This window comes from Prunus persica, chromosome G1, assembly GCF_000346465.2.
Source record: "Prunus persica cultivar Lovell chromosome G1, Prunus_persica_NCBIv2, whole genome shotgun sequence".
Lineage (NCBI taxonomy): Eukaryota > Viridiplantae > Streptophyta > Magnoliopsida > Rosales > Rosaceae > Prunus > Prunus persica.
In genome coordinates, this window is record NC_034009.1 from 41,910,214 (window position 1) to 41,972,369 (window position 62,156).

Below are 62,156 nucleotides of genomic sequence, written 5' to 3' on the forward strand. Positions count from 1 at the left end.
GCTTTTCTGGCCAGGCTCCTTTGGCTTTGTCCAGCTGCCGTTTCAGTAGTTTCTTGATGATTTTGTTTATTGCTTCCACCTGACCGTTTGACTGGGGATGGGCTGGTGATGTGAAAAATAAGTTGATTTTCAGGCGGGTGCAAAATTGCCTGAAGAGTTCCGAATAGAACTGCCTGCCGTTGTCGGTAATGATTGCATACGGGATACCGAACCTGCAACAAATGTGAGTCCAGACGAAGTCTTCCACTCTTGCTGCCGTTATGGTTGCCAGAGGTTCGGCTTCTACCCACTTGGTGAAATAGTCGACGGCAACCACTGCATATTTCACCTGGCCTTTGCCCTGCGGCATCGGACCGATCAGGTCCAGTCCCCATTGTGCGAAAGTCCAAGGACTCACGATCGGTGTCAGAGGTTCGACAGGGATGTGCGGTATGCTACCGAAACGCTAGCATTTATCACACTTTTTCACTAGCGAATTAGCGTCCTGGTGCATGGTCGGCCAAAAGTATCCCTGCCGAAAGGCTTTGTGGGCGAGTGACCGGGACCCGGAATGATCGCCGCACACACCGTTATGGATCTCCCGAAGGACGTAGTCCCCCTGTTCTACCGTAAGGCATTTGAGATATGGAGTTGTGTAGCCACGTTTGTACAGGACGTCGTTGATGACGGTGTACCTTGCTGATCGGTACCTAAGCTTTCGGGCCTGGGCCTTATCTTCTGGGAGGGTGCCGTTGGTCAGGTACGAGTAGATAGGAGACATCCATGTATCTTCGTATCGGACGGTACATGTTTCGGCGGCTACCGTGCTTGGTTGGGTAAGAATCTCCACTGGCACCTTTCTTCCGATTTTGTCGTTGATTGACGAAGCCAGACATGCCAATGCATCGGCATGGCTATTTTCGCTCCTGGGGATCTGCTTGATCTCGTAAGCTCGGAAGCTTTGGAGCAGCTGATGGGTAGACGAAAGGTAGGCGTGCATGGAGGCGTCTCTGGCCGCGAAGTCTGCCGTTACCTGGTTCACAATGAGCTGGGAGTCGCTGTGAATTCTGATTTGTTTGGCATTCATGCTCTTGGCTAACCGAAGGCCGGCCAAGAGAGCCTCATATTCCGCTTCATTGTTGGAGGTTCAGAAGTCGAATCTGAGGGCGTACTCGATCTTGAGTCCGTCCGGTGTTGTCAGTACCAAGCCTGCTCCACACCCTTGTTGGTTTGCCGAGCCGTCGACGTGCAGACTCCATACGGGAGTTGAGGCGTCAAAGCGTTCGGTGTCAAGTTCCTCCGGCAACCCAGTCTCGGGTATCTCCTGTGCTGTTGATGGGGTGAGCTCGGAGATGAAGTCGGCAATGGCTTGACCCTTTTCGGCGGGCCTTGGCATGAATTGTATATCGAACTCTCCGAGTTCGATCGCCCACTTGATCAATCGGCCAGAAGTCTCTAATTTTTGGAGCAGCTGCCGGAGCGGTTGGTTAGTCAGAACTTTGATCCCGTGTGCTTGGAAGTATGGCCAAAGTCTTCGTGCCGATACCACCAGGGCTAGTGCAAGCTGCTCTAATGGGGGATACCAAAGTTCAGCACTCTGGAGTGCCTTACTGACATAGAAAATCGGTAGCTCTGCTTTTTCTGGTTTTCGAATCAACACCGAACTGACGGCAGTGCTAGATACCGAAAGGTATAGGGAGAGAATCTCCCCAGGTAGTGGTTTTGATAAAAGGGGTGCTTTGCCCATGTAGTCCTTTAAGTCTTGAAACGCTTTATCACATTCGGCAGTCCATATGATATTCCGTTTGCCCCCTTTCAAGGCTTTAAAGAATGGTACACATTTGTCGGTGGCCTTGGATATGAAGCGAGTCAAGGCCGCCACGCGTCCGGTAAGGCTTTGAATGTCCTTCGTCGTCTTCGGCCTCTGCATGTCGATGATTGCCTTTATTTTTTCGGGATTCGCTTCGATACCCCGTGACTAATCATGAATCCGAGGAATTTCCCGGAAGATACACCGAAGGCGCATTTCATCAGGTTCAGCCTCATCCGGTAGTCTTTCAGTATGCCGAACATGATTGATAAATTGTGCAGATGTTTTTCGGCAGTTCTGCTCTTGACCAACATGTCATCGACGTAAACCTCCATGATGCTGCCGATGTATTTGGCGAAAATTCTGTTGACAAGCCTTTGATATGTTGCCCCTGCGTTCTTCAGGCCGAACGACATGACATTGTAACAGTACAACCCTCTGTCTGTTATGAAGGCGGTGTGTTCGCTGTCGAAAGGGTGCATGAATATCTGATTGTATCCCGAATAGGCGTCCATGAAGCTGAGCAGTTCGTGTCCGGCGGTGGCGTCCACGAGCTGGTCTATCCGTGGCAACGGAAAGCTGTCCTTTGGGCAGGCCTTGTTCAGATCGGTATAGTCTTGGCACATTCGCCACCCGCCTGTAGACTTCTGGACCATCACCGAATTTGCCAGCCATACCGGATACGTAGCCTCCCTGATGAAGCCGATGGTTTGAAGTTTGTCAACCTCCTTACGCATGGCTTCGTATCGCTCGGTATCGTACGAACGGCGCTTTTGTCTTACAGGCTTATAACCGGGAGAGATGCTGAGTTTATGGCTGATGATCTCTGGGGCGATGCCTGACATGTGTTCGTAGGACCATGCGAATACTTCCGAATGGTTCCGCAAGAAATTTATGAATTGCGTTCGGAGGGCAGGAGCGAGTCTGGTGCCGATTCTCACCTGACGATCAGGCTGCTCCTCGCTCAAGGTTATCGTCTCCAGTTCTTCGGCGGGTTGTGTGTGAGGAATCGGGGACTCATCTCTTGGGTCGTCAACCGGTCCTGTACCGTTCGTTACTCCTTGGACAGACATGGTCACGTCGGGGAGTTTGAAAGAGGTTGACTTCAGGGCCATGGGGGTCGGGAACTTCATCAATAGCATGTGGGGGGAAAGATGTGTCTTGATCCTGGTGAGTGCCGTTCGTCCAACTATAACGTTGTACGCTGTCGGGCAATCAACGATCAGAAACTGATCGTATACCGTCGTTTTTCTTGGCGCGGTGCCGAAGGTAATTGGTAGTTTTACACTACCGACCGGTTGGACCAGGTCCCAAGAGAAACTTAACAGAGGGGTCAATTGCCGATTGACTTGACTGTCGTTTATTCCCATTTCTCGGAAAGCTTCAGCAAATATCACGCTCACGGAGCTTCCGGTATCGATCAGTACCCGTCCTACATCGTAGTCGGCAATTTCTGCTCGAATGATCATCGGGTCGTCGTGGGGATAGATGATGCCCTCTTCCTCCTCTTCGCAAAATGTGATTGGTTCCCAATGAACTTTCGGCGTTTCATGATGCCGATTCACCTCTATGCCGAAAACCTGAGGAAATTGTGCGGCACACACGTATTGTTTCATTGAACGGTTGCTCATTCCTGTGATGGTGGGGCCACCGCTGATAGTGCTTATCATGTTTATCTGCCGAATTGGATTCGGTACCGGTGCCGATGGCTGCCGGGCGATGTACTGATCTAGCTTCCCCTCTTTGATCAACCGTTCGACAATCTTTCTTAGGCTTATATAGTCTTCCGTATTATGGCTGTTGTGCTGATGGTATCGGCAGAATTTACCGGTATCCCGATTGTCTTGCCGATTGGGTCTTCGCAGATTGGGCTTTGGTATTATCTCTTGTTCGTTCATCAGAACGGCCTCGTAGGTAGTGTTTAATAGGGTAAAGACTTCGTTGCCGTGGTCACGATTTGGCAGGGGCGCCCAGTTGTCGTTGCGTCCATATCTCCCCTTTCCCTTCTTCGGGTGTTCTCTTCGATCGGCACGGTCGTCTTTCCTCTTATGACCTGCCAAATATGGGTCGACTCTCTCGTATGGTGGCGCCTTTGCCGGATATGCACTTGGTTCGGCATCCCCTTGCCGTGCCGAAACCCCGGGTTTCGAGTTGAAGTATTCGTCTTTGGTGTGGATTACTGCCTGCTTCATCAGTTCGTCGTACGTGCGCCAGTTGCTACTGTGTACTAGGTATCGGAAATGCGAGGACCGAAGGCCACTCTTGAAGGCGTCGTAGGCTGCCCTATCGTCAGTTTCCGGACACCTTGAGTATTCGTGACTGAAGCGTGCCGCGTATTCTCTCAAAGGTTCGTCCTCCCTTTGCCGAATCGTGTACAGATCATCGGCAGAGTAAAGACGGTCCGTTTGGATCATGAAGTGATTGAGGAAAATCTGCTTCAGTTCGTCGAAAGAATCTACTGTCTCCGGCTCCAAACGGTAGAACCAGTTCAGGGCTGCTCCGGTAAGGGAAGACGGGAATAGCAGGCACTGCCCTTCATCGCTCAGGCCCTTGCATCCAATGGCGGACTGAAATGAGTGTAGGTGTGTTAAGGGGTCTTCCGTTCCCGTATAGAACGGTATACGCAGTTGCTGCCCTTCCCGATCCTGCCAAGAGTCCCGGATGCGCCTGGTGAATGGTCCGGGCCGAAGCTTTCCCCATTCCGGTTCTTGGGAGCGAGCTTTGTCGTTTTCCATTTTCTGGACTTTCTGAAAAAGGAGTCGGACAACAGGGTCTCGGCTAGGGATTTCCTCGGAACCATAATCTTCCGGTCGTCTTTCTAGACTTAATGAATTAACCCCCGAGTACCGTGAAGGCGTTGCAGAACGGTAGGTGGACGTTTGCGTCCTGGAAGGGATATATTCGGATTCTGACTCCTCTGCGGTGTCCAGCCCTCTGACCTTCCGAATAGGCGACTTGTCACCTAGGATTTTCATCCGTGAGTCCCTTTGTCGAGCGCTAATCCTAATCGGGGACCTCCGTCTCTCTGCCTTCCGATTGTTAATCCGATGTCGACAATCAGAATATACTTTCTTTGGGACGTGTGGCTGATCCCTGGGTGCCTGGACCACCAACTGTTTGGAAGGTGCGGGCGTCGCCTTCGGTACCTTTTCGTGTCTTTTCTTCCTATGAGGGGTCTGCAAGCTCTCGGAAGAATGAGTTGTCTGGATGTTCTGCGTGTGCTACTGGTGGAGCAGCTGCTGGGTTTCGTCCACTTTGGAGGAAAGAAGGTTGTTGTGTTCCTGAAGCCTTGCCATGTCCTTCCGTAGGGACGCGATTTGGGCTACCAGCTCGGCTTCGGCGGTTGTTTGGGTTGCGGGGGCGTTCCCGAAGGGAGTGCATGGGGGTAGCGCTGGGCTAGCTCCGCTCTGCCTTCCGAACGGTACCCCTTGTTCTGATAAGAATGTGGGTACTGAAGTGGTCCCCATGTGTTTTGGAGATAGTGGGTCGATGATTTTTCTGGATTCCCACAGACGGCGCCAAACTGTTGATGCGAAAAAGTGGTTCGGCACGTATTTCGTCAACTTAGTGATGTTATGCCTTCGGTAGGTCACTGTCTTCGGAAGAGGTTCTGCTTCGGAAGGGTAAGTACCTGCAAAAGGACACGTTCGGTAAGTTCTTGGGGTACCGGTGTGGTACCGGCCGAAGGCTCTCCGATGCTTTAGTAAGTACGGTTTTAGTAATGTTAACTGACAGATCAATCGGTAGCGTACCGTTAGTTCTGATCCCTTCCTTTTGGGGATAAGGGTCTCCTTATATAGGCCTTGGGAGGTGTGCACTGTGCTCATATTTCCGATGTGGGACTGTGGACATGGATCGCGAGCATGACACGTGTCCGATGGTAAAAAGGGCCAAGAGAGACGGCTTCGGTAGGAAGCATGCCGAAGGAGTTTCTGCAGCCAGAAGCAATCCTGTCCACGTGTTCGGTTGTCATAGGCCGTTTATCTCCGGTATAAACAAATTGATCATAAATTAAGTGCTAATTGAGATGGGCCTCTCTTTTGTCAAATTGCTAATTATGTTGATTAGAAGTTTATAATCAAATTGATAATTATGAATTACTATTCTTTTACTTTATGAAATTGATGAAATGAATCGTATCAAAAGTTATTGATTATATTCCACGTGAGCTTATCTGATAAGAGAATATTTCCCGATTTGATTAAGTTGTGTTAATAAACACGACAGAGGGGTGGGGGGGTTGGGTTGGTGGGGAAAAGCAGAACATCTTTACATATTTTGTACTTTAAAACCAGGAACATAATTCTGCTATTGATCAAATGTGCAAATCATCAGGCAAACAGGAATATGAATTCCAAATAATATATAACTTCAGGGAGATGACAAGAAGAAGAAGAAGAATTTGCACATTTCACTCCCTCACCAAACCTTAATAAAATAGTAACTGCTGGCATGCATTTGGCAATAATTGTCTCGAGCAAATTTACACATCAAGTAACAGCTAATTCATCTTGCATTTCAAATCAATCTACCCAACAAACTAGCTAATATGCTACAGGCATTGGAGACATATGACTTGAAAACCTATATGTTTTGAATTGGTACACTCAGGCAGCCACTAAGCTGAACATATTTACAACCTCTGAAACAAGGCAAGTTGATTGGAAAAGAATATATATTTAAGCAGATGAGGCTTGCAGCTGACTATGTCGGTTCACGAGGATGGGCAGTCCAAAGAGAACTGAGGGCACGCAGCCGGTGAAAGTATTCCCCGAGCGCAAGCAAGCCTCGAGCTGCCTGGTGAGTCGTTAGGATTCGAGACATTTGCTGCAGAGTTTGCTGCCGGAGGTGATCCGCCTGTCTTGGACAAGAGCAACATATGCAGTTCAGCATATTTACATGCAGAGTCGTATGTGTACATGTGTTTATGACTTTAAATTCATGAAATATTATAAAGCAGATTTACAGTTAAATCTTGATGGTGCATTATTTAAACCCTTTTGACAACAAAGATCCAAAATCTCTCAATGTGATCATTTCATCATGAAGAAAGCCAATGAGTGTTGGATTTATGCAATTTGTTTTCAATCCTAATTGATACATCACCTGGCCCACAAAGGTCTCCAGTGCTTCCAACTTCTCCAATGCAGTAGCCATCTGAGATCCATAAATTTCTCCACTGATTTGATCACCTGCTATGGTCAACGCCAAATTCTGCTGAAGCTTCTCCATTCCCTGCGTGAGAGCATCTTCCGCTTGCTGAGACGATTGCCTCAAGTTATAGAAATCCACAAGTTGTGGTTCATCCAATGGCTGAAGCTGTGGCAACACAATCTGAATGAAGGAAACAATGCAGTATGTTACACATTGGATGAACTAAATTGCACTATAGCCTATCAGAAATAATGACCAAAAAAATAAAGTCCCTGCAGTCCTCAAATGCTGAGTTGAACTAAATTACGCCTTACATTTAGAAGCTCTGATGGGCGAAATCCTCCAATCCAGTGAAAATGGCGTTCTACTGATGTTCTCCATATGCCAGACAGTAAGTAAAAGGCATCAGCCCTTGCAGCATCTGCCTTCATCCGGAAAAGATTAGCGTAGTGGCTCAAGCCACTTTCTACAAGTATTCGAAGAAGTTCTATATCGGTTCCATGATCTTGCAATGCATTTCTGAGTTCAACATTCTGTCTGTGTTGTTCTTCAACCCAATGTCCATATTCCATCTCAAATGTAGTGATCCCTGCAAGATTCACAGCTGAATTAACATAATGCAATAGAAGGTACGACTTAAATTACTGAAAACTAATTGGTAGTTAGGTCATTCAGGGAAATATTTTCCATAGCTGGAACTGTTCAAAACAATTTAAAACAGTTCAGAATCACAAACCTGAATTCAAAGCTCCATTGTATCCCATATGACTTGTACCTAATGAACTGGCTACATAGGCACCCTGCAAATCAGGCAGCCGCCGGTTTATCTGATAGAATTATATTTCAATGCTGACTAATGGTAACATGAACAAAGACAAATAAGGGTAATTTTCCCTCACCTGTTTTCTAGCTCTTTCAAGTTCCTGCTCCAGTTGTGCCAGTTTTAAGCGGCTTGTTTCTAGTTGTTGAACATAAGCCTATGGTAGAACAAGATGAGATTGTTCAAATAACATCACAAGTTCTAGGAATGAAAAAACCTCGGTGAAAGACTTGTAGGTGATTAATAATCATATTCACCTTTTTCCGCATACGACTTTTGCGAGCAGCTTCACGATTTTGTTCTAAGCGCCTCTGTACCTGTACATAGATATTTACACTTCAAAGTCCGTTTACAGGAAAAAGAAAAAAGAAAGAAAGAAAACAGCTTGATCAAATCACATATTTAATTTTCCGCCTGACCATGCTGTATGAAGGTGCCCTTATGTGCAGTCAAAGGAAGTACCATATGAATACAAGTCAATCCGAAGATATATAACTCTAAAGAGCTGAAATATACGATAAAGGTAGCAAATGAACAGGTAAATTAGCTGGTAAATAATTTTTCTTCCTGTGTCATCAGTTCAACCAAACAAATTCTTTTTTGTTCATCTTGCAAAGACATGGTCAGCAGTACAAGAAAGTAAGAAGAGGTGGGGTGGGAAGCAAAACCATCACCTTATCAGAAGATCTGTTTGGTTCTTGATCATTTCCGGATGGTGCCAAGGATTCATGAGAAACATATCCAATCTGGAGGAGAAGAATCAGAGAATCAATTTAAGTTCATGAAGTAAAAGGATAGTGAATCTAACATTGAAGAAAAAGGGACCAAGCTTCATTTAACTTCACCTTGGTTTCTATCCCAGCATCCACTTCTAGAATTGAAGAAGCACCTGTGTTTGAGCTATGATCACCCCTGAATGTTTCTTTCCACACACCAACCTGTCGAAACGGCTCGTATATCCCCATTTGTCTTGAGGTGGCAAATTGAGTTGATGGATAGCTCATTCTCTATCAACAAATTGAACAAACAAACAAACAAGTAAAGAAACAGCACTCATAATCACTCTGTTGCAAAAACACAACTGCATATTTTGCTCCAAGATTAAGACCTATGAACATGACAGCACAGCAAGAAACAGAAAACATAAAGTTAACAAGTGGGATTGGAACAAATCGCGCAGCATCAGAAAGTTGGAACCTCAAAAAAAGAAAAGAATTTGCATGGTGAAATAGTTGTTCAGATGTCCTAATGCTGAGTCTAAGCAAATCCAGCCTTGTGCCCAAACCAGAAGAAACAATAAAAGCACAGAAGAGAAGAAGCATATTTATTCATTCATTAAAGGCTTGCCTAAACAACACTAACAACTTTCACTTTAAATAAACCAGATGAATCTTGACAAAAAAAAAACCAGATGAAGTGGATAAAGATCAGGAAAAAGTTGTGGGGGGGGAGGGAAGTGATAATCTGCAGCTATATATTATATACTATCTAAAGTACTTGCATAAACACATGTACTGCATATAGAGAACGAGAAAGAAAAAGCTGACATTATTACCTCTTGTAACATGCCTAATTGAGCTCTCAGTGAAGCCTATAATTCCAACAAAAAATGAATATCTTTCTCACCAAAGCTCTGAGTCATTCAAACCCAACAAAGCAACAAGCAAAGATTCTTGGGTTTTCCAGGTTTTGCTGAAAAGACTCAAACTTTGAGTCTTTAAAGCATGAAGGTTTTTATTTTTGTTTTTATTTTTATTTTTTCAGTTGTGGGAGTGGGAACTTAATTGGGTTTTCTGGGTAGAGATTTGAGGACCCAAAGAATTCAACATTCTCATGATCATTTGGTGTGACCCAATTTTTGTTGGGAATCATTGTCAGCCAATTCCTCAGAGCATTTTTAAGCAAACTTTGCAAGAACCATAAGCTCTCTGTCCACCTTATAATATTCATTCTTTTCTCAAAGCGCCACAGTAAACCGTTAACGTCGCAACGTCCCCACTAACGTCTTTTTCAAAACTTTTTTTCTTTACTTTTGCAACAAAAGGAAAAACCAAAAACAAAAGAAAGAAATAATTGTGTGTATTTTACATATCATGGAGCATACGGATACAGTGTATCGAATTTATTCAAATTATAATCCATGTATTATTATCAATTGATTTTTTTTTATATTATACATTTATCAATTAATCTTAAAAATTGTAGTCTACTAAGATTTTATTATTATTTATCAAATGGCAAATTTTCAAAAATACAGTCAAAGCATCAAGTCCGAAAATACAACAAAATCAACGAGCTCAAATAGGAAAAACTAAATCGAACAAAATACGCATAAAGATGATCTCTAATCGAATCCACTTTACTAAAATCAAACACTATCTCAAGCCGAATCCACAAAATTCAAAATAATTGAAACTCTAAAACAACTCACAAATCTAAATGAGCACTATAATCACAACTGCCGCTGATAAACTTACCGCATCTGGCTTCGAAGAAAATTTTGAGCATAAAGTCGAAAATTCAACAATTTCTTCAAATGCGAGGTAGCACTAGATTAAAAGAAAATGAGAAATTTTAATAGAATTACACATACTAATAATTTGAGTGAAGATTCGTGAAAAAGGCCAAATGACGTTTGGCATGAATGACATCATTTACATTTGAAACGCCAGGTGGAGAGTACTGGAAGGTCGGTGACAAAGCGTGGGCGGTGAGGATAGAGAATGTAGGTCCGTTTCGAAGGAATAAGGTTAGTTTAGTAATTTCAAGAATAATAAGTTAAAATGGGACACAAGTTAAACACAGGTCCAACATGCTTGTGAACTGTCTGACCGTCCCCAGTGTCTACTAACATAAAGAAATTGGAGATATTTAGTTATATACATATTCTTAGCATAGTGATATAGATAAATTTATAGGTTTTTCGGGAGTTTGATTATATACTTGTAAATGTTTTTAAAATTAGGTATGAACTTGAAAATAACCCTATAATTTATGGGGTTTTATGTAGTTTATACTTGAAAGAAAAATAAGGGATTTTTTTTTTTTTTTGGTCGACATAGGACTTAATCAATTCTTCATTACCTCTATTGATCTCCATCAACAAGGATAGTCGAAAACTAGTACATGAATAGGACTGTTCATGATCCATGAAAAAGTAGATAAAATGGAAGAAAATTGGTACTTTCCCATCAAGTAGGAAGCTATTATTAAAAGCCTCCACAATGGATGTAAAACCTTTTGCCAAATGGAATGTACATATGGCTACCACATCCAAAATAGCAATTGCATTTGATCACATACAATTTAACAATTGTGAGAATTCAAAGTGAATATCATCCAACATGTTAGAAATGCTATTATATTAGACTATTTTATGGGGGTAAAGATTTCAAATCTACATAACTTATCGTATTAAATTTTATATAAATATGAAGTTTAGACTTTATAAAAAAAATTATAACATAACGATCACGCCGTTACATGATATTACTAATTCACATATTAAACTTTAAGTAAATGGCAAAATTTAATAACATCATGTGACCACGTGATTATCATACTTAAAAATTACTCTAAATTCACGGTGAAAAGATAAATCGTACCAGATAGCATTACTAATGTGTTGCAATATTGGCTGTCATATTCTATTTTCTTTCGGTTCTGGTAGAGCATAATGGTGCACTGCCACTGTGGATACCATGTAAGACAAAGAAATGCTGCGTCAACCAAGCACACACACAGTGCAAGAAAAAGCAAGAAAAAAAACAAACAAAGCCTAGAAAAAACGACAAAAATATAAAACATATGGCCAAGTGGCCTTCTAAATTACATATAATAGATTATGCTTCATGTTTGGCCATGATCGCCACCAGGGAGATCACCAATTATTGAGGTATGATAGTTACTTACCACAACTAATCAAGTAATTAACATTGAAAAAAGTAATCACTTAATTAGGTTGCTTTACACCAAATAGAATTTTATTATTATTTATACTACTTTAAGGTTTAAGGTTCGTAAAGTTGTAAGGTTTTAAATTCGAGATTTCGTTTAATATTAGAAAGAGAAATACCGTTAGACTAAGGGACAGATAACAACATAGATACTTTAAACAAAATAATATAAATAGCTTATAAGAAATTGTAATTCAGTAATTAAGAATATTTATCTATACAATGTAGATTCTATATTTGATTTCGTTTTCCTCTAATATTGTTTATATTAAAAAAATAAAAAATAAAAATATATATATATATATATCATGTATTTGATTCCATAAAGAGATTTTTTCTCTTTTCTAATCTAATCAGAATCTAATATCTACTAAAACGATATCAGCTGTTGCCATCACATATGATAAACAAATGAATTAAGTAACTAAAGAAATAAAAAAAAATTGGTCAGTTTTGTGCTAGCACGCATGTGCTTTGGGGTATATAAATTCATTTCAAAAACGAAAGACAGTCATGCATCATCCATAAGGGTAAGATTAATCTGAATAAAATTAGGGCTCCCTCACTTTTGCTTTATTTATAATGCTTAGGGATGATGGGACCTTGATTTCTTTTCAAGCTTTTTTTTATCTTTTCTTTCTATTTATAAATAATTTGTTTTCATGAGCTAATGGCATCTGCTTCCCAACTCCCATCACTAATGAAAATCTAAAGTGATTTTTCTAGTGCTTATACCGAACGCATCTCCAGCATGAGATAACTTTAAGAAAAATCATTTACTAAAAGGCATTTTTTTTTGGACTTTCGTCTCTCCCCCCGCCCACGCCTTCCCTCTTTTTTTTACCCCCCTTTTAACTTTATGTTTTCTTCTCTTCCTTACAACTCTTCTTCTCAAATTCTAATCACCAAATGATATGATGTGGTATGTGACTTGTCAATATCTTACTTGCTAAGACTAAATAAGATTTAAAGTGAATTTAAATATAAACAAATTTCAAATGTGTGAGTTACGTTGGTTGGCCAGGATAGTGTGCATGTCTTCCTTTCACTTGATTTCGAATTCCCGTTTCTATAAATTAGAGTAAAGTATAAAGTTTTGAAATAAATCGTAATACATGTAATTGTATAGGATGATTAGACTCAAGATCTTATATGGTGCAATACTATACATTCAACAAATCACTCCAAATAGGGGAAGAGAATCGTGTAATTGATGGTGCTTAAGCAATGTAACCTATGCAATTCATTACGCATTTGTTGAGGTCAAAGCAATAGGAATTTGAAGCTTCCATAAAAAAAACAAGTTTCTTTGTTCACATTCCTTTTTATAATAATGTATGTATTTGCAAAAGATGGCACAAAAGTACACGCCAAGTGCAGCCGAATATGGCCTAACTATCAAAGTGGGTTAGTCCTCAGATGAGATTCTAGTGACCAAGCTAGTCCCATGTTATGTGAACTGATCCTCCACACGAAGGGATCATTGAAAAATAGTCAAAAAAGAAAAGCATTTCGAAAACACCAACCATTTATCTTACCACCATTATACGGCTTCAAATATTCTCCATTAGCATGGTGATTGTCAAATACTCAAATTCTATTCGTTTATGGGAAATCATAGGAAATAATTGATGTATGTGATTGCAACTTTCCCACTTTTAAAAAAAAAAAAAAGCTTCTTTTTTGCTGTCACGAACTCACGCTTACACCAAACAGGTCGATATTTTCTCAAAACTTAACTATCCGGTTTATTAAACGGATATAAAATTTTATCATACGGCATCGACGTTAGTGTGTATGATGTAATTCTTTATATACCAATTGATGACTCCTTACAAAATTGACACGAGATCCCAATGTTGCTTTAAACCAAGCCGCCTTTTTTATCAACATTTCTTTCTCTTTTTCTTGTCATGGCATACTTGAACACGCGGACGTCATTCACTTAATCGATAAGTAGGGTTCACAATGCTGCAATAATTTTAGCACTTGCCACTTTGATCCCCTCCCACTCATTCTTTTTTTTTTCTCTGCTTTTTCTGCAGAGATCTTTGTTATATTCAAACCCCAAAAATGATTCACACCAAAGGTTTTTTTTTTTTGGGTTCAAGTACTATGCGTGATCTAATTGTTGATACTTGGTGCAACTATTTAAGAATATAGAAGGCATATGGGTAAACAAAGAAGGTGTTCCAACAACAACCACCATACATGTTTGTTCTTCTGTCCAATATTATGCTTGTTTTGGTGGTGCAAGAGGAAGTCCTTTTTGAGCCAAGCATGAGAAAGTAGATTCTGTTTTTCTTTTTTCTTGTTTGGGTTGAATGTATAAGCTTTCATGGGTTTGAGGATAATCTATTTTTTTCTTTCTTGGAGCAATCCTGGGCTCAAAAGGACAAGCCAAGGTAAAAACAAATCAAGTAAAGTGTTCTCTTATAAAGTTATGGACAACCACCACTCATGGAAAATTATCACACTCAGAATACTATTGTATTTATTTAATTTATTTCCCATAGCTGAGGAGGACCCTTTCTTTATATCCCTTGTTGGTTTTAGCTTTTATTGTGATTTTGTATTTTTATGTCCTTAAAAAAGTTTTTAGTAAGATAAAAAGAAAATGAAGAAAAGAAAATTTTGAGTGGTGAAATTGTCAATACCATGTTGGCAAAAGGAAAAGACATACATTCTTGACTGATGGGATAACTTGATTTACTTTTCCTTCTTTTTTTTTTTTTTTTTTTTTGGTTTCTTGTTTTTGTTTTGTGGGTATAAAATAAATGCACGTAATGGAACTTTAGTCATTGTCTCTTGCTTTTCAATTTTTAACGGTTATCAACTTATCGAATATCGCTAAAGGAGTCTAATGTAGTGGAAAATGGCGTTAAGTGGTAGACTTGGTTCAAACTCTCATAACACCTTGATAATGTGTGATAAACATCCCTCCGTCTCTTATAGTTTAGACTATCAACTGTACTAACAAAATTTAATAACAACATGAATTAACTACTTTGGGCTAAACCAATTGACGTAAATCTGAAAACCCAATTCATTGGTGGTGGATTTAAAAATCTCAACAAGAAACTCAAAGAAAGCCCATCTTTTCACCTTGGGGCCTTGTATATGGTGTGGCTGAGTCCAATAACTGTCAAGGTCTTCTAGAAGAACTAACTGTCATAACGGTCATGTACCAACTGGCCGCACTAAAATTCTCACTGAACAAAGAGAAAATCCAGTAGAAATCAAGAAAGAGAGAGAGAGAGAGAGAGAGAGAGAGAGAGAGAGAGAGAGAGAGAGAAGAGTGGAATGGTTGGGTGTCTCTATCCCAAAAATGTAGCATGAAAATCTGGTTTGGCTGTTGAGATGAGCAACTCTGTTACAATCTCTTCTCACTGAAAATAGGATCCTCTACAACAAATCAGCTTCAGCCAGATCATTTCTGGCGGCTCACATTTCGCTCCTCAAAATCTTGTTTATGGACTCTCTCACTACTTCCTCACTCTCCAGTCTTCACCAACCTTTCCATTCTCCACATTGCACAACGTGATGATGGCTTTTCTTCTATATAAAATTTTACTGTCCTTTTCAAAATTTTGATTTACATAAGTTTTTATATAATTTTCTCTACTGAGTTTAGTGAGTGACAATCTATTGACTTAAAATCTGATCATGCTGCTTCTTGGTTTTGCTTGCACTTCTGATAGCTTTCTTCATTGTGAACAAATTGTTGGGAACTTTTCTTTTTAGAAGCTTTCCGATAATTTCGATAAATTTAGTGTAAGGGGTTATGGAGGACAGGACTTTGGAGTCTGGAAATGGAGGTGAGAGGCCACAGTTTCCTCCTTTGGCTAGGCAGGAGTCTTACAATCTCTCTAATTTGGATGAGGCCCAGAGCCACCTGGGAAATATTAACAGCAAGAATGGCATGCATTTTGATGAGTTGCTTAAAAATGTGATATCAGTTGAAGAGGGCCAGCAGCTACAAAACCCTTCCTCCTCCTCATTGCCGGCTTCATTTTTTCTTGGGAATTTCAACTTGAATGGAGCATTGAGTAGGAAGACTGCGGATGAGGTGTGGAAGGAAATAGCTCATCATGAACATGTTAACACCGTGGTGGCCAACGAATCATTGCAGCAACGGTTGAGTACTATCGGGGAGACTCCAGCTACTCCCGAACATTTTTTAGTTCGTGCCGGTGTCATTAACATAGGGAACCAACCTAGTCTCATGAATGCTGCTCAGCCAATCATGGGAATTGATCCAACAGTTGTATCACAGCAGACAGATTGGCTTCAATTTCAAATGGCTGCTGTTCAGCAGCAGATGACAATGCTGGATTCAAATTTGAAGGTTCGTGAGTCAGTATATGAGAACTCAGCTGTGAATTTTGATTACTCAGAGAACCAAGTTGGCATGTCAATGCCAATGCCAGCAATTTCAGCTTCCTCTTGCGAGTCTCGGGCAACCGCTGTGAGGAAGCGCCATTTTTCGGATGAAATGAAGGAGAGAACTATAGAGAGGAGACAGAAGAGGATGATCAAGAACCGCGAATCAGCTGCCAGGTCAAGGGCAAGGAAGCAGGTCATAAAAAATTGAAGTTCAAATACAATTCTTGGATCTTAAGCAAGATTTCTATTTAATATAAACTTGCAACTTATGAGACTTCTTTGTTTCGTGTTTTAGGCTTATACCAATGAGTTGGAGCATGAAGTATTCCAGTTGGGAAAAGTGAATAGCTGGCTCAAAAAGCAAAAGGTACCAAATTCTTCTCAGCATTCATTTGAATCATGCATTTAGAATTATCAGAGCCACCAGCTAACTATTTACTTGCAATGTGACATATTAAGAGAAGTATTGTAAGTTTGGTCATTATCATCATGTGAAGAAAGCAAGAAAGATTGGATGGAAAATGATTGTTTCTTGGTGTTTTTTCTTTTTTGTTGTTGCAGGAGGTGGAGATGATCTTAGCTTCAAACCCTACTTCCATGCCTAAATACCAACTCCGGCGCACGAGTTCAGCTCCCTACTAGCATGCATCTGTTTGTTTATACATGTTCTTCTTCCTCCATTATGATTGAGCTTCATCTGGTCTGCTGTTTATGATTCAGAAATTTTTTTCGTTTTGCAATTTTGAGAAATTGGTATTTTCCATAAGAAGGAACTTTCTTTTCTTTTCTTTCTGTCAAGAGTACAAGAAATAAAAAAAATAGAATACATGAATTGTCAGAAGTGGGATTTGAACCCACGCCCTCGTTAGAGGACCAGAACTTGAGTCTGGCGCCTTAGACCACTCGGCCATCCTGACCACGCTGTGCTTGTGATTCCTTTCTGATTTTTAATCTTAAAACTAAATATAAATTACGTAATCTTGTTTAGCCAACCATTAAAAAAAGCTGTGCAGCAACAATATTGTTAATTTTGATCAATTTTGATCTCTTAGATAACAGGAGTCCAAAATATTGTGATCACCCATCGTTGAATATTAATCCAATGGTTCAAAAAAGTTTCTTTAAAGGAGTGCAAGAGTGAGTAAACCGTTGAATTTACATCCAACGGTATCTTTTGGACCCCTGTAGTTCAAGAGATCGAGACTGTAATTATTATATTGCAAAGTACATAAACAAAAGATAATAAATTAATTAATTCAGCATTCAAGCTTTGATATATAATTTTCTAGTATGGTCTTTGGTTTCCACTTGGGCTTTGCTTAGCCCAATTACTTATTCGGGCTTGTACTAAGAATGTCCATCTGCATAATTCTAGGTAATTCCCTCTTTATTTTTCCCCCATATACATTCATAAAATATCTAAATAAAAGATAATTTATCTTGTTTCAAATGATCATTTGTTCTAGTACAAGCCGTCTCCATTTTTTTTATTTAGAAAGTCACCGATTCAAGTTTCATAAACGAAAATTGTTGAATAATTAAAAAAAAAAGTATTTATTTTGTTAAATTTTAGGTGCCATTCTCACATTTCCCTCTTTGCAATGTTATGTGAGAGGAAAGCACAAAACCTAGTCATGGGATATAATGCAATATAACTCGTAACATACGCTTCTTTTTAATCAACGAAGGCGGGGAATTCGAACTTCAGAAGAATTTTGTTGGTAAAATTGGGGCAACTGAACTGATACAAATCAAACCCAAGCTAGAGGTTGATTGGTTCATATATTATTATGTACTTCGAGGCTTTTTTTTTTTTTTTGGGTAGATGCAGGAGGAAGGGACATATGCCTTAAGGTGGTGCGAAGATTGAAGATAGAATGAATAAAAGGGTCAAAGTCTTCGGGAAAAAATATCAATGGAATTTGATCACTTTTCAAGTGCCTGTTCACATAAAGATAAAGCATTGCTGTCTCTGAAACTGTAAAAAAATTAGTGCGGACAAATGCTGAGATTATGATATTCTCTCTTTCATTGATACGCCGAGATTATGATATTCTTCTTTTCTGCTTTTTCTGGTGCTCCAACAAAGTTGTTTGAGATTTGAGATTTGAGTGTAGAAGAAGCCAGCAATTCTTAAGCGGAAAAATAAAAAACAAATTAAAATGACAATAATAAATAAAGTTGTGAACAAAATCACAGGTATTATGCTGCAGCATCACTTAAAGTGAAATGAGCTGATTGGGCCCTCCAACTAATTAAGATCATGACAGGCATATCATATATTAGGTGTCGTAAATATTTGTCACCATTTTGGTATGGACGGGACCACTGTGAAAAATAACTACGAGAAATGTTAATTCGTACTCTTAAATTGTTATTATGCACTCCGTAAAAGAGTATTAAAATAATAAATATTAATTTAGAATAGAAATTGTGAAAAATCACTATTTCACATCATCATACCGACGTATTACTTATAAGAAGTAATTTGTATATATTGTATAACAAAAGATATATTACGTGTCTATCTCTTTCGTTCGTCACGTGTAATAAGAAAAGAAAGAGTTATTTTCTTTTCCACAGGACTGGTTGGTAATTTAGTTTTGAATCACTGCCCATGCTTCCCTATTGGCCCTACTACATTGATTTCCAACTTTACGGCCAGTCTCTCCCTCTCTCTCCTCTCTCTCTCTCTCTCTCGCTCTCTCTCACGCACACAGACACAGAAGGAAAGGTTCTTTCTGTGCAGGATCACAATCCAACGGCTGAAAACGAAAGTCATTCCAACGCAAAGCTCACTGACGCTTTAGAGCACAAACACAGAAACACACTCTCACCACACTAAACCACCAGACGAAGAAGCTTCACAAATTCTCAGATCTCTCTCTCTGCTTTGTTTCAAGCTCATCTCTTTCAGGTCCTCGCTCTCTTCCTCTACCTAATTTTCTTCTTCCTTCACTTAGCCCATTTTCTCACACTGCTTCGTTTCAACGGTTTTCAATTTTCTCTTCGACGTCGTCGTTTTCGCTCTCCTTCATAGTTTTCTCGGAAAAAAAACTCCGACGACCGGTTTTAGTTACAGTTTATTTTATTTAAAATATTTTGTCTAGTGCTTAATTAATTTAGTTGCCAGATCTAACGGTGGGGCCAAGTAGGGGAACAGATCTGACGGTCCATCTGAATTGTTGTCGACTTGACAGGGCTTTGCGCACGTCGTCGAGTCCGTACAAATGGAGACGAAAAGGAGTGGTGGTGGTGGCGAGGTTACGGTTGGCCAGGTCTCGTTGCTATCGTGCGCCTGGGAGGCTCTTGCTACTCTGCTTACGTCAGCCTTGCTTTCTTTGGCCGCTCAAGTGAGTTCATTTTCTTTCTTTTTTTTCTTTAATTTTTTACGAATAATTTAATTATTAATGTTCTTAAAATATCTTCTTGTTTTTTGCTGTGCTCAGCTGATCCTTGAAAATATCTATTTACATGCTTTTTGGTTTTTCTTGGAGAATATTTTTAATCGGTTCCGGGGATTTTTATTTATTGTTTATTATATGCGAGGAAGGTATATGATGATAGGATATTCTGTGTCGTTTTTGTTTGTTATGGAAGTCAACGGTCTTCGTACAAGTTAAACTAAAATAAAGAAAAATATAATTTCTTGTAATTAATTAAGATATTTTCTTAGTACCTGTCGTGTCAGTTTTCATTTAGAATTTTATGAAAATCTTGTCACACATCATTCATGGTTTCTGGATATATTTTTGGACTTACATTATGGTCCAATTTATAAGCTACACCCCCATGGTAGCCTGGTGGTGGTGTGTACCTACGCACCCTGTGACAGATGATGGCATTTGACATTCTAGTATAAAAGGCTCTTCCAAAAAGTGGAGACGATAATTTACTTCCCCATTTGGGATAAGTTTCCTCAAAAGGGAAAAAAAACAAGTAGGAAAGACTTGGAGATTCACCTTCAGATTTATGGAAACCTTTTTTGGTTTTACTTCTTTTAAAATTTACATGCAGTAAGGTGTATGTTTCATGTGTTTGTCTCTCTTTATTATAGACCTACAAAATTTACCTGTGACAGTTTATACCCCATATGTCTCTTTTCTTACTTGATGACTCGTGAGCGAGACACGTACATAGGAATGTAGACCCCGTTACATGTTTGGGTGAGCTCCGATTCGGTCTGGTTCACACCTCAAACCGAAACAAAAAATTACACACCATTTGAGCCACTCAGCAGTCAACATCCATTGCATTCAAGGTCATACATTTTTAAATGTTGTCATTTCTGTTACAAATTGATTAGACTTGGCGAAGTTTAATCACATTAATTTAAGAATTCCTTTGGTCCGTTCATTATTGGATGTCTGACCTTAAACCTTCTTGTTTTGCATATTTCTTTGTTAAATTTATTTGACTTCCACTTTTGAGTTGCGTTTATCCCGTGGTTTCAGGATCCTTCTGCGCCCTCAACAGCTTCTGGACCAAAAAGTGAAGGAGACAATGAGAGTGAACATTCCAACTACAAAGCAGTGGATGCTGACGAAGATGGAGATGAAGAGAAGAATAATGATGGTGGATTAGGAGAGACCGAAGAGGAGCTATCGTCTGATGACGGGGGAGGCAGTGGGAACAACCCTAATGGCAAAAGCAACAACTCCAAAGCCGAGTCTGGAGGAGATGCCGCTGGAGTAGGCGAAGATGGTGAAGAGGAAGAAGAAGAAGAAGGCAACAACCGTGACGACGACGACGATGGCGATGATGATGGAGATCAAGACAATGAAGATGATGAGGACGAGGAGGAGAATGATGATGATGAAGGTGAAGACAAGGAGGAGGAAGAAATTGTGGAAGAGGATGAACCAGAGGATGAAGAAGAGGATGAGGAAGAGGCCCTTCAGCCCCCAAAGAAGAGGAAAAAGTGAAAGAAGCTGCTTCGCATTGTGCCAACCATGAAAAGTGCTGTTTAACTTCGTACTCTCTTTATAGGAGGAAGTTTCTGTGCCAGAACTGTTTAGGCTAATTTTCTTGTATTTCGTACACAATTTATGGTCCAATAATATTTAGAAAAGACAAAAATATAACCCAACACTCTCATCATATCTCATACTAATGCAGTTTTTTGAAAAAAAACAAAACAAAAAAAAAAAAAAAAAGGAAAGAAAAGGAAAAAAACATTTATTTTTGAAGATCATTCTTTGATGTGTAATTTCATAGCCGTAAACGAACCCTAAACGATACCCTATATTATACATTCCCTAATCCAATGGACGGCAAAGCTGGCAATAGAAGTGTCTTGATTAAATTCAAGGATCTAGCATAACGAATCTTACGGATAAAGGTAACTAGAGTTATGATTATACCAGAAAAATCCCTCAGTTCTATTTTATTTACATGTATAGACAGAACCATTAGAGCATTTCTATTTACAAGCTAACAAAGTCAATTCCAAACACTTGAAGAATATGTTACAGAGCCCTCCATGGTCAATGCGGTCTTACGTTTTGTTTGAACTTTCGTGTCTACTTTGACTTACCTGTCCAGCAAAAAACGGAGAAAACAGAAAAAGTTCAAGAAAGCTCTAGTTGGTAGCCACAAGAGCAAACAAAGGTGCAAGAATACTCAAAAAGGTATCTATAACGACGATAGACAAATTACTGAGACTATTCAGAGTTGCAAGCTTGAATTGTGAAGAGAAAACTATTCAAATGGTGACTTACAAATAAGCAGAAAGACGGTTGTAGCGCCAAATCATTTTCTTTTAGCATCGATGAACATGGCTCGAGTCCAATGCTCAATATCCTCAGATTGTGATGGTGGAGGAGGAAAAGTTGGATGTTCTACAAGATCCCATCCTTCTACAAGGGATTCATTCTTCCCAGAATCAGACAACTCAGTGGAACAAAGAGAGCTGGTGGCATAAGTAGGTAGGTTATATTCATACAAATTTTTCTGCAAGGCAAAAGAAAACGTATGACAATTAAGTAAAGTCTTCATGCATGCAAAGAACAGTGGCATACCAATTTAACAGTTACCGAATTATTTCTTATTCCTATGTATGTGAAAAGATGTAAACAATAATATCAACCAGCTCCTAACTCAAAAAGGCAGAAGTACACAAAACTGCGCTATGAGATAGGACCACTCCTACAAAAGCAATTATAGGCCAATGAAGGGCAAAACCAATAACATTGTTGATTGAGGCACAAAAGTAGACTAGCTAAAAACCCAAATGTCCTAACAAAACAGAATTAAAGCCCAAACATTTACCGTCATTGTCATGGCATGTGCGCTATCCAGTAGAGTGGTTGACGATATGGCAGAATTCACATTCCAAACAGATTTGTTCAATTGTTGAACTTGCTTACATGACCTGAAAGTTAAAAGGGAAATTCCAATGAATGTTTATCTACCATCCATAGCATGCCACTAAAGTAGAGTTCTTTAACAAGCAACCGAGTATTAAGAAGACCATTTCCAGTCCAGGTAAAAAGATGCAAAGATTTCAATATCTATAGTATACAGGCAAACGAGGTTATTACAGTTCAGATTTCAAGCATAAACACCCATAAGCCCAAAAATAATTCTTGCAAAACCCAGCACACACAACTTTATATCCATTTTCTGTTCTCAACATTAAAAAAAAAAGACAAATATAGAGATTAAAACAATACAATTGAGTAACCTTTGCTAGAGAAGTCTAAGAAAATACCAAACTTTATGCTACATTCACTAACCCTACATGGCATCAGCACACTGTCCCATAAGTCCATCTCAAAATTCTACAATGATCATATTTTGTTCGTGATCCAGGCTAAAGGAATTGAACCTTCCAACTACAGAAGAAATTCCTCAAGAATGATCATGCAAATAAATGAAAGGCTTAAAAGTGTATTACCAACAAATTATAAAGGTGTGTTCTGTTTGACAAGAGAGAGCTTTGGAAATTTAGTAGATATCTTAATTTTGTACTCCCTCTAATTGTACGAAAGTTATTAGAGAAGTTAGGATCCTTTATGACCATAGAAGGGGGCGTGAAGGTGACATGAGATTAAAAACCAATGACATAGATAATTCTTGTAATTCCATGAAATAATGCATTTTCAATTTTAAGGTTTGTAATCGCCTTCCAATTGTGATGCCAACGCCTTGGGACAGTAAAAACATCCCACGCAGCACCAGCTTCATTATCTAATTAAGGGTGTCCCATACAACCTATGCATAGCCTCTAAGTAGTTCAAGCTTTGTTACAGCAGATGAAGCATTGACCCAGTCAACAACCCAAACATGGAGCACTTAACATTCTAATTCAGATGTTACAAAAGTCACAATGATCTACTTTGCAAGAAGATACTCTCTCAGAAGTTCAGGACTTAATGTTTGTCCAAACATTGTTAAAACCCGATAACAGTTATTATTTTATTATTTCTGTTTATGCACAATAGAACAAAAATGAAAGCACACAGAACATAATTGACAAAGAAAGGGGATGCAGGACAATGTACCTTGAACAAGCCATTTTCAAAGAGAAAACAGAATGAACTTCCTTGGACGAAGATAATGTAGCCAACAATTTTGCAAATGCTTCAAAGGTAGATGCCTCAGAAGGGACATCTAAACAAAGTGAGTTATAACAGTATGCTGTAATGCATGCCACACTTTTCTTGAGGAGTGAAATCCCTCTCTGCAAATCTTTGTGTGTTTCGACAGAGTGTTGAGAAGCAGAAGTATAATTAAAGCTACTACTTCCAGAAGAATCCAGATGGGGTTTCCTCTCGGAATCTATTGAAGCAACACCAAAATTACTTGAGCTTCTATCAGACCACGAATTTTCACCACTAGTGGAGCAATAATTTTGCCGTGGTATAAAGAGAGGATATTCATTGCTGCAATAAAATAAATTATCTCAGTCACCAGGAGGAGAAATCCTCTCCCATGTCCAAAAATTATCTCCAGCCAACGTACCTCCTAGAAGAAGGGCGCGCATCCCAATAAGAATCTCTTTGCCATATCCGAGAGCAGGAACCCTGAAGTAAGGCATCCCAATTTAAGACGAAATATAGCTAAAAATAATCCAAAATACAACATCAAAAGCCTCATATGAAGCTTCAAATGTCTCTCTAGAAGAAAAGCACAACTTCAAAATAAAAATAGAATGCTTTCACAGAAAGAGGTTTCAAATGAAGGTATACTTTTCTTCCGAACCAAATGTCTTCCCAAAATAAATAAAAATAAAAACACGTCATAAGCTAACAATACGAGCAATTTTATTTGACAAATCAAAATAAGAATAATTTCCATTATATATATTAAAGCATTGGGAAACTTTCAGAGACCGTAAACATCTATTTTCACTAATACTTCCAGAACATTTTAATATAATCATCATTAGTACTTTCAAACCCCTAAAGAGTTTGCAAATAGTAAATCTTAATGGTGAGGAAAGACCATTGTTTTCAAGGGAATCTTTAAGCCATCACATAGAGGGTGAACAGTGCTTACTGCGAAACCTGAGTTATGAAGTGCTGGAGCAGCTAAGTTCTGAACGACAAGATTCAGGAGTTGAACCATGTATCTGTTCTCCAATAATAGGGATCAGTTATCAGTGAAAGTGCAAATCACCATTGCTAAACATGATTCAACTGCACCGGATTTAACTGAAAAAACATAATCTCAAGAGGAAAAAGCAATAATTCTCAGCAAGTTCATGGTGAATCAGTAAGATAACATAATTCAGTACCAAATAGCTTCCTGCTTACAAGAATATTAGTTTTTTACAACTTTGAAGAGAGATTACCCCAAAGAAGCAGCAAGCTCTTCTGATGGAACTGAGTGTGGATCCAGCCCTCTTGGCAAGCATGCATTGCAAATTTGATCATATTGACCACCAGATGCATCTTTCCTCTTTGCATCAACAGTCACCTAAAAGAAAGAATGAACATAAAAAAGCTTGGATTTAAGCTCCTCAAACCCCAATAATTATATAGAGGAATATCAAATGCTACGAATTATTAACAACCCAGAGCAAAACCACAGTGATGCTGTTTCTTTTGGAAAACAAAATGGGTATAGCTTTCATTCTACTTATATAAGTCAGTCAATAGCTTCATGTAACATAGTCATCAAGGATTATCAATCAAATATAATCAAACCATTGAGTTCATCTATACTATTATCTAAGAGAATTCTCTTTGTCAACCAAAGGGGATAAAATATCATTTTTTCATAATTAAATTTAAAGCTAAGGGTCTTACCATAACTATCATTTATCCCACTTTTAACCCACCCAGCTTCTTCTCCCTCCTACCCTTTTAACTTCCTATAACTTCTCATCACACATGCAGAGCATGTGTAGGATGTTTCTATTAATACTCAACTCAACTTATAAGCCATATTTCATGCACATAAATCAACATACATCTACTTTTGAAGAGCTTACCCGACGTTGGGGAAACAATTTGCATATTTGTTTTATAACCACTGACTGTTTATGAAGGCGTTCAGAGGTAATTGCCATCTGCAATTCAGAGAACGAATCAAGCATCAAACCTTTTGTTCAAATAAGAAAAATGTCTAGAAGAGAAGGATAAGAAGAATGCATGGTAAAGTAAAAACATAACTACCGTCACATCTTCGGAGACAATAAAGCTACACTAACTTCCTTTACTTAATAATGCACGAAAGAAGTATCTAAATTAAAGGAGTGTATAAATATGCCTTACATGCCCTAAGTTCTGAGTGCATATAAAGTTGGGATAGAACTTCTCCAGTTGTTCTGCACGATTTTTTTCCAACTGCAAATAGGAAAATTTAGAAGTCCATGATATCTTAAAGATTTCTATAGAATCAAATATAAAGATATTTCTAAAAATTGTCGTACCACAGCAAGGGCTGATTCAAGTACCCCAGATTTTACTTTTAGGTCATAGGACGTCTTCTCAATCTTAGCCTTGCCTGAAAACATCTCAATCAGTATTACAGGAACAACATCAATGAATTTCAACCTAAATTCTATTTGGCAATAGAAAACCAACCTTGCACAAGCTGTTCTTTATTACAGCGGAGCTTTTCCCTTAACCTCACAAGCTTTTCATTTTGAAGCACTCTCCAATTTAGTTGATCATCGGCCTTACCCTGACGAATGTATAAAACATCAGTATAAATAAAGTAGCAGGATTCTTTAGAGTCCATTACCCATCTTTGCATCCTCAGTATATTTTCTTTTAAGTAATACTCCGCTTGGAACAAAATGGACACCTTAATGGAACACTTTAAATTTCAATCATGTCAATTTCCGTAGGCATTCACAAACTTTAACCAGGTAAATAATATTTTTTAATGAGAACCGAGTGAAAAATATCATCAATACAATACATAATATGTTGTAAGAAAACATGGTTTTATTCTAATTAACTTACAGGATTGTACCTGAAAACTCTATTTGTACTTGGCAGAAATAGGCCATTGGAATGCAAGGACAAGAGTATAAAGTAATAGAAAAAAGAAAAGGCTACCTAAGTCAATCCAAGGCAGAAACAAACCTTTGCCACAAGCGCCTCAGTCAATCTTGAATACAAGGAATCACGACGACTCTTCAGTGCCTTTAAAGAACTGTTATACTCAGTTAATCTGAAAACAAGTATACCCATATATAAGATTAAGGACATGTAAACATGCAATTATTCTATAACAGTTAGAATAACTCATATTATCAACGATTCAAATAAGTTCATAATATCAACAATAAATTTGAAGGACTATTAAGTTCAGATGTCACACCTGTAATTGACACAGATAGCACAGACAGAAGCGAGATTTGAACTCTCACAAATAGCACAATTACTTGATTTTCTGTTCATCATCTGGCTTTTCTCAAGACAAAAAAAAACATCTAAAAAGTCAGTGCTTACGAAATAGCAAATTCTTTGCTGAGAAAATATAACAATCCGAATTAGTTCAGTATCAACTCAATTTAATTCAGTCATATTCTGATCATCATGGACAGAATTGAGGCAGAAGTCGACGCAAACAGAACCAAAAGACAAAAAGACATAAATCAGAACCCAATTGAAATTTCCGACTCAAAATTGTTGCACAACGTAGAACTTTTGTTTTTTTATTTATTTATAATCAATTTCAACTTTTCTCAGCAAACAAACAAACAAATCCATGAAAAATCAGAGGGACTGAGAATAAGAAGATAATTTACCTGAGGCAGAGTCGTCGACGTGCAATCTACACAACGAGGGTTTTAAATTTGCGCGCAAAACTCTGTAATTTGAAGTGGACTCGGAATTTTTGGGATTTTTTTCATTCTCGTAATAATTTCGTTATGAGAGGGGGAGGGAGAGGGCGAGGGCGACACCTCGGCTGGGCGTTTGGCAAATGAAAAAGCAGAAAAACGAAAATAATAATATTTTCATTGGTTTATTGGGCCTGTAATGGGCCGGGTTTCTACGGTTTTACTAAGGCCCGTATTTATACATAATAAACGAGCCCAAACCAGAATGAGCTCTTAGTACAAATCCGTACGTACGTTACGCCAGTTGATCTACTGAACATGTTGGGAGCTGAATGAGCTATAGGGCTATGGCCACCACCAATCCTCGAACACGTCTCAAGGCTTGGTTCGATGAAAGCTAGAACGCGAGGTATGTTATTCAGACTGTGAATATGAATCATTGATTAAGTTAATTCTTCCCGAATTAGTTCAGATTTATAGTCTTGCAACATGAGACGACAAGAGAACGCTAACATACGCTTGCGTAGGTGCATATAATCCATATTTTGTGATTTATGTGACACTCATCTAATAGCAAGATTGCGCATTCAATTATGAGAAAATATAGCTTCTTCATGTAAACACACTGTTCACTGAAAATTGGTGCAGAGGATGAGATTGATTTTATTTTCAAGCTTAGAGCCAGTAATTTTACAAAGCTGTAGTTTATAATGACCACGGGGCTCGGTGTACATCAGACTACAAAAACCCAACAAACTACAGCATTTTAACCTATAAGGCTGACAAGTCATTTTGATGTTTGAAGCTTCAAGCTTCAGAGTGCATGCCACTAGGAACTTCAGAAAATCCGGAGTCATGGCTAGGGTTCTCTTGTATTTCCAAAGTTTAGCTGAGATAAATAGACGGTCCTGGAGATGAATTCCAGTGATCTTTGACATGCGGACAAGTACTATTCATGATGTATGCGTTATTGGTCACAAGAATTTGTTTTTGACTAACTTCTTCAGCTCCTCCAGTTTTTGAATGATCTTTGGATTCATGAGGTCTCTTGCTTCCCTAATTAGAGTGCCTTCCTGGCTGAAATGGTAAGCATCCACAACAGCCTTTATCCAGGTGTGGAGCTTCTCTGGAGTCCTGATAAAATTAAATAAGAAAAAGGAAAGGATAGCGTACATGAGCTTTGAAAAACAGAGGATAGCCGTTCAACTTCATACAGCTACCAAATGTATAAATTTCTACGAAGTCATTAGAAAGAGTAATTAAGTTTTTGATGCATACGTGAATAGGTTATCTACATCTTTCCCTTCAAGTTCCTCTCCTGGGGTAAATGCATCATGTAATGCAGACAGACGCTCCTCAGGATCCTCAATGGTGAGAAGATACTTAATTATCCGAATTTCTTTTGGCATGAGCTTCTGGAGATTACCTCTTGCAGTCACATACAAATGATATAATACATCTTTCACCTACTCAAACAAAAAAAACCCATAAATTAGAAAGTATTACACCACCCAAAAAATAGAAGTTTGGCTTCCTCTTCTTTGTTTCTTTTTTTTTTTTCTTGGGAGGTTGGGAATCACAATCTAATCAAGCTCCGTGTGTCTGTTCATAAAATAATTCTAGGACCAGTACGTCAAAATGATACTTGTCTCTATGTTATGCATACGAACAACTTGGATTGTCATAGCCACATAATAGTGCTGCGACAGCTTAATCAAAATTGGAGAAAGACAGTATCTCTGGCAAGCTATCATCTCACCTCATCTTTTGTCATGCTCGACTCCTTGGCAGCTGACCAAGCTTTTGTAATCATCATCACCAATGTTGAGTCGAGTTGACTTTTCTCAGCCAAGTGATCTATCTTCCTACAAGCAGCATCAACAGAAGGAGAGTTGATAATATCTTGAAATTTCAACTCTGCAGCATTCAGTGCTTCAATGCTTTCAGTTGCAGAATCATATGCTTGTACAGCAGCCAAGCACGTATTTCCAATACTTGCCAAACCTATTCATATAAGAGATTGTAAGTTTTTACCCACAATGTAATGGAGTAACAAATATATAGAGATTGGCTGGATTTCAGGCCTCGTCATTTAAACTAGCTCACTTCTTGCCCCACAAGGTTAGGCCGTTTCCAATTCAATGGCTTGTTTTTTCTTTCCGACTTAATTTTGGTTAAAATCCAGACCTGTTAAGGCCTTGCACGGACCCAATTGCATAATTTAATGTATATAATTTCTTTTTGGCCTCGAATGTATCTAATTTAAATTATTAAAAACTACACAAAACCTGCAGTTTACATTATTAATAGTAACGCAACAAATTAGATGACATGTAAACAAGTCTTGGTTTTAGTGGCACTTTCACACAGTATTTAAGCAAGTACCCCTAATTAAATCAGCTAGATAACTGCTATATCTAGTTTGCTACCCCCAGCTGATATTAGAACATAGGTGTATCATGCTTTTAAATGAAGGCAGGCTGATTATCTTTTTACTCTTAACGATATATGATTTGGACAAAGGCAGGAAGGAATGATAGTGATTAAATGATATCATGCTTCAAGAACAAGACAAACACTGTTAATTATATAATGCACATCTTTTGCAAACAAAGTGATGAGTATATCATAAATATTACATAGTCTCACCATTTTGCTCTGTTGGATTGTCGTAATAGGATTCAGCAACAGTGTGAACATGCACAAAAAATTCTTGTGTAAAATCTTTGCGACGTCTGGAAACTATTTCACTAATTTCTGATGGAGCCCCTCTAACGACTTTAAGAAGTTCATTGTGTCTTTGCACATCTTCATCAATCTGCAAAGAAGCATCCAATACTGTTAAGTTAACAGCGCAACAAACTCAAACAAATTTAAGCATTCCTTGATGATTAAAAGAGCCACCAAATAGAAAAAAACCAATTTCCTCGTATAGTCATGGAAAGGGAAAATTTGATTTTAAATTATCCTCATCACAAGTTATCACTCCAGGAGATTGTGAACATCCTTTTAGTCTTGTACTCCCAACAAGTATTATCTTAAGAAGTAAAAGCCTGCTTTTTTCTTTAGTGAAGGGGAATTTGAACCTGATTGAGGAAGCTGTAGTTAGGATCATGGGAGAATACGCCTACAACCAGGGTTAGCTCACTCATAGACCAAAGGGTGGAAAAAAAAAATCTTCTAATCAGAAGTAAAAATATAATATACCTTAAATAAAAGACATTTAGGTCACCAGTATGGTAGTGTCACTTTCAGGGCTTATCATATTTTGACTTGCTAGACCTACCTCTTTCAATTTCCGCCCAAGCCGTAGTAGTTTATGCTTCATTCCAGGATCATCCTCAGCATCTGCCCGGTCCTGACAGCGCTTATAGAAATGAGGCCGGATATCATCCCATTCCTTACTGAAAGCTAATAATCTTCTCCAGTCAGTTGGAGTGGGCTTGTCAACCAAGAAAACCTCAATAAGCTTGTCACATACTTGGGTCATTTTGTGGTCATCCAAGCCCCCCACACCACCTTTCTCTTCCCCCTTTTCACCACTTCCTCTGGATTCATCTTCAACCAATGTGGCGTTAGAAGAATCAGAAATGGACAATTCTTCTGCACTAGAACAATCATTTGGAACTGCAGTTGTATCACCAACAGTAGCAGCAGCAACAGGTCTGACTGGTTGTTTAACTGGTAAGAGACAACCTAGCAGTTCATAACAGCAATCTATTACACAGTCACTTCAAAACAGCAGTAAACATGGTTAGCCTAAATACAACAAACATTCCTCCTAAAAAATCAGCAAGGTGTTTCCCAATTCCTTTGATTCTTTTTGGACACAAGTTACATAATTTTTCTTTCTTTTCAGCTTCCAAATTTGACATATGACATACACAAAGGCTTCGATGTCATAGAAAGAGGCTTCGGAGATAAACTAAAGCACAAAAAAGACAATTACATGTAGGCTTAGTTCAAATTAACAATACCAAGTTTATGAAAAATCAAAAGGAAATTATCAAATTAAGCATGTTCTAAACCTGCCAGTTCATAACAGCTATCTGTTACACAAACACCCTCAACCCAGATACAAAAAATGCTCCTTCTAAGAAACTAACAACGTATTTCCCAATTCCATTGATTCTTTTTGGACACAAGTTCAATTTTTTTTTTCACTTAATAATCACAAATTAACAGCAATCACTTGTATGGTGAGTGCAAATTAACAATACCCATTTCAGGAAAAATCAAACGCAAAGTTAAGTTCGTAAATTTGGAATAAATGAGCAAAGAGTACATACCATTGGTGATTTTGGAAGATAGGGAAATACTTCTAGACGAGATTCTGACGAAAGAGAGAGAAGAAGCGCGGTCTCTGGTAGCGGTTTTAGGGGCTCTTAGTGGGAAAGAACAAGAGGGTTGGAGAGTGGCAGTAGAAACCTCCATAGAGTTTGCGCCAAAATTATTTGCTTGCCCGGAAGAGATGGAGGAAAAAGAAATGGCAACGTACTGTAAAGGGTTTTTCAAGCCAACTATAAAGAGCAGGAGGGTTTTTCACCAAATTTCCCTTAAACTCACCCCAACTTTTAAAATTTGGTTTTTTGTCAAAAAAAAATTGATGTCCTATTGAGTATTTTGATTTTTTTATGAGATTTTGGGATTTAAAAAATTAATAGCAGTTTTGTAATTTAAAAGAAGTTAAAAAGTATTTTTGTTATTTTATAAATAAGTTTTGTGTGTTTCTAAAGTCCATTTCATATAAAGTTTTTATTATAATTTGGGTTCTTATATCAGGTATAATAGGAAATTTCTCAAAACAAAAAGTATTTTTCTTAAAATATTCTGAAAATTTAAGTTTCGAGAAAAATTAGGAGGATATTTTAAAGCGGGGTGCACTAACTTTTAATGCCCAGCGGAGCCCAGCTTTCTCAAACTGAGATTCTGTTTGAGTTCTTCTTTGTTTCGCGGGGATTTTCAAACTGCAAAATAGGCAATGCTTTCGCCGACTCTCTTGCCACCACGTATTGGCGTCAATCTTTATCAAACACCTTCTCTGCTCTCCATTCAATCACCAATACAGAGAAAGCATTCAAATTCAAAGACCAGAAATCGTAAAACCCCCACGAATTTTCGTTGTTTTTATTGCGAAAACCCATCTTCTACTTACGACTTTGAGAATTTAAGCTCCCAAGAAAACCCAGATGCCGAATTCTCTGATACTCGGTCACTGAGCCAAAGCTCCAGACCCTATTTGCTTGCTCTTTGGCTCCGCTCATGTCGTAGTCTAAATGAAGTGAGAAGATTACATGCAGTTGTTTTGAGGTGTTTAGCGAATCCTGTTACGTATGTTTTTAATAATTTGATTTGTGCTTATATAGTGTTTGGGAAGTTAGTCGATGCCCGCAAAGTGCTTGACAAAATGACTGTTAGGAATGTGGTTTCTTGGACCGCCATTATTAATGGCTACTTGAACTTCGGTTTGGATGATGAAGCTTTGGGTTTGTTTAGTTATGCTATTAATGAGGGGGTTCAACCGAACGGTAATATGTTTGTGTGTGTCTTGAATTTGTGTAGTAAGAGGGTGGATTATGAGCTTGGGAGGCAAGTCCATGGTGGTGTCTTGAAGGGTGGTTGGAGCAACTTGATTGTTGACAGCGCCGTTGTTAAATTATATGCGCAATGTGGAGAGCTGTCAAGTGCTTACCGCGCATTTGATCAGATGCCAAAGTCGGATGTAGTTTGTTGGACAACTATGATAACTGCTTGTTCCCAACAAGGGCATGGACAGGAGGCTTTTTCACTGTTCTCGCAAATGTTAAGTGAGGGGTTTTCGCCTAATGAGTTTACGGTGTGTGGTGTTCTCAAGGCTTGTGGGGAAGAGAAGGAGTTAAGATTTGGGAGGCAATTACATGGTGCCATAGTTAAGAAGATTTACAAGAATGATGTTTTTATAGAAACTTCTCTAGTTGATATGTATGCAAAATGCGGGGAGATGATAGACTCAAGAACCGTATTTGATGGAATGAGGAACCGAAATACAGTTACATGGACATCTATTATAGCAGGGTATGCTCGGAAGGGCTTCAGTGAGGAGGCTATATGCCTCTTTCAAGTAATGAAGAGGCGAAATATATTTGTCAACAACTTGACCATTGTAAGCATCCTCAGAGCATGTGGCTCAATGAGGGATTCGCTGATGGGGAGGGAGGTTCATGCACAGATAGTAAAGAACTCAACTGAAACCAATTCACACCTAGGAAGTACTTTAGTGTGGTTCTACTGTAGGTGTGGGGAGTACTCTAATGCTACAAAGGTCCTCCAACAAATGCCTCTAAGAGATGTTGTCTCATGGACAGCCATCATTTCTGGCTGTGCACATCTTGGGTTTGAGTCTGAAGCTCTTGAATTCTTGAATGAAATGATGGAGGATGGGGTGGAGCCCAATGCATTTACTTACTCATCCGCTCTGAAAGCATGCGCCCAGCTGGAAACCGTTCTGCACGGGAAATTGATTCACTCCTCTGCAAATAAAAGTGCTGCCATGTCTAATGTTTTTGTGGGTAGCGCTTTGATTTCTATGTATGCAAAATGTGGCTATGTAACGGAGGCATTTCAAGTTTTTGACAGCATGCCAGAACGGAATTTGGTTTCTTGGAAGGCTATGATAGTGGGTTATGCAAAGAATGGTCTCTGCCAAGAGGCTATGAAGCTCATGTATCGGATGCGAACAGAGGGTTTTGAGGTGGATGATTACATCCTTGCCACTGTTCTTACTGCATGTGGAGAACTCGGATGGGAGATGGACCCTTCATGTGAGTGTAGCTTGCAGTCCAGTTGATCCTTTTGCCTGATCAAAACTTCAGATGAAGGTGGAATTGTGTTGAAGATATCGATGGCTACCCATATGAGATATATATATATATATATATATATATCCACAATATCCAGTGTATCTATCAATTGAAAAGGGGAAAGATAAAGCTGAACTGATGGGAGGAAGCCCTTGTCAAGATTGATTGACATACCACAACCTCTTATTCGACAACGCCTACTCTTTCATTATATAAAGGAAGAAGGGGAGGGTTCAGGTTTGTAAACTTCTTATACAAGTGATATGCCCTCGTAGCCTTTTCTTCGGATGAAAGTTACCGAGTAAGGGCCCTGGGAAATACTGAACCCTGCAAATATGAACAAATAGCATGGAGAATGCAAGCAGAAGCAGTGTTCGCTGTAGGGTAGCTATGTAAATATGCATTCAGTTTAACAAGCCATGTATCATGTATGTTGTGAAATGTAAGATGTTAGATCTTCTCAATATAGTCTGCATTTTCAGAAAATTTTCTTTGCAAGTTCATATTTTCCTTGAACGAATAGTGTTAATGGCTCATACCATCACTGTGAGCCGAGCTTATTAGAGAACGCCACGTGGCTGTAGTTGGGCTGGGTTACCTTTAATACCAACCCGATCATACTTGGTACCCTCGAGGGTCGATAAAAGGCCTCCTAGCCAAGATCTGACAGGATAAGGGTCGAATCCGCTCTCAGTTATTTGATCACAAACCCGACCACTCTGGTGTTGTGTTCAACCAGATGCGCATTAATGATCCACAGACATGATCAGACCCCTGTCGAGTCAAACACTCCACCCCTTTGGTAAGACAGCCTGGCAAGTGAGATAAATCAGTTAATGTACATCCCATCCAAGACCAAGTGTTGCCTTACCTTTTGATCCCTGAGTGAACAGACTGGTGATGGAGAGGGATCATTTAATATACCTCCCATCCAAAGCCACATGTCACTTCGTCACACAATCCCTGCCAAATAGTATGGTGATCAGAAACAGGTCATTTAATGTGGTCTAGTCCTACCAGGGGGAAGGAAGATAAATATCTCCTCCTTAAGTATCTTTGTCTCTTCTTCTCCCCCTATAAATACCCATCACCTATCTCTGGACAAAGGTAATAAAACTCTCATCTTGTAAACCCTATATCCATTCTCTTCAACTTACAACCATTTATGACTTAACCATCGGAGGGAGTTCAACTGGAACCACCCTCAGTTCGCTCATATTCTTATAGCTGTTCAAAGTGTGCAGGTCTTCTACGGAGAGCATCTCAACCCAAAAGATCCGGTATAGGCCTTGACCTCAATCTAAGTCCAGGCTATACATTTTACGAAAAAGATACGCGGTTTACAAATAGAGTAGAAGTTTATGGTATTGGTCCACATGTTGGCTCCTCCGTGACTAGCGCCTTTCCTCTAGATAGAATGAATTTGGTGTGCACTTTGACCGTTTTGGCCTTCTTATATTTTATATTAATATATAGATAAATAGATACCTTTAAAGAAAGTTTAGCTAAAATTAAAATGCTCCTTAAAAGTGTTTATTTAATCCTAAAAAAGCACTTTTGTCTTCTTTTTTCTGACGTGCTTTTAATTCTTTTAACCCTACTGAAATTTTTTCCAGACATGCCCTATATTTTATTTGTAATTAGAGGGATTCTTAAGTAGGGTTGCCACATAAGGTAGTTTTTTAACATTGAATATTTATTGATATTATGCTTTAAAATCGAGATTTTAACTATATTGTTTACACATATTATACCATATTGACAAATTATTGCACATAGTGGTATTTCAATGTCATACGATAATATCTCATCTTCTGTGATGTTGATAAAACATCACACTTGGTCAAGGATTTTTTCATGTATATGATCACTTCAATTATTTTATCACATAAAAATTGACTAATTAAACATATCATTTTAAAAAAGGAATTAACTTTACGTATGTGGTACAAAATATATATAAAAACATGAGTTATTTGGACAAAGATTCACTAATTTCAAACACAAAGTCGCTATTTATTTATTTAATTTTTTTTTTGTGTAAGAAAATTCAACCCGATCAGTCCACACGTATATAAAATACTGAAGTGTGTACTGGGTCGAAAGTCCAAAAACCCACTCTTAAATATTTATCTTCTTGAGCCCACGGACTTCCCGCTTCCTGCGTTCCTCTCTTCCCTCTGAAAATCGCGGTTTCATTTCAGTCTCTCTCTCTCTCTCTCCCTCTCCCCAAAAACCAATTGTAACTCTCTCTCTCTCACACCATTTAATGTCATCTCTGTAACTGCTCAGAGATCTCTCTCTCCAGTTTCGCTCTTCTTTTTCCTTTTTGTTTCTCTCTGAACTGTTCCTCCCCAATCCCATCGCGCTCTCTCAGCCCATTTCAGATCTGTAAGATTTTCTTTCTCGTTCTCTCTTTCGGTTTTGTAAATTTGTTTACTTTATTAGTTAATTCTTTTCAATGGGTTACTATATTTTCTTAATTACCTGTTTGTTTACTGGGAAATTGAGGAAATTGGGATGGAAAGTCATTTGTGCTTTACTATCTGCACCCGCTCTTTGGTCAAAATAGTTGAAAATTCACCTTTGCATAATGCTATTATATAGGAAACAGTGAAGGCTTGCTTTTTGTTGGGTATACAAAAAATTGTACTGTCTTCATACATATACCAAACATGCAGGTAGTCATTTTGACCTGTTTATTGGGCAAGGATCTTTCTCTTAAGCGAACAATATGACTCGCTGCCTAGCCTGTAACCAGTCAAATGGTTTCTTGTTTTTGCACTTTCTTTCTTGATTTGCAGATTCTTGTTTACACACTTGTGAGTTTAGGTGAGGTCCAAGCACGGCCCTTTCTTGAAATTTTAGTGTATGAATATGAGCATGCCAAGTCATGTGTATCTCCTTATTTTTCAATTTTCAATTTTTTTTACGTTTGCTTAGTGGGCCGGCGGCAGTGTGTGCTAAATTGGATACATGGTGTTTGCTAGACTTTCACGGATGACTCTACCAGCAAAAGAAGCATTAACTTTTGGTGTATGGAAAAATATATAGCAACATGATCAGTGGAAAAACTATTTTTTATTCTTTCTGTGGATATTCTTACCCATTAAGTTTAATAGCTCCTTTTGTTGTTTGATTCGCAACTGAGGTAGCCAGGTTGCTGTTCATGAAAGCCATCACTTAATTTAGGTGTTTCTGAGTGATGTTAGTATTGCTTAGGCATTGGTTGGTGGCAACCAGGAACCACACGCAAATTTTTTGTTTGGTGAAGTGTTAATAAATTGCTTTAGTACTGTTTAATCTTCAATCTTTATTAGCCGATTACAATCTTGCTAGAGGTGTTCATTGAAAATAACTTTTTTGATGAGCTAGGATTTTGCAAGCCAAAATTTTATTGCAATATTAGTTTATTGAATCAATCAACACTCAGCAGCTTTGCAAGTCATGACATTGTTAAATTTTGTTTAAACTATTGCAGGATCCTGCATAAAATCATTCAATGTTCACAGTCTAAACATTTTAGGGCTATCTTTTAATGAGTTAGTGCTTGAACTTTATTCTTCCCTGCCTCATGGAGAAGGAGGCTTCAACTAAGGAAAATGTCACAAGTTCTCTGGCTGCTCAGAAGTTGGCTAGAGATACACTTGATCTTCAGAAATCTCAGGGAGGAGAACCATCAAGGGAGATTGAATCTGTGAGTATCAGCATTGGTGGTCCCAAGTTAGAGAATAATGGAGAAGATGGATTGGTTGAAAAAATGGATGTGAGCGGTGATTTGAAATCTAAAGAGCAGGGTAAAAAGTTAGACAGTAATCCAAGTCACAGTGGCGTGGGTGAGAAGATTGATGAGAGAATGGATTTGGAGTCTAAAGCTCAAGAAAAGGATTCAGACTCAAATAAGGAACAAAATGACTCTGGTCATAAGGTGGCGTCAACAGCTCAAGAAGAAAAATTACACAATGATGGACATGATAACTTGGGTAAGAAGACAGATCAGGGTAAGGATTTGGAGTCCAAAGCTCAAGAGGAGACAAACCAAACAACAGATAAAATTCTTGGAGAGGAGGAGGAGCTAGAGCCAGTCTTTGATGGAACTGAGGTTCCTGGGATGGAAGCTAACAGAAGTATGTCCACCCATACTTTAGATCTTGATTCAGAGACCCAGGGAGTAGTCAAAAAGGCAGTGGCGCTAACAAACCTTGTTAAGATTAAAGGTGTAGTTGTAGTCTCCACTTTTCTGCGTCGCCTTTCTGGGAAAAGAGATGAAGACGAACAAGATGTTCTTGACAATGCAGATAAGAATGCTTCAGATTCCACTAAAGACAATGAAGCTGGAGAAGTCTCTCAGAAAACAGTGGATAGATCTGCATGGAATCCCCTAAGCTTTATTAGGACATCCCAAGATGGTGATGCAGAAAACAAAGCTGAGCAGAGGGAGGAGGTCATTGAAGAACCAGCACAAGCTATAGCCATAAAGGGAAGAGTTATACTGTACACGAGATTAGGATGCCAGGACTGCAAAGAGGCTAGATTATTTTTGTATAGGAAGAAGCTCAGATATGTTGAGATCAATATTGATGTATTCCCCAGTAGAAAGCTTGAGTTAGAGAAAATTGCTGGGTCTTCTTCTGTTCCAAAAGTTTTTTTTAATGAAGTCCTTATTGGAGGCTTGAGTGAGCTAAAGGGCTTGAATGAGTCTGGAAAGTTTGATGAGAAGATTGATTACCTGATCAGTGAACCACCATCATTTGAAGCTCCTTTGCCACCACTTTCGGGTGAAGATGATTTGTCCAATAGTGGAGCTATTGATGAACTAGCTTTAATTGCCCGGAAGATGAAAGAATTTGTTATTGTGAAGGATCGGTTTTATAAAATGCGCAGGTTCACGAACTGTTTTTCAGGTTCAGAAGCGGTGGATTTCTTAGCAGAGGATCAGTATCTGGAAAGGGAAGAGGTTAGTTAGTTTCTTTTCAGTTATTGGGAAAGCAGTGGTCATATGACTTCCATCTTTCAATTGGCCAGATTATTTTGCATTTTACAAGGAATTACTGGGCTTCATTTTCTTTTAGTTTGTTGGTCGTAAGTCATGCTTTTGGATTCTGTCTTATATACGTGAAATTATTTCAATTTTTACGTGCGTTGGGTTTACTACAAATGCAAAATTAGTTTCCAGTTTAATCTCATTATCATTAACTCTTCCCTTTTCCTTTTGGTTTGTGTTATGAGACAGGCAATTGAATTTGGGAGAAAGCTTGCAAGCAAACTCTTCTTTCATCATGTTCTTGAGTGAGTCCCTTGAAGTTTCCCTTGAAGTGTCTTTAAATTCTCTTCTGCTTTGTTTCATTGCTAGAACAGTCTGAGGGAAAGTAGTTCAAAAGAAATGTGGAGGAAAAAACATGAAGTGAAAAGTGAGGTCTCAGCTCTCCGTGATTCATTGTCTTGTTCAAAAGGACAGTTAGTGGTGGAAGACACATATTTTCCTATAAAATGCATGATATTTAAGCGAAGAATTTTAGCTTATTTTATATTATTTTTTTAATGCCAAACCAATTTGCATCACATGTATTATTCCATTGTTGACGTTTTCTCCTCTTGTGTTTCTCTAGGGAAAATCTATTTGAGGATGGGAACCACCTGTATCGGTTCTTGGACGATGATCCAATTGTATCTCAATGTCACAACATCCCAAGGGGTATAATTGATGTGAAGCCAAAGCCCATCCTAGACATTTCATCAAGGTTGAGATTTTTATTTTATGCAATCCTTGAAGCCTATGTGTCAGAAGACGGAAAGCATGTTGATTACAGAAGTATCCATGGAAGTGAGGAATTTGCAAGGTTTTTCTTTTCTTTTCCTTTTTTGTTTTCCTCAAATGAGTTCTTTTAACTGCTATTGGGAAATGCAGTTTTGTGTCTTGATAAACTATTTTTGTTTTTATATCTAAGATATTGTAGATGGTAAATATCTTTGTAGGTATCTGAGAATAGTAGAAGAGCTTCAAAGAGTGGAAGTGAAGGATATGCAGAGGGAGGAGAAACTTGCTTTCTTTATAAATCTCTACAATCTGATGGCCATCCATGCAATATTGGTATGGGGTCATCCAGCTGGAGCAATTGAACGAAAGAGGTTGTTTGGAGACTTCAAGTATGTTGTTGGTGGATCCACATACTCACTTTCAGCTATTCAAAATGGTATTTTACGGGGAAACCAGCGACCACCATACAATCTCATGAAGCCATTTGGTGCAAAAGATAAGCGTTCCATGGTAAGACGGTACTAATATTCTTCATTATTGATATGGTTTAAACTTATACCTGGCACATCCATCATGTGTGTGTTTTAATAGTTAACAGACAGGGTTTTGTGTTTACATGTACATGGTTAAACACATTGTCTTTCCAGAATTGTAGTCTGCCAGTCAACTCTTATCTTATTTCCTAAGAGCTCAGCCTCTTTATTGTACCTCATTTTTGCCCCTTTCCATACCAGGTGACTCTTCCTTACTCAGAGCCTCTTATTCATTTTGCGCTGGTTTGTGGTACTCGATCTGGCCCTGCTCTTCGATGCTATTCTCCAGGGGATATTGATAAAGAACTGATGGAAGCAGCTCGTAATTTCTTAAGAAATGGAGGTCTTATTATTGATTTTGATACCAAGGTTGCATCAGCTAGTAAGATTCTTAAATGGTAAGCTGTTCTAAACAAAGGCTCTAATTTATATTCTTAATCCCAAAACCTTCCTCCTTATTGTGTGATATTCTGAAACATTTTTAATAATTACCTTGCCTCATCCAACAACACTTCTTAATGCTCAGGTTTAGCGTTGATTTCGGCAAGAATGAGGTAGAGGTACTGAAGCACTCATCAAACTACCTCGAGCCGGCTGTCTCAGAAGCTTTACTGGAATCGCTTGCCAAATCTCAGCTGAAGGTGATGTACCAGCCTTATGACTGGGGTGTGAACTGCTAACGCCATTATACCTTTCTTGCATACCATATACAGCTTTAAATAGCTTCCCTTGTTTTACCAAAGTTTAGCATAAGTGAAGGGATGGGGATACCCTTCATTATGGATATCTCCATTTGTAGTTCCATAGTCACAGCAGGATGCATTTTTCGATAAATACGTCCGGCAGATGCATTGGAGATGTACTTGGCTCATACATGATGGTCTTGGTTTAAAATTAAATTACAATGTTGCTTATGTCTTTTAGTTTTTACTCTGATGTTTTGATATGCACTGATTGCTTAATAGAACATTTGTGAATCCTGCATTTCCATGATCTTTACAGAAGAGAGAAACCCAGGAACAGGTAGCTTTTTAGTGAACAGTTTTAGTTTGTGCAATGTTGTTTATAATGGTCAGAATGAATCATTTCTCGGGAAATCTTGCATTCCTGGATTTTGAGGGATTAGATAAAATTTCAAATGGTCTAAACATTGCATTGCATTGTCAAATCCAATATTTTTACCCAAAAAAAATATATATTTTTAAAAAAAGAAAAAACCCTCTACCAAAACTGATGTTAGGACCTCGGGTGCACGGATAAATGCTCTTAACCACTTGAGCTAACAGCCTCTTGCTTTTCCAACCCAAATTTAGTCTAATACAAAGCTTAAAACTTAAGAAAAAAATATCAATCTTTGATTACAGTCAAGGGTCTAGATCACTTGAAACAACCCCAAATTGAAATATACATTATTTATGCTTACACAAGATTTCTTCACCATACATATGTCCTAAAGCTGGTGGTAATTAAATTTCAGAGTTATGACTCATGCATGAGTCACCTTCCTTGAGCCCTTCAAGCACCCATCATTGCCTGCCAATGCCATATACTTGTCTTTCCTTGTGAGTCTGGTGCACCTAAAATCTAAGGCCCTGCCAATCTCATTTTGTACATAATTGGCAACTTCAAACCTTGATTTTCCACCAAGCTTGCATGTGTTTGATCCTGGCAGATTCTCAAGGAACTTGAGGCTATAAACAGGATTTGGGTTCATAAAATGAAAAACTGGATCCAAACATTTGAACCCACTAGCACTTGTGCCATAAAACATGTTCACTTTCACATCTATGGCCACAGGAACAATGTCATCTGTGAGCTCAGCAAACAATGGACTGAACCTTAACAGATAAGGCTCTCTGCATGTGGTTCCTTCTGGGCAAACCACTAGGTCACCTTGGCTCAACAGCTTCTCCATTTTTTCCCCATCTCTCTCTCTGTCTCTTGTTAATCTGACAGTCTTCATGGGAGCAATTTTCTCATTCACTGTGCTTAAGCTGTAAGTGACAGCAGTGAGAGATTTGTTGGTGGCTAATTGAACATAGAGAGGATCAAGCAAGGTTCTGTGGTTGCAAACATAGAGTCTGCCTCTTTGTTTTTCTCCTTCACCATTTGTTGAGGAAATAGAAGACTTGGGTTTTGAAATTGTGGTGATTGTTCCTGTGAAGGCTAAGATTGGAGTGCAAATGCTGTGAGGTAGAAATATGCCAGAAAGGAATCTTAGGATGCATAGGAAAATTCCTAGTGGCATGTACATGAACATGGCCAAGGTGGCAAGTTGGGTTGGTTTGAAGGCCAATCTTCCATCATGGAAAATCAATGGTTCTGGGTATTTCTCTCTTGGAAGGCTTTTCCAGCTTTGTTTCTCAGCTTCGGTCACCAAGTAAACCTCCTGAAAAATATATAACATGGGTATTGTTAGGAAAATGTTCAAAACCCAAAAACAGTTTCAAATAGAGAGAGAGAGACAGAGAGAGATGAGAGACCATTGACCAACCTTGCAATGAGAAAAGAGTTGCTCATGCATATTTTCATTGTGGCAACCAATTATACCAATTGCTTGATAATCTGACTTTTTCTCTCCAAGAATCAGATTTGAATCCAAACTGTTTGTATTTTTTGCCTCCATCAAACCCACAAAGTATCCACCAACCACTTTTAGTTCTCTTGCAACAACAACATCAACACTAACATAATCTTTCAAAAATCCTCCAACCATGACTCTAGGCAAGTCACTAAATCCAACTTTTTTCCCACATCTCATCACCACATCAAACCCTTCACACCCAACATCCTCCAAAAAGAACTTGGGCAGCACGGATGTCCCAACTCTCATTTTTTCCTTCCTAATTCCAAAAAAGCACAAAAAAACCATGATGTTGAGCCCCAGCTCTCCACCAACCAAACAAATAAAAGGGCTTAAAAGAAACAAAATTAGAGCCCTCAAAAGCCCACCAGCTTCAAAGGCCACAAGCATGAAGTAAGGAAACAGGGAAGGTGACTTCAAAAGTGTCTTCTCAAAGTGGAAACAAATTGCTTTGTTTGAAAGCTCCCTTGCTGATTGAGCAAGGGAATTGAATTTCTGAAATTTTAAGTGGTTTGCATGGGGCTTGGTGGCCTCGTATTCTAGAGGGGATGTTTCCCTAGGCTTGCTATGGACTTGGAAGGAAGAGGAAAGAGCTTCTAGTGAGCATAGGTTTCCAGACATCTTCGGTTGCTTGCTACTTCTTTTGTTGCAATCGATGCACCAATATATTTATACTTGTTTCGTTCATTTATGATTCTATCGAAGTTTAGGTATGGGTTTTCAATTGACTACATATAAGTACACATGATATTTTCAGCACCAAAAAGGCATAAAGAATAAAACATAGATATATTGCTTAAAATTAGAAATTGTATTTTATTTTTAGTATTTGTATTGCATTAAAGATCGAAGATACTGTGGGCTCATTCTCTCTTCAAAAATAAAATTGTGTTCATTTTGTCCCATATTTATTTTGTATATTTCTCTAATATTTAGTGACTAAATTTTCAATTCACTAATCTCATGTCCGAACTCCCACGACATATTAATTGGATGTGTGTTAAAAAAAAAAAAACACCCCCTTCCTAACTTTCACAACAACTGGATTAACTTATTCTAGGCTAGATCTCCAATATAACCAAACAAATTATATTACTTACACAAAACTGTAGTTACACTTTAGCATGTACATATTTTATCTTATTGTGACACATAAAAATTATTTTTACACAATACAAGTGATATTTGAGACATGAAAATTGAACACATGATCTCGAATGTGTCTCATGTTGGAAATGGAAGCTTAGTATAAAGAGATTAAAAAATATCTTGAGCATCTCCACTTACTTATTGACTTTGAATTGAATGCTATCACATTCTAACATGATAAACTTAAAAGATCTTATGCCTCTCTCCATCCTTTGTTAATTAGTTTTGAGTTGCAAGCTGTTCATATTCTAACAATTGTATTATAATAACCTAAATTATTTACTTTTAAAAAACAACAATAACACTTTAGTACGTACGTATTTTACATCACCTAAACATGTATCCTAGGTACACGTTAATAAAACCCTTCCAACTTACCACTAAATGGTAATCAACATTAAATTTTGAAATGATAATCTTTTCTTGGTTGGTTTGTTGCTTTCTGCGATGGACCCAAATTTATGGATGAATAGTTGATGGACTGATGGAGTTATCATACTGCAAAAACGACAAAAACACGCATGAGAGAGAGAGAGAGAGAGAGAGAGAGAGAGAGAGAGTTTCTGGGCTCCGATTAGGGGTGGGCGCGGTCCGGTTCGGTCCGGTTCTCACCTCAAACCGGAACCGAAACCGGTATTATTTAACCGGTCCGGTTCGGTCCGGTTTAGGCAAAAAAAATTTCGAAAACCGGCCGGTTCGGTTCTAACCGGTTCTGACCGGTTCCGGTTTTGAACCGGATTATTAATTTATTATTTTTTTAATTTTTTAAAAAAAAAAAAATTTTAAATTTTTTTAATAAAAAAATTATAATAAAAAACTTATTTTTTTAGCTTAAAAATGAACAAATAATCCAATTCATACATTTAGAAATTTTTTGAAGTTGAACTTGGAAAATTAGTGATTATAAAAGTTAAAAAATGGCATTAGATTTTAAAATTTTGTAAAAATATAAATATAAAATATATGACCGGTCCGGTTCGGTCCGGTCCGGTGCGGAGAGATGTAAAACCAGAACCGGAACCGGTTGGAACCGGTTCGGTCCGGTTCCGGTCCCGTTTGTTGACTTTTTTGGCAACCGGTTTTTTTTCCGGTTTTTTTTCACCGGTTCGGTTCGGTGTTCCGATTTTCCGGTCCCGATGCCCACCCCTAGCTCCGATATGATCCTATATATAATGAGTGTGATGGGTGTTGGTGAGTGGCAGTCCTAAGATGAATAACAGTGACCAACAACCACCACCAAATCATGAAATGTCTAAAATCTAACCGTCCAACATAAACGTGCCTGCATGGGCAACCAACCAACACGGCATGACTAGGAGAGCATGTTTGAGCAAATTCATCACAATAATGTACCAACAATATATATATATATATATAGTCCAGTCAACTTGATCCACGAATTGTTTCGATAATGTATTGATACGTGTAAGGTCGCTGTATTCAACAATATCAATAATATCGACCACATATTTGCTTTTTTGAAAAGTACATTTAACTGCAATATTAAAAAATCTATATATGTATAGTCTATTTTTTTTAGTACAAATGATTGAAGGAGGGACGTTTCTCACACACACTGTCAAAAAGTCATGAAAATTCGAATATGAAACTAATAATACGCAGGTCAATGTTATTTTCCTCTAAACTAGACACCGTTGACAATGTCTATATAATCGTTGCTATACTAGGAGTATAGCTGGAAACAATCAACATGAGAAATTGAAATATAAGCAAAAGCTTGTATATGTTAAATTTGTAGTTAATTAGTTAATTACCAAAATATCACTAATGTGTAAAAACAAGATTAATGAATATACGAATTGTTAAGGCAACGAATTATTAACAAAGGAACTGACACAAAAATTGAAGCACTGTTTATTTGTCATAGCAATATTTGGAAGCTATAATTTGTCCAAAAATAGAATAAAGGAAAAATGGAAAGTTTGTCGTTTAGTCTGTAACTCTTTGGTCCCCATTTCATCAAAAAAGTAAAAAATGGAAAGTTTGTGGTAACCCGACAGAACTATACGTTAAAATTTACAAATTAATCTTTTCAGGTCCTTAATTTACCCAGATTATATTTTCGCCGAAAAAAAACAAAAAAAAAAAAAAAAAAAAGCAAAACAAAACCTAGATTATATAAGTACATGATTTATGCATAGTTATTTCTGTTTTTCGCGAATTACCTTACAATTACCCATATAAAGCCTATTTGGAGGGAAAACCCCAAAACTAGCCACTTGTCATTTTTTAATTGGTTTTTAGTGTATTAAATTTTTTCTAAAACCAATTAGAAAATGACAAGTGGCTAATTTTGGGTTTCTCCCTCCAGATAGACTTTATATGAGTAATTGTATAATATATCATGCTAAAATGAGTTTATTGCTAAAAACCTATGTAAGGAATGCGTTGACTCGAATAGGTTGCAATATTAAAGAGGGACACTCCTTTCCTCCTTCTAGGAAGGAGGCATTCCTACTTCCTGCAAATCACAGTTTGATACATATGCAAAAATAATTCATGAAAACTAAAAAAAGAAAAATCTTTACACATATGTCAAACTATGATTGACATGAAAGTAGGAGTTCCTACTTTCAAGAAAGGAGGCAAGTATAAAACATGTCATTAAAGTTGTTTACTATACCATATAGATTAAGGGAAGTTAGATTCTGGATTCCTATTGAAGTTGTTTACTAAACCATATGGAATTGGGGTAGGAATGGTAATAATTACTAAAATGTCCTCATTATTGGTTTAAAGTATATGGCAAATTTAGAATTTTTAAAATTGTGTGAGGATATAATGAGTTTAAAAGATGAATTCTTATGGCATGTTTACAAATTCATAATTTGTTAGGATGAATTGAATTGAGGAAGAGGTGGATTGAGGAGAATTAGATTCTGGATTCCTATTGAAGTTGTTTATTAAACCATATGGATTGAAGGAAGTTAGATTTCGAATTCCTATTGAAGTTGTTTACTAAACCATATGGAATTGGGGTAGGAGTGGTATTAGTTACTAAAACGTCCTCGTTGTTGGGTTAAAGTAGATGACAAATTTGGAATTTTAAAAATTATGTGAGGATATAATGGGTAAAAAAGATGAATTTCTAATGAGTTAGTTATTCATGAATTAGAATACCACCTCCCACTCAAGAATTGAATTACTTCCCTATTTTGTGTGGACCCCTCTTACTTTTCAATTCCTTGATGTGAATGAATCCTCCATAGGTGGAATTCAATTCCTAATGAGAATTTCAATTACTGATTAGTAAACACATCATTAATAGGTTAATTCTTTAGAAATTAGAATACCACCTCCTATCCAAGAATTGAATTCCTCACAAATCAAGAATTCAATTTCTAATTTTGTATGAGATCCACTTTTAAATTCTTAGATATAAAATAAACACATGAATCCTCCATAATTAAAATACAATTCCTAATTCGAACTCGAATTCTTGATTAGTAAAGACATCATATAAATTTTTCTACCAGAAAAGTGTTCATGATGTACCTAAATACATTCATAAGAATTATTAGGTACTTTCATGCCACGTGGTAGGTTAAGTTATTTTTGTTTGTCTCGTTCAAGTGTGATAAGCTATTTGTTTGTCCCGTTAGGCAGGCTTCTTATTGTGTGTAAAGAGCTATTTAATGCCACGCCAGCCAAGCAATAAATCAAAATAAATATTTGATGCTCTCTCTTTTGCATGTGGCACAGAACAATAGCTGACCACTACAGTCGCAGTCAACTACCTTTAATAAAAGCTTGTATAATTCAAAAGCAATTCCTCACAATCAAAAAGCAGTTTTTCCATGGCACACTGGAAATATGTTGAATGGATTTTGTCCATCACCAGCCGCACATTTGCTGTTCCAGGTTGCAGAGCTTATGGTTTACATTAAGTTTTTCCATGCCCCGCAAGGTTCTGTTGTTTGGCTTTTCATAGTTTTTTCTCCAGGACAACGCACCAGTTGGATTTGTCAAAAAATCTGTCAACAATTACAGCATTATCAATACCAGCTACCAACCTGCATTTTAAGACAGCAATAAGTAAATGAGCTGAAAAAGTAGGACATCACTTAAAAGTTAGATTGTCAGAACATTAAGAACTGACCCCGTAAATTTAATATCCCTCCAGTTAGGTTTTTGCTTAGTTTTTAGGTATGCTCTTCTATCTTTCCTCTTCCTCATCTCTTTTGCCTATCTTCTTTCTCTCTCTCATTTATCTTCTTCCTCTCTACTTTCTCCCTTTTCTCTCCTCTCCTTAATTAAAAAAATTGCAGGAAAAAAAAAAACAAAAAGCTACCAAACAAAAGCTCTTCTTTGGCAGTTTCTTTTTATTTATTGCCTTATTTTGGCATTCGAAAGATATACAAGTCTGAACCTAATCTCTTAAAGTCTCCTATCTTTAAAGCAACTGGGCATCAGTGAGAAGCTAACTTAAAGTAACTACAACCTCCAACTTTTTTGAATTTCTTAACCACTGCCATCAAAGGATTCTGCTCTAACTTAGAGGGTGGCCTACCATCATGATTGAGCCTCGTCTCCCACAGGGAAGGCTGGTCCACTGTGAAAGTTGGCCTCCTTACCTTTGCCATGAATGGTTTTGTTACCCAATTGCAGTGTTAAGTACGACAATATGACAGTAGAATGCGACTTCGAGCCACTGCATCCCTAATCATATAAGCAGTAGCTCACCTTTCAGGCACAAAGTTAACAAGTTGGGCAACATGTTAGCCCCACAGATGAATAAGTTTATAAGCCAAGTTTCATAACTTTGTACGTCTATTTAAGTACCTATCACCCCAATTCTTACCTGTTTTCTACATTAGAAGCACCTTTAAGAAATCAAAATATATATATATATATATATATATTTTTTTTTAAAGAGTGAAAAATTTGGACCATTTCTTGATTCATAGGTGTCATCACAACAACTCCTACAATTCCAACACATCAAGTACTGCTCTAAACGATCCAGCTGTGATAAGAAATCCATATGCATAGATGCATCAAAATTCTGTCCTAATAGGCACTAGATGTGTATAAGATTAGGTAAATGAAAAATTTACACACAAATGCAAAATTCTGTCCTAATAGGCACTAGACATGTCTTAATTTGGAAAAGCATTAACTGATTGGAACACAGAGCAAATGGAAAATATTACAAATGGAAACAGAAAGAAAATGACACGTTACCTTTCAAGCTCGCCTTCACTGAAAACATGGTAGTATCTGTTATAGACTACGGCACCCTTTTTATCATCTTTCTTTGCAAGGCCATTTGCAAGAGCACAAGCAGAAGCACCACTTACTTCAGCACGATGATATGGTAAGTGCCAGGGGACGAAATATTCTTGTTGATTATTTGCATTTTTTACATCAGTAGAAGCCCCTGAATAACTTTCAGTTTGAGAGGTTATTTCCTGCAAACTCTGCATAGAACTCTCGCCAGAATCTTGCTTACGCTCTCCAAAACCATTCTCCTCTGTTTCTGGAATGCTTTCCAATGTGCAGGATGAAGGGCTACGAACACGTGGACTACCAGGTCCTATCCACTCTTCCCCATACTTTTGGGTAAGTGGAGTCCATTTGGCAAGTAGTGATTTATCTTCTTGTTCTACAGCCCAAACTGTTATTAGAACTAGGCCACCCTTTTTCACAACTCGGATCAACTCTTCTATTGCCTTTTTCCTCCTACCCTGTGTACTTAGATGATGTAATACAGCTATAGAGATAGCCGCATCACCAAAACCAGTTCTATATGGCAGATCTACAGCGTCTGCAACCAACACTTCATGCCCTCTATCTGCACAAATTTTGATAAGAGGGGCACTTATATCACATCCGATGAAAAAACAATCAGGATTAAATCCCAAGTACTTCCCATTCCCACATCCTGCATCCAGGACAAGAGATCCTGAAGGTAAGGAAGATAAAAAATTGGCTACTTTTGGCCACTTAGCAAACCGGGTAGAACTGAAATGGGGCGCGATAGCATCATAAACATGATGAACATACTTCTTTTCAATTTCAGGAGTGAATTGCACGTTCAAGGATGAATTTCTCTGGCTGTCACTAGCTAATTCAGATTGTAGGATGTGAGATTCTCCATTGGAATCAAGAGTACACGAACTAGACACACCTTTTACCTTGACTTCTCTCATAGTACTGAAGATTCCTGAATAAGAAACACTACCAATTATTACAGTGGGAAGATGGAAGGCCTTACTAGACAGATAAAAGCTTCTACTTGCTCTTAGAACATTACAAAACATCACCTGGAACACTGTATCTAATCACAAATGACCTGAAAAAAAAAAAAAAAAAAACAATGGCTAAGGTCATAATTTGAAACACACAATTTCAAGATCCTTACGTAGGCCAAAGAACCATAACAGTATATATGTATGTGTATCCTATAACGGAAATCCAATGAAGAGTAAAAAGGAGAATTTTTTTTTGGGAAAAGCAGAAAAAATTGTTTATAGGAGGCCCAAACTAGTACATTTTAGCTTTTATTCAAGCAACCGAACCAAATTAGCAGGGAGATGAGCAACACAAATTTCCCTGGTGTCTAAGTTATTGACAAGCTGGACGAGGTTCAAAGATGTTTTGCTTTCCAGAAAACAAGGGCCTAATTACAGTCTATCAGGAAGGAACTCCAACCAGTTCTTAAGGGGAAAAAACTATAACCAGTGTGTCCAGGAATTATATCGAACAGCTCGCTACGGCAGCTTCTCTATTTTGACAAATCATGGCCCCTGAGAATTACAATCTGGGATCCCTAAATGCATAAAAATCCTAATGTCTATGCATTTTGTTGAATACAGTTTCAATCTTTTCCTTTCTTTATTTTCGTGCCACTACTGTCCATATTGATTGAAGAGTGAAATGTGTATGATTGTGGTTGTCCTACTTTCCTAAGCTTCTTGTTTTGGGAGGTGACTTTGATCAATTAGCAACTTCAATCACAAACCCAACTTTTCATTACCAAATTCAGTGTCTGCTGTTATCATATGAATTTAGGTGTTTCAAAAATTATGGAGAGTAACATAATCTTTTATTTATGTTTTGGTTTGGTCAATGGAGATTAACAGAGTTTTTCACAATACAAATATCCAGAACAAACATATATACTGAAAGTCAGCTTAACCACAACTTACATACATAGATACATACATGAATACGTATATATATATATATATATATATAGAGAGAGAGAGAGAGAGAGAGAGAAGTGCAGTTGACCTGATCCAGCAGAAATGACTGCAGTGAGGGTCAAAAGCTGCTTTTTTTAAAAGCGAGGAGCTGAAGATGTTCGTTAACCAGCGGTTAATCCAATCCGAATGATATGGATTGCTTCCCTTTTGCTTGTCTTGTGTTGAATTAGGGTTTTTCAGAGAGGGAGAGAGACGAAAGAGGGGCAGTGAGAAATTGATAATTAAAATAGATATGACGTGAACAAGCGTAGGGTAAACATACTGAGCTCCACCATACTGACCGTCCATTTGCCATGTTTTGACCCGCGGATCATGCCACGTCATTTCATAATGAAATAGATGATAAAATTTGGGTACTGATTTTCTCACTCCCCTTTTATCCACTTACACTCCATTTAAAAAAAAAATCTATGTTCTCACTCCTCTTTTGTTCACTTACACTCCCTTTTATTTTATAATAAAAAATATTAAAAAAACAAAAGGGAGTGTATGTGGATAAAATGGGAGTGAGAAAATCACTACCCTAAAATTTTAGGATCTTAGAATTTATAAATCTTTTTTTTTTCCTGTAAGTTTTAAATCTTTTAAGTTTTTAGAATAGCATAAGGAAAGTGAATATGAAGTATCCTAAGTTGTAGTTCTGATCTCTTGAATTACAGGGTCCAAGAGATTTGTGATCACTTACCGTTGGATGTAAATTTAACGGTTCACTCACTCTTGCATTCCTTTAAATTTTTTTTTTAAAACAATTGGATTAATATCCAATGATGAATGACCACAATCTCTTGGACTCCTGTGGTCCAAGAGATCGGGACTGTCTTAAGTTGTGAGAAATTGTTGAGTACAACGGTGATAATGTCGAGTAGTGTGACTAATTTACGTATTATAATATAAGCGAATGACATAATTGATTTTTCATTAAACTATAGAATATACCCCATAAGCAAATTGGTAACACCACCTTAACTTGTTTCGTTAATTCTATCGAAATGCTTTTAATTAGTTGCTGCCAAATTTGCTTCAACAACTTTCCTTTTCGTGCTTATGTGAGTGCCCCAAATTCCAATAATTCATGAATGGCTGACCTTTCTAAGAAATTTGATAGCAATTCACAGAGGTCTCAAATTTCTTGCAGCATATTCCTGGTAAATGAAACCCATCTACACAGCTGGAGACATTGTGTTTACTTTGAGGGTCCAACTTTAATTGTATGGTTTTTTTTTTTCTGTCTATGGTGCTGTAGGTGTCAAAGGAAAGTCCCTCCACTATCTGCTGATGCTGATTGAGCCTTCGGAGTTTGGTGAAGATGAGAACTTTCCAAGTCCAGATGGTGTGGAATTCCACACCAGAAGATTCAAATTCATTCAAATTTCTCTCAACTTTACCTGCATTGCAGGACTACTTGCTATGAAATTTACTCGTCGAGTCAAGGTACTATTTTCTTGTAAAACAATCTTACCTAAAGACTATGAAGAGGCTCCACATATTAAAGATGCTTCTCAAGTGTGTACGTTTCCTTTACTTCTCGAGGCTATGCTAAATGCTTTAGTTTGAGCAAAGTACTAGTCATTTATTATCATTATCGAAAATAATGTTCAAGCCAAATGTTCCACGACTCCTCCAAATTACTGACAGGTTCTGTAGCAGCCAAGTCAGTCCCCACAACATCGTAAGTATAAATTTTTTTGTGTAACGTAAATGGCTTCTGGTTTTGATATATATCAAGGTACTGTACAAGCTAGATTCCAACTAACATGTGGCCCCATGACTTTTCTTTGTGTTTGGAGCTTTTTGTAGACATTATATTGTAGGGTTAATTACTGTAGACGTCTTTAAATTTGGTTTTTATTTGCAATTTGGTCCGTTAATTTTTTTTTCCAGCAATTACATCCGTTAACTAGATAAATAGTTCTAATTGGGTCATGTCGTCCAATTTTGTCAATTTATCTGTCAAAATTAGAGGTAAAAGCGTTCTTTCAATTAACATAGATGAACTGCTCATTCTTCTAGAATTATTAACTGTGCTGGAGAAAATGTAAATTTAAAACACAAAAAATAATAACAAGAACAAACATATCTTAAAGAATAAAATAACAAAAAATTCAAAAAAAATAAAACCTAGAACAAGAACAGTCGCACCAAACCATCTTCCCCAACCTCCCTTCCCCATACCCACAGATATTGCGACTCCTCGTCCTCCGTCGTTGACAACGACGCTGATTGCGTCATAACGTCGTCGTTTCAGAGTCTCTCCTTTGCCGTTGGACCATATCCACCATTGCCATTGGCAGCCATGAAAGGCAAGCAAATATTCTATTAACTTGGACTTTGAGAAGAAGACCCATGTGAATTGCTTTATTTCTCAAAAAAAAAAAAAAACACATATGAATCCAAGCCATTAACCTTCAGTGCAAAGTTGTCAGGCTTCTCTCTCTTTCCCCTAAAATTGATCAAGACAGCCCACCCTAAAACCCAGCTGGATTTGGGGGTGGGTTGGGGTCGTAAGAGAAAATAGCCACAAAATAGCAATTACTGTATCTCCAGATTGGTAGATTTTGGAGAGAACAGGGTGGTCCATCGTGTTTGTAATTTGTGAAGTGTGTTTAATTGATATTAAACATTTGGGATTTGCTGGAGTTTTAATATGAAAGCTTCATGTTCATTGAACCCTAAACCCTAAACGCTGGATTATCTAGTGAAGGAGACTCTTGGAATTGAAAGGACGCTTTTACCCTGATTTTGACAGATAAATTGACAGAATTGGATGACATGACCAAATCGGAACTATTTATCGAGTTAACGGATGTAATTGCTGAAAAAAAAAGTTCACGAACCCAATTGCAAATGAGGGCCAAATTCAGGGACGTCTACATTAATTAACCCTATATTGTAATTCCATACCAATCGATTTGGAAAAAATGGTACGTTCAGGAAAACTTATGTACAAGTTCATTGTATCGAGACATCCAAAGACATCATTGTCCAAGAAGCTGTATCGAAAATAATGCAAACAATCATGATCCTGATGGCTGTCACGAGTAGCTTCATTTTACGTTTGTTTGCATCTGGGAACTAGCTTAGAAATGATCTGAGGTGCTGAAGGCTTTTTAAGGGCTATGTGGCATGTTTATTGTGTGTGGAAACTCACCCTCGAGCTCGACTATATATATTGTTGTTAATGCAGTTCGTAGTACCATACTCGAATATACCACTGTTCCTCTGTGTTGATATTCATATCGCTACAACAAATGATGCATTATCTTCAACTGTCATCACGTATTTGCATGCCTTCTTGCATTTCATCACAATCTAAAACCATCTGGACCAGGTTATACATTGTTAATAGATGCATAAATTGTTCACTGATGTTTTCTTTTGTTTCTTTGGGGCCATGTTTTATGTAATGAACTCATTTAGTTGCATTATTGTTTTATGGATTATTTACAGTTCAACGTCTGGAAATGAGATGAGAGTTGGTAAGTTATTACAATCTCAAAACTTTACTCATAATTTCTGCAACTTGGAAGATGTTGGTGTACTAATATGTTCATGTTATCGACATCGTTATGGAAAATTGTTTTCATGTGTCACAAATGACTAAGCAACTAATAAGCAATGCAATGCAATCACAGGTCACTGCACAAAAGTCTCACGCAGTGTCAATATGGAGAACCTGCAAAATGAATATCTCTTTCCGGAGGTCAGCAGCTTCTGATATCTTGATTATGAACTTTGGCCCTCCTATCACTTTATATCGTGCAGTTTGTCTCAAACTAATTGTCTGGATTGGTGTTCCATAAACCCCAATTGTTTTAAGATTTCTTGTTTTGGAATGGGAATTTACAGCATCCTCATGAGTAGGATCAAACCTTATTCCACCTGGTTGGAACTTGGAACTCTTGTTACTTGAGATAACAAAATTATCTTTTGGTTGTGTGATATAACCAGTTGAGTGCTAATTTTTCTACATACCTTATGGCCGCTTATCCAGATATTCATGCGCGAGTTTGTGCATACTCAGAAGTACCCACATGCAAGATTAATAAGACTTGGTGTTGGTAATACTACAGAACCTATACCAGACATAATCACATCTTCTATGGCTGAGGTAATTTTGTGGATCTCAGATTGTTGTACGTAATTTTTTCATCTGAATACAATTTGAATCTAAAACCTTTTCAAACAGCACCATGCCTTACCACTTGAGCGAATACCTGAAAACACAATTACAAATAATAGTATGCTGGTCCTGTTTGATATTACTTTCCAGTTGAACTGTTCTTTTATTTTTATCATTAGTTTCCATTTCCACTATAATCCAATATTTGGGAAAATAGTGACGAGTGCATGTCTTCATCGTATACGTCTTCTCTTTATAACCTACTTGTAGATGTAGAGATATAGAACTCTTTGGTGTATGCAAGCCTCTTTGGCAGCGGATCTTCACTAGCTTTTCTTCACCCATTAGGACTGTTTCGTTTAATTTCTTTTACTTTTTTGCTTTCTGTTTATTTCTTTGTTGGAGTTGAAAGAAGCAGAGAGAGAGAACAAAAACTTGGAATTTTCTTTTCTTGACGACTAAGTTGTACTGATCTATTTTTTTTCATTTGGTTTCTTGTCGACGATGAATATTAAGCTCGTGTTTCTGTGCCTACTTTGCAGCATGCACATGCTCTATCAACAGTTCAAGGTTACAGAGGGTATGGAGCTGAGCAAGGCCACATGGTACGATGGAATCTTTGGTGTTCATTCTGATTTTTATTCTTTTTATTCTTTCTTCTCCCTTAACCACAATTCCCCACCTTATTTTCTGCGTCGCCTGGGTGCCGCCGCCCTCATTCACGACATTGATTTTGAATCTGGACTTGCACACCCCTTTAAGTCATGTCAATGGTTGATGAAGTCAAATTGTGAACCACATGTCTATACGTGTCTTGGATGATACTGTTGTCAGTCTCACTCCAATTACATGGGTGCCGCCCTCATTCAAGACATTGATTTTGAATCTGGACTTACTCACCCTTTAAGTTAGGGCTCGTCAATGGGCCGGGCCGGGCTAGCTCGGCACAAATTTAATGGGTTTGGGCCGGGTCGAGTTGGGCTTTAAAGAGGAGAGAGAAAATACCGGGCCGAGTCAGATTTTTTTAGAAAATTCAAAGCCCAAGCCCAACCCATGGGCTGGGCCAGGCCGAAACCAGCCTACTTCATTCGAAAAAAATCATAAACTTAATCATAAGGGCATTTTAGTCCAAATTTGAGATAAATCTCACTTAATTCCAATATTTTCATATTAAACCAAATTCATAATAAAGTCACACAACTTAATAAGATTTTCCACAAAAATAATAATATGAAGTATTATTTTTGAGGTTATTACATAATTAGACCGTAATACGTTTTAAGAAATAATTTTAAAAAATAATAAGTATCAAAAAGATATTTTTTTTAAAGGATGTTATGAATAAATATGCAAATGTTTGGTGATGTGTTCAAGAAAAGCATGATCATATTTGGTGGTACGATTATGTTTCGTGATATGATTATATTTGGTGATATGATATGTTGTTCATCTTATTTATATATATAATTGTTGTATTAATAATTGACATAAATTAATGTGCTAATCATCCAATTATAAACTATGAATGAGTAAAGAAAAGTAAATGAAATGAAACAAATTATACATGTGATTTAAGTGATATAATCATAATCCTAAACTCTTATTTATACATAATTATATATGTATGCGGGCCTAACGGGCAGGGCTTTTGTGGGCGGGCAGGGCCGGACTTTCTTGGGCTTAATCGGTTCGAGCCGAGCTTCAGACAACCAAGCCCAAGCCTAGCCCAGCCCAAGGCAAGCCAGGCCATCTCGAAGCCCATAACGGGCCAGATCGAACTTTTTTCGAATGGGCCGGGCGGGCCTCCATCGACCCATGAGCCTGCGGGCCAAATGATGAGGCCTACTTAAAAGTAGCATGTCACTGGTTGATGAAGTCAAATTGTGAACCACATATGTCTATTTGGACTTCCATATATAGTGTGGCCCTCAAAAAATTTGTTAGAGCGTTTGTTTTATTTTTTATTTTTATATTAGGCGAGGCGTACTTGTGGATGTTTGCCTTTTGGTATCCTATTTAAATAGGGAACTCAAAAACTTTGATTTTTTAAAAAAACAATGAGTTCTTAAATCTATTTTTAAGATTTAAAAACTTGTTTGGTATGCAACTTGGAAACTGTCTTCAAATCTTAAAATTTTGAGAACTTGTGGGTTGTTGGAAAAAGACTGAAAAACAGATATTTTTTGTTTTTAATAATTGAGGTGTTTTATAGTTGTTCTTGAGTTTGAGTTTTTAAAAACAGGTTTTCTTTGTTTTAGACTCAATTTCTGTTTTTGAGCTTAAAAAGTTAGATTCAAGTTAAATATCAAACATGCCCTTGGTTTCCTCTTGGGAAAATAACATCTCTAATTGAGCTGGTAGAGTGCCTTGCTGCGATGGATACCTCTTCACTCTAAGAAAGTCATCAACATACAATCTGGAAGCAACTATTCTGCTTGTAGGAAAGCTTAATGGGTGTGTAATGGTCACACTTTGGTCTCTGCTTATTATTTCAGAGAATCATTTTGGGAAGGATACTATAAATTAGGATCAACTATACCTTACAACTCCCGTAGTTTGAGTAAAATTTCATGTTGGTCATGATGTTTCTGCAGTTGCCATTCTTCTCCAAGATTATTATTATTTTGTCCATCTACCTATTTTTATTTAACAGAGGTTATCAAATTTTGGTGCAGGAATTAAGAAGGGCAATTGCAGAAAAATTCTACAACAATATGGGCATAGAAGGCGACGAGGTTTTTGTATCAGATGGTGCACAGTGCGACATTTCTCGCCTTCAGGTACGAAAACTTCGTTTATGCAGTAAAGCTTTTCATAATTGGATAAGAGTAGAACAAGATAAAGATCTGTTACCATTTAGGTTGCTTTTAAGATGAAAAGCGTGTTATTAATTCTGACTTTTCCCCCAAGCAGATGCTTCTGGGATCCAACGTGACAGTAGCTGTGCAAGACCCTTCGTTTCCGGTAAATATAAATCAAATCAAATATATCTTGGAATACTAAATTAAAGCTACATGCATCCATTATTTTCCCATTGAATTTTTTTGCTAGGAACCTTATTGATTTACTATGTTTTGGAACAGGCATATATAGATTCTACTGTCATTGCTGGTCGCGCTGGCAGGTTTCAAGAGGAAACTGGGAAGTATAAGAACATTGTGTACCTGAACTGCAGCCCTCAGAATAATTTTTTTCCTGATCTATCAACTGCTTCAAGGGCGGATATCATATTTTTCTGCTCTCCGAACAATCCAACTGGCAGTGCTGCATCACAGCAGCAACTAAAGCAACTGGTGGAGTTTGCAAAAGCAAACGGATCAATAATTGTTTATGACTCCTCCTATGCTGCTTATATATCTGATGACAGCCCGAGATCGATTTATGAAATTCCTGGGGCCAGAGAGGTTTCTCACTAGTTCCCACCACCATATATCATTTTGTGTTTAACAATACAAAACCTTCTTGTTAAACTTGACATACAAAGGGATTCTCACTGGAAGTTGTTTTGGCCAATTTTGTGTGCAGGTTGCAATTGAAGTTTCATCCTTCTCCAAATTTGCTGGGTTCACAGGGGTCCGCCTCGGATGGACAGTTGTCCCTGATGAGTTGTTGTATGCAAACGGATTTCCTGTCATAAAGGACTATAACCGCATAGTGTGCACCTGCTTCAATGGTGCATCAAATATTGCCCAGGCTGGAGGGCTGGCATGCCTTTCTGCAGAAGGTTACCAGGTTATAATTTACACCCCATTTCTTTTCCAAGCATGCATTTCTAGTAAGTTAAAATCCAATGCAGTTTCAAATTTTTACTGTTTGTAAGTTGTGCTTTTTATATTTTCAGGCCATAACCACAGTGGTTGACTACTACAAAGAAAATGCAAAAATAATTGTGGACACATTCAGATCACTTGGGTTGAAGGTGTATGGTGGCAAAAATGCACCTTATATATGGGTACATTTTCCAGGGTTGAGTTCTTGGGATGTATTCAATGAAATTCTTGAAAAGACAGACATAGTGACCATACCAGGAAAGGGATTTGGTCCTGGAGGTGAAGAGTACATCAGAGTTGGTGCTTTTGCTCACAGGGAAAGTATATTGGAAGCTTCAAAAAGGCTAAAAACTCTTTTTTAACTTGAATTATTTCATAAATATTTGAACCCAGTCGACAGGTACTTATAGCAAGAATGACCATCTTCCTGGAGAGCTTTATTGGTTCATGAGATGAATTAGGATTGGACAATTATTTGGTGCTGATAAGGAAAAATCTAAATTGAACTGTATTGCATTGTTCATAAGATTTGTTTCTTCTCAGCCCATTATTGGTTGTGACTTGAATAAATTGTATTTGTCCTCATTTCAACATGGCATCTTGAACCTTCTGGCCTTCTTTCTTTTTATAGTTTCTTGCACTCTCCAGATGATGATTGAATTATTTACAAAAGTTACAATTTATATTTGTTAAAATTTGTACTTTGACCAGCTGACATGATTTCATGTTACAAACACGAACAGAAAAATTAAGTGGTTAGTTGGTTGCAATGAAAATAGGGTTTTTAGGTTCAATGGTCTCTGAATTTTCACATGATTCGCATTTTGATTCCTCAATTTTCAAAATCGTTCCGATGGTCCTTCAACTTTAGTTTTATCAGGACAAATGGTCATGCCATCATTTTTGTTAACTTTTTTATGTTAAATTCAGGGACAAAATGTTTTTTTTTTTTTTTTGTATTATTTGTAATGTCCACCATATGAATATTCCAACAAAGTTATGGACAACCTCCACCAAACATCAAGCCAATTAACCCACCATCTCGACAACAACTGATGGTGCTCCCCCAACCCACACCATACCCACCCTCCCTGCGATGACGAGGATAGGAAGAAAGTTTTTCAGTTTTATTTTTTGGGTGAAAGGAATATTCACACGGTGGAAATTAAAAATAATACAAATATACCATTTTACCCTCACATTTAACAAAATTGACGGCATGACCATTTGTTCTAACAAAAGTGAAGTTAAAGGACCACGAGAATGATTTTGGAAACTGAAGGGCCAAAATGTGAATCAGGTCAAAGTTTAGGGACCATTAGACCTAAAAACCCATGAAAATATTAAGAAATGAAATCATTCATTAAAGAGTTATTTATATAAACACATCCATGAGGTTTTAGTGTTTTCACAAACCCCCACAAGGTTTCTAAAATTACATGAACACCCCCTTTGAGATTTTAATTTGTTTTAACAAAACCCACTTTCATTGATTCTTCATCCAAAATTTGATGATTTCTTACATAAAAACTTTTGTAAATAACAAATGAACCTCAATGAATGTATAAAAACTTGTGAGATTTCAATTAGCCAACTCATTTTATCTTTCTTGATACTAAAATTTATTATTATTAAAGTTCTTAATTGTAAATTGCCAACAACAAAAAAAAGACCAAATTTTTTTTTTAATGGAAAAAACAGAAACCTTACAAACGGAAGCTACGAGAGCATGCAGGCCCAACTAAATCAAAATAAAACAGAGCAGAGCAACCTAAAGGAATCCCTCGCTCCCAAAGGTGGGAAGGGTTCAGAGAATGACCTAAATTAGCTAAAGCGTCGGCAGTGAAGTTAGCTTTCCGGAAGATATGCTGGAAGGAAATCTCTTCGCAGTAAGAACTTAACAGCCTTATATCTTGTACTATGAGATGAATACTCCAAGGAACTAAAACTTTGTTGTTAATACAGTCAATAATGGGTTTGGAATCTCCTTCAGCTAAAACTTTGCGCCAACCATTGTGGATTGCATGGGCGAGACCATCACGAAGCTCCAAACATTCCGTAACATTTATCGAAATGTGACCCGAATTCTTAGCTCCGGCAAGCCAAACATTACCATTCCAGTCCCGAATAACGAAACCAATGGCAGCTAGGTTACCACACATCGAGCCATCAAAGTTCAATTTAATCCAATCGAGGGGTGGTGGTTTCCATTTAATGGCAAGCTCACCTTTGGACTTCTGAGAATGAGTGAAATTGATTTTCCAATAGACTAGTCCAATTTGACCTGCAGCATTAAGGATTGTAACCGGATGAGGGCCAATGTCTTTAAACACACAATTGTTCCGAGCCTCCCAAATTTACAAACAGAGAAGAAGGGCTTTGGAAAGAATATTTGGGCCATCCTTATCCTTCGTGTGAGGGAGAGCAGCTAGCCATTCTATACCATCAAAATTTTGCTGGGTAGGCGTAGGGATTATTGAGGTACACCTCCATATGTTGACTGTGAACTGACATTCAAATAATAAGGGGCTAACGACAAAAGACATCTTGCATGTTTGGGGTGGTTTTCAATATGGACCACAAGATATCAATTTTATCAATTTACACTCTTATGTTTGCAACATTGTCTAATTTCATCCTTCCGTTAAGTTGACCATGTGGTCAATTGTTAAATGCTGACATGTCTACTGTAGGACCCACCTACTAACCAACCAATTCTTAAATTTTTTTTATATAAAATGATAAAAACATATAATTAAACAAAAACTAAATATTTAAAAAAAATTAAAAAAAAAAACCAGACGCACAGCGGCACTCCGTCTCTTTC

The 62,156-nt window shown here is 37.8% G+C and overlaps 9 protein-coding genes and 1 non-coding gene across 16 annotated transcripts; 4 read left to right on the plus strand and 6 right to left on the minus strand.

The window, feature by feature from the left end:
• On the minus strand, positions 6,171-9,738 carry LOC18789576 (transcription factor TGA7). Of its 4 annotated transcripts, none has more exons than XM_020555774.1 (9): positions 9,319-9,738; positions 8,609-8,770; positions 8,438-8,509; positions 8,021-8,080; positions 7,843-7,920; positions 7,680-7,770; positions 7,258-7,532; positions 6,896-7,123; positions 6,171-6,646 (listed from the first exon to the last, which is right to left on the minus strand). In XM_020555774.1, exons 1-9 carry the CDS (start codon positions 9,328-9,330, stop codon positions 6,494-6,496), a joined length of 1,131 nt encoding a protein of 376 aa, XP_020411363.1. In that variant the 5' UTR covers positions 9,331-9,738; the 3' UTR covers positions 6,171-6,493. The 4 variants fall into 4 exon arrangements, with proteins under 4 accessions (XP_020411363.1, XP_007222089.2, XP_020411364.1 ...); XM_007222027.2 differs by having other exon boundaries at positions 7,680-7,743; positions 9,319-9,734; XM_020555775.1 differs by lacking the exon at positions 9,319-9,738 and adding an exon at positions 8,961-9,212.
• LOC18788603 (ABSCISIC ACID-INSENSITIVE 5-like protein 2) lies at positions 15,504-16,808 on the plus strand. The gene is made up of 3 exons (XM_007224684.2): positions 15,504-16,298; positions 16,401-16,472; positions 16,667-16,808. The coding sequence occupies exons 1-3, from the start codon at positions 15,504-15,506 to the stop codon at positions 16,745-16,747; spliced, it is 948 nt and encodes a 315-aa protein (XP_007224746.1). The 3' UTR covers positions 16,748-16,808.
• On the minus strand, positions 16,939-17,022 carry TRNAL-CAA. The gene has a single exon. It is a non-coding gene; the product is annotated as a tRNA-Leu (tRNA).
• Positions 21,287-27,507, minus strand: LOC18791151. 2 transcript variants are annotated; one of them, XM_007225648.2, is made up of 14 exons: positions 27,315-27,507; positions 26,885-26,971; positions 26,647-26,734; positions 26,140-26,239; positions 25,986-26,059; positions 25,828-25,899; positions 25,545-25,622; positions 24,903-25,027; positions 24,608-24,680; positions 24,071-24,132; positions 23,611-23,991; positions 22,376-22,478; positions 21,826-22,057; positions 21,287-21,641 (listed from the first exon to the last, which is right to left on the minus strand). In XM_007225648.2, exons 2-13 carry the CDS (start codon positions 26,965-26,967, stop codon positions 21,857-21,859), a joined length of 1,440 nt encoding a protein of 479 aa, XP_007225710.1. In that variant the 5' UTR covers positions 26,968-26,971; positions 27,315-27,507; the 3' UTR covers positions 21,287-21,641; positions 21,826-21,856. The 2 variants fall into 2 exon arrangements, with proteins under 2 accessions (XP_007225710.1, XP_007225709.1); XM_007225647.2 differs by having other exon boundaries at positions 26,885-26,967; positions 27,315-27,485.
• LOC18792089 (uncharacterized protein At4g37920, chloroplastic) lies at positions 27,976-31,910 on the minus strand. The gene is made up of 6 exons (XM_007222675.2): positions 31,637-31,910; positions 30,634-31,043; positions 29,997-30,165; positions 29,107-29,351; positions 28,626-28,813; positions 27,976-28,481 (listed from the first exon to the last, which is right to left on the minus strand). Exons 1-6 carry the CDS (start codon positions 31,779-31,781, stop codon positions 28,322-28,324), a joined length of 1,317 nt encoding a protein of 438 aa, XP_007222737.2. The 5' UTR covers positions 31,782-31,910; the 3' UTR covers positions 27,976-28,321.
• LOC18789217 (pentatricopeptide repeat-containing protein At4g18520) lies at positions 32,200-34,672 on the plus strand. The gene has a single exon (XM_020557908.1). The coding sequence runs from the start codon at positions 32,329-32,331 to the stop codon at positions 34,171-34,173; it is 1,845 nt and encodes a 614-aa protein (XP_020413497.1). The 5' UTR covers positions 32,200-32,328; the 3' UTR covers positions 34,174-34,672.
• Positions 36,298-41,511, plus strand: LOC18788555. The gene is made up of 7 exons (XM_007225180.2): positions 36,298-36,577; positions 37,668-39,143; positions 39,420-39,475; positions 39,796-40,026; positions 40,163-40,454; positions 40,679-40,875; positions 41,004-41,511. Exons 2-7 carry the CDS (start codon positions 37,761-37,763, stop codon positions 41,155-41,157), a joined length of 2,313 nt encoding a protein of 770 aa, XP_007225242.1. The 5' UTR covers positions 36,298-36,577; positions 37,668-37,760; the 3' UTR covers positions 41,158-41,511.
• Positions 41,786-43,781, minus strand: LOC18791641 (probable glycerol-3-phosphate acyltransferase 3). The gene is made up of 2 exons (XM_007222259.2): positions 42,972-43,781; positions 41,786-42,866 (listed from the first exon to the last, which is right to left on the minus strand). Exons 1-2 carry the CDS (start codon positions 43,680-43,682, stop codon positions 41,964-41,966), a joined length of 1,614 nt encoding a protein of 537 aa, XP_007222321.1. The 5' UTR covers positions 43,683-43,781; the 3' UTR covers positions 41,786-41,963.
• On the minus strand, positions 47,882-51,667 carry LOC18788824 (alkylated DNA repair protein alkB homolog 8). 3 transcript variants are annotated; one of them, XM_020554710.1, is made up of 3 exons: positions 51,468-51,667; positions 49,416-50,526; positions 47,882-48,205 (listed from the first exon to the last, which is right to left on the minus strand). In XM_020554710.1, exons 2-3 carry the CDS (start codon positions 50,492-50,494, stop codon positions 48,157-48,159), a joined length of 1,128 nt encoding a protein of 375 aa, XP_020410299.1. In that variant the 5' UTR covers positions 50,495-50,526; positions 51,468-51,667; the 3' UTR covers positions 47,882-48,156. The 3 variants fall into 3 exon arrangements, with proteins under 3 accessions (XP_020410299.1, XP_020410300.1, XP_020410298.1); XM_020554711.1 differs by having other exon boundaries at positions 47,882-48,244; positions 49,416-50,397; positions 51,468-51,666; XM_020554709.1 differs by having other exon boundaries at positions 47,882-48,244; positions 51,468-51,666.
• On the plus strand, positions 54,586-59,971 carry LOC18788742 (aminotransferase ALD1). Its single transcript, XM_007226232.2, has 10 exons — positions 54,586-54,767; positions 54,887-54,915; positions 55,072-55,139; positions 55,431-55,547; positions 56,102-56,164; positions 58,235-58,339; positions 58,473-58,523; positions 58,643-58,963; positions 59,085-59,291; positions 59,401-59,971. Exons 1-10 carry the CDS (start codon positions 54,688-54,690, stop codon positions 59,689-59,691), a joined length of 1,332 nt encoding a protein of 443 aa, XP_007226294.2. The 5' UTR covers positions 54,586-54,687; the 3' UTR covers positions 59,692-59,971.

Excerpts from the sequence above, each read along its gene's own strand:
- LOC18789576 (XM_020555774.1), bottom strand. Across the intron at positions 7,533-7,679 it reads CAATGGAGCTTTGAATTCAG|GGATCACTACATTTGAGATG; the intron begins GTTTGTGATTCT and ends TGAATCTTGCAG. Across the intron at positions 6,647-6,895 it reads TGGAGACCTTTGTGGGCCAG|GCGGATCACCTCCGGCAGCA; the intron begins GTGATGTATCAA and ends TGTCCAAGACAG.
- LOC18788603 (XM_007224684.2), top strand. The coding sequence starts at position 15,504 with ATGGAGGACAGGACTTTGGAGTCTGGAAATGGAGGTGAGAGGCCACAG. Across the intron at positions 16,299-16,400 it reads GGTCAAGGGCAAGGAAGCAG|GCTTATACCAATGAGTTGGA; the intron begins GTCATAAAAAAT and ends TTCGTGTTTTAG. Across the intron at positions 16,473-16,666 it reads GCTGGCTCAAAAAGCAAAAG|GAGGTGGAGATGATCTTAGC; the intron begins GTACCAAATTCT and ends TTGTTGTTGCAG.
- LOC18791151 (XM_007225648.2), bottom strand. The coding sequence starts at position 26,967 with ATGATGAACAGAAAATCAAGTAATTGTGCTATTTGTGAGAGTTCAAAT. Across the intron at positions 26,240-26,646 it reads CTGAGGCGCTTGTGGCAAAG|GGTAAGGCCGATGATCAACT; the intron begins GTTTGTTTCTGC and ends TACATTCGTCAG. Across the intron at positions 26,060-26,139 it reads TAAAGAACAGCTTGTGCAAG|GCAAGGCTAAGATTGAGAAG; the intron begins GTTGGTTTTCTA and ends AGATGTTTTCAG.
- LOC18792089 (XM_007222675.2), bottom strand. The coding sequence starts at position 31,781 with ATGGAGGTTTCTACTGCCACTCTCCAACCCTCTTGTTCTTTCCCACTA. Across the intron at positions 31,044-31,636 it reads ATCTTCCAAAATCACCAATG|GTTGTCTCTTACCAGTTAAA; the intron begins GTATGTACTCTT and ends ATGAACTGCTAG. Across the intron at positions 30,166-30,633 it reads TTGGGCGGAAATTGAAAGAG|ATTGATGAAGATGTGCAAAG; the intron begins GTAGGTCTAGCA and ends GCTTCTTTGCAG.
- LOC18789217 (XM_020557908.1), top strand. The coding sequence starts at position 32,329 with ATGCTTTCGCCGACTCTCTTGCCACCACGTATTGGCGTCAATCTTTAT.
- LOC18788555 (XM_007225180.2), top strand. The coding sequence starts at position 37,761 with ATGGAGAAGGAGGCTTCAACTAAGGAAAATGTCACAAGTTCTCTGGCT. Across the intron at positions 40,455-40,678 it reads CAAAAGATAAGCGTTCCATG|GTGACTCTTCCTTACTCAGA; the intron begins GTAAGACGGTAC and ends TTTCCATACCAG. Across the intron at positions 40,876-41,003 it reads GCTAGTAAGATTCTTAAATG|GTTTAGCGTTGATTTCGGCA; the intron begins GTAAGCTGTTCT and ends CTTAATGCTCAG.
- LOC18791641 (XM_007222259.2), bottom strand. The coding sequence starts at position 43,682 with ATGTCTGGAAACCTATGCTCACTAGAAGCTCTTTCCTCTTCCTTCCAA. Across the intron at positions 42,867-42,971 it reads AACTCTTTTCTCATTGCAAG|GAGGTTTACTTGGTGACCGA; the intron begins GTTGGTCAATGG and ends TATATTTTTCAG.
- LOC18788824 (XM_020554709.1), bottom strand. The coding sequence starts at position 50,494 with ATGTTTTGTAATGTTCTAAGAGCAAGTAGAAGCTTTTATCTGTCTAGT. Across the intron at positions 48,245-49,415 it reads AGTGAAGGCGAGCTTGAAAG|GTTGGTAGCTGGTATTGATA; the intron begins GTAACGTGTCAT and ends CTTAAAATGCAG.
- LOC18788742 (XM_007226232.2), top strand. The coding sequence starts at position 54,688 with ATGATGCATTATCTTCAACTGTCATCACGTATTTGCATGCCTTCTTGC. Across the intron at positions 56,165-58,234 it reads GAGCTGAGCAAGGCCACATG|GAATTAAGAAGGGCAATTGC; the intron begins GTACGATGGAAT and ends ATTTTGGTGCAG. Across the intron at positions 59,292-59,400 it reads TTTCTGCAGAAGGTTACCAG|GCCATAACCACAGTGGTTGA; the intron begins GTTATAATTTAC and ends TTATATTTTCAG.